At 48.1% G+C, this 72,089-nt stretch overlaps 1 protein-coding gene across 1 annotated transcript; it reads left to right on the top strand.

The window, feature by feature from the left end:
- Positions 1 to 46,660: 46,660 nt before the first annotated feature.
- Positions 46,661 to 65,237, top strand: LOC109782547 (MADS-box transcription factor 5-like). Its single transcript, XM_020341172.4, has 8 exons — positions 46,661 to 47,025; positions 59,740 to 59,815; positions 61,585 to 61,646; positions 61,973 to 62,072; positions 62,245 to 62,286; positions 62,384 to 62,425; positions 63,057 to 63,190; positions 63,557 to 65,237. The coding sequence occupies exons 1-8, from the start codon at positions 46,841 to 46,843 to the stop codon at positions 63,594 to 63,596; spliced, it is 681 nt and encodes a 226-aa protein (XP_020196761.1). The 5' UTR covers positions 46,661 to 46,840; the 3' UTR covers positions 63,597 to 65,237.
- The last annotated feature ends 6,852 nt before the right edge of the window (positions 65,238 to 72,089 follow it).

Here is a 72,089-nt window from a genome sequence, read left to right as displayed (position 1 = left end):
CCAGGGGCAGGTACAAGTAGAGGAGCCCGTGCCCCCGTCAGACGAGACGAGACGCAACAAGTGGAGTAGGCGGCATGGCCATTCATTCGTGCATGCATGCGGTAGAAAATGCAGCGGGCGGGGTAAAAACGGCGCGGCGTGCTCCGTAAAAGGAAAATTTGTGTATGCCAAGCTTGGGGCTCAAGTACGTACATGACATGACACATGCACTAGCCATTGATTGTGAAGCGAGGGCCTGCTCCGTGTCCATGGGGGCCCAACCCAAGTTGGCGCTTGTGATGTAAAGGACGTGTCGGTGTGAGTGGCAGACCCTTTGATCAAAGCCCTGTACAGTGCTAGTGCTACTGGCATCGGCACTGAGGCCCCAAACGGACGTTCGTTTTGTCCGGATTCTGTCCGTTTGGGTAGGCAACTCCACAGCCGCGCGGCCGCATCCTTTGGCCCCATCTTGTCCGCCTCCATTTTAAAAACAACAACGTTCGAAATACCACGCCCTAGTTCAGGCCAGCGGCCCTAGTTCACGCCGGCAACCGAGCCAGCGGCCTACACGTCCTCGCCGGCAACACAGCCAGCCTCCAAAATGAATAGTTTTGTTCGTCGGCAACACAGCCAGCCTCCAAAATGAATGTGTTTCTCGCCGCGACTGACAGTGCGGAGGCCTGGCGACCGACGAGCCTGTGCTCGCCGGGCCGACGGCCGTTGCAGAGAAAACCGCCGGACGACAAATGCCAAGCATGAGGAGGGCGTGCGCTTTGTTGACGATGGCCTCCTTCTCCTCGACCTCGGCCTTACGCTGCACGGCCTGCATCGCATCGCGCTCGGCGGCGAACTTGGCCGCGGCGGCATTGCCCTTGACGACCGCCCTTCGGTTCCTCCTCTTCGCCGATTCCGCGTCCAACTTGGCGAGCTCCTCCGGCGCGCACTCTGACCGCGGCTTCCTTGGCGCCTTGGCTGCCTTCTTCTTGACCTTTGCGGGCGGGTCGACGGCCGGGCCGCCGGAATTCGGCTGGGCGTCTGCCATGGACGGGGAAGGGAGGGGCGGCGGGACGTGGGAGGGTTTGGAGGGGGGGGGGAATGGCGCCAAATGGGGCGCGGGGGGTTTTGCTTTGTGCCACCGATAGGCGGGCCAGGGAAGGACAAGGGAGCGCGTCCCGCCCGTCCGCGCGCTGTCTGTTTCACCCCAAAATCGGCGCAAACTTGGGCCTGGGATGGGTCGAAAGCGGACAGAAAACGGACAAAAGTCCGTTCGCTCCCGCACGTTGGGCCGTCTGGTTCGTTCGTTTTATCCCATACGAACGCACCCGAATAAGATGGGGTCGCACGGTGAAGCTGGCCTGATGAGTGGGGTCCATGGACGGAGCCGGAATTTTAGCACAGTCCTGGATACGGCCACAGGGCCCCACCCACAGGAGCACTCAGCAGCAGCAACCGGCCGGCTGGTTTCTATCCAACTGCGAAGGATTCCGCCACGCACGTCCCGCCAAAAAATTGGCTTGGAGTTGAACAGCGCCTGCTGCGCTGCGTAGGTGTGGGCGCGCCGGTAATTTGGCGTCCACCGTCCAAAGGAGCGTGGTTTTACATCTATTTGGAGCCTGGGGAACTTCCGAAAATTGCAGTTTTTTTTGGTAGATTTGAGAAATTACACTGTCTGGTGTCTGCTCATGGTTTTCACGACAACTATTTGAATTTGCCGCGTAACCGTGCGGCTGCAGATACCGCAACCCATGCGCACGTTTATATCTGAAAATACAAATGCACTTCTATGCGATGTCAACTTTTATAGTAAAGAAAAAATAACTGTACATATAAGGAAATCATGAGTGTGAATCATACTCAAATTTACCGTTACATATATGACACCGCGAAGAAAATGTCTGGCTCATTCTTTTAGCAGCGTTTGCATTTGTTGGGTACGACAAATTCGATCATACTTTATATAAATTTCTGTCTGCACATGTTTTTATTATGATTCACATCCCTAGATTCTTTTTTTTTGTTGTTGTTGAGATTTCCCCAAATGTGCAATTATCTAAACTCATATTGGATTTTGTACACAAGAGCATCCTTACCTTGCGTGTGCTATATTTTCCCCATCTAATATATACTCTTTGTCTAATACCACTGTTCAAATAATGATGTCCCCGCAGACATGCTGTTAAACTTCCTTATTTTTGCTACTAATTAGTAGGAAATTGGTTTCATTTGTTTGTGATTTTGTCTTTATATCCTTAAAAAAATGTCATCTCTTATAACCATTTATTTAAATGTGCATTCAAAAAATTATTGGTTGAGGCTGCTAATCTCTCCTACCTAATTATATAATTTTAAAAAGAATAGTGTTCCCTCATTACCTCCTTCATTTGTCCAACCCCCCATGTGTGTCGGGGATCGTAGCAGAAATTTAAAATTTTCTACGTATCACCAAGATCAATCTATGGAGTCATCTAGCAACGAGAGAGAGGGGAGTGCATCTACATACCCTTGTAGATCGCGCGCGGAAGCGTTCAAGAGAACGGGGTTGATGGAGTCGTACTCGTCGTGATCCAAATCACCGATGATCCTAGTGCCGAACGGATGGCACCTCCGCGTTCAACACACGTACGGAGCGGGGACGTCTCCTCCTTCTTGATCCAGCAAGGGGGGAGGAGACGTTGATGGAGATCCAGCAGCACGACGGCGTGGTGGTGGAAGTAGCGGGATCCCGGCAGGGCTTCGCCAAGCGCAAGCGGGGAGGAAGAGGTGTCACGGGAGGGAGGGAGGCGCCAGGGCTTGGGGTGCTGCTCCCATGCGCCTCCCCACTATATATAGGGGTGGAGGGGGCTGGTTTCTTGCCCTCCAAGTCCATTGGGGTGTTGGCAAAGGTGGGGGAAAGAAATCCCATCATTTCCCTTCCCCACCGATTGTTATCCCCCTTTTTTAGGGATCTTGATCTTATCCCTTCGGGATATGATCTTATTCCTTTTAAGGTGGGATCTTGGTGCGCCTTGACCAGGGGTGTGGGGCCTTGCCCCCACTACCCACGTTCATGTGGGTCCCCCCATGCAGGTGGGCCCCACTTTGGAACCTTCTAGAACCTTCCCGGTACAATACCGAAAAATCCCGAACATTTTCCGGTGGCCAAAATAGGACTTCCCATGTATAAATCTTTACCTCCGGACCATTCCGGAACTCCTCGTGACGTCCGGGATCTCATCCGGGACTCCGAACAACTTTCGGTTAACCGCATACTAATATCTCTACAACCCTAGCGTCACCAAACCTTAAGTGTGTAGACCCTACGGGTTCGGGAGACATGCAGACATGACCGAGACGACTCTCCGGTCAATAACCAACAGCGGGATCTGGATACCCATGTTGGCTCCCACATGTTCCACGATGATTTCATCGGATGAACCACGATGTCGAGGATTCAATCAATCCCGTATACAATTCCCTTTGTCAATCGGTACGTTACTTGCCCGAGATTCGATCGTCGGTATCCCAATACCTTGTTCAATCTCGTTACCGGCAAGTCACTTTACTCGTACCGTAATGCATGATCCCATGACCAAACACTTGGTCACATTGAGCTCATTATGATGATGCATTACCGAGTGGGCCCAGAGATACCTCTCCGTCATACGGAGTGACAAATCCCAGTCTCGATTCGTGCCAACCCAACAGACACTTTCGGAGATACCTGTAGTGCACCTTTATAGCCACCCAGTTACGTTGTGACGTTTGGTACACCCAAAGCATTCCTACGGTATCCGGGAGTTGCACAATCTCATGGTCTAAGGAAATGATACTTGACAGTAGAAAAGCTCTATCAAACGAACTACACGATCTTGTGCTATGCTTAGGATTGGGTCTTGTCCATCACATCATTCTTCTAATGATGTGATCCCATTATCAATGACATCCAATGTCCATGGTCAGGAAACCATAACCTTCTATTGATCAACGAGCTAGTCAACTAGAGGCTTACTAGGGACATGTTGTGGTCTATGTATTCACACATGTATTATGGTTTCCAGTTAATACAATTATAGCATGAACAACACACAATTATCATGAACAAGGAAATGCAATAATAACCATTTTATTATTGCCTCTAGGGCATATTTCCAACAGTCTCCCACTTGCACTAGAGTCAATAATCTAGTTCACATCACCATGTGATTAACACTCAAAGTTCACTAGAGTCAATAATCTAGTCCACATCACCATGTGATTAACACTCAATGAGTTCTAGGGTTTGATCATGTTATGCTTACGAGAGAGGTTTTAGTCAACGGGTCTGCAACATTCAGATCCGTGTGTGCTTTACAAATCTCTATGTCATCTTGTAGATGTAGCTACCACGCGCTACTTGGAGCTATTATTATTTGTTCACCCAGCCCAGCTAATTGTTGTAATTCAAAAAAAAGATCAAATTGACTGTAAATTCTACCGCGCAAAAAAAAAAGACTGTAAATTCTGAAAAAATGGGTTGAATACGTGCCACATTTTTGGAGGCTGAAATGTGGGCCAATAGGTCGAAGCCAACGCAAGTCGTTGTCAATTTAGTCAACAAATGATTCTGACAAGTTAGCCGTTGGATTTACATCCAACGACCGGCATCCATCTTCAATCTCTCGTCTTCTTCCTCCAGCGCCGCCGGGACCACCTCCCGCCTCCTGCTGCTAGCGCTCTGCTTAGCACGCTTCGCTATGAAGCGCTACTCCGCCGTTGCCCAGGACATCCCTCCACCCCTCCACACCTCCTGTTCTTCTCCACCGACTGTCGAACCACACCGCACTAGAACCAGTTAACCCTCGTACACCTCTCCGTCTGCGACTCTACTCCCGCGTCTTCCCATCTCCGGCTCGTTGCTGTCCGGGCCTCGCCGTCGTCCACCACCTTGGATGCGCTCGGCACGGCGTGGTCAACGTGGTCAACGAACGACACCATCGGAAGTAGACTGTGCGTGGAGAGGCTGACAGCTGGGTCCACGGCCGCACACAAGGAAATGCCTCCTTATTACGCGCAAAATAATGATTCCTCCACCTGACATCTGTATTTCGCGAAAATAACGTGCCCCCCGCTGACATGTCGGACCCACCAGCTATCTTCGCACGCAAGGAAGTGCCTCATTACGCACAGAAAATGAATACTCCACCTCCCAGCTGGAACCCAGCATAGTGGGAGGCTGACTTGTGGGCCTACCAAGTTGACGGGGACGGAGGGCTTTGTCAACTTAGTCAATATGAACGATTCTAGCTCCTATTACCGTACGATGTTCATCCAACGGCCGTAGTGCTTCTTCAACCTCTGGTCTTCTTACTCCAGCCGCCCAAACCAGCGTCGGTCGTGCCGCGTGCTCCTGCCTCCCGTGGCCGGCTGTGATGCCGCGGAGGCCTCACCGCCCCTACTACTCCCACCGCTGGCCAGGCCATCCCTCTACTCACCCACACCCCCTGTTATTCTACGGCGACAGCAGCCTCACACCGCAGCCGAACCAGTGAACCCTCGTACTCCTCTTCGCGTGGGCATCCACTGCTGCGTCTTCCCCGGCTCCGAGTCGTCCCCTTCCTAGTCCTCGCCGTCGTCCACCGCCGTGGTGCTCTCGGCGCGGCGTGGTCAACGTGGTCAAGGAACGACTTCCATCGGACGTGGACTGTACGTGGAGAGGCTGACGGCTGGGTCCACGACCGCAGCAAGGAAGTGCCTCCTTATTACGCGCAAAATAATGATTCCTCCACCTGACAGCGGGGACCCACCGGACGGACCACCGTATTTCGCGAAAAAAACGTTTCCCCTTGACTGCTGGGACCCACCAGCTACATCTTCGCACGCAAGGAAGTGTGTCCGAAAAAAAAACGATTCGCCCCACTGACTGCTGGGACCCACCAGCTACATCTTCGCACGCAAGGAAGTGCATCCGGGCAAAAAAACAAACGATTCGCCCCCCTGACTGCTGGGACCTACCAGCTACATCTTCGCACGCAAGGAAGTGCCTGACAGTCGGGACCCACCTGGTCGAAGCATACGTAGCGTTGTCATTCTGGTCGCGAACGTGTACGTACATATATATTGGTGGATGTAGAGGCGCGCACGTGTCGTAGTAGAGGCGCGCACGTGTTGTAGTAGAGGCGCGTACATGTCGTAGTAGAGGCGCGCACGTAGCATGTACACATACGTACAACGGCCAGGGTGCAAGAAAGAAAATACGGCCACGTATGTGTACATACGGGCGGGGTCTCGAACGCCTACTCGCGCATACGTACGGCCAGGGCTCGTGTACATGGCTGGGTCGGAACGGAGAAACAGTGTCGTCGTCGTGTTCATGGGGAGGCAACGGAATGCGTCGTGTTCATGGGGAGGCAAAGGAATGCGTCGTGTTCATGGGGAGGCAACGGAATGCGTCGTGTTCATCGGGAGGCAACGGAACGCGTAGGAGCCAACCGGATGGGTCGAAACAGAATGCGTGGTCGTGTTCATCGGGAGGGCTTGGACGGAACAGGCGATGGAAACGAGGCCTGGCGTACCGCAAAATAGAGGAAACAGACCTCCTACGTTCGGAACGGGGTCCTATTGATCGGGAGGGGTGTGGCGTACCGCAAAATGGAGGAAACGGACCTCCTACGGTCGAAACGGGGGTCCGGTTGATCGGGAGGGGTGTGGCGTACCGCAAAACGGAGGAAACGAACCTCCTACGGTCAAAACGGGGGTCCTGTTGATCGGGAGGGGTGTGGCGTACCGCAAAACGGACGAAACGGACCTCCTACGGTCGAAACGGGGGTCCTGTTGATCGGGAGGGGTGTGGCGTACCGCAAAACGGACGAAACGGACCTCCTACGGTCGAAACGAGGGTCCTGTTCATCGGGAGGGGTGTGGCATACCGCAAAACGGGACTCCGCGGGATACTGTTCATCTCCACCGTCGACCTCCTCCAGCCTCCACGGGCTCCTGTTCATCCAGCCTCCACCGTGCGCTACTCCACCAGCAACTGTTCAACCACTCCCCCACGGCACCCCTCCACCGTCTACTGTTCATCCAGCCCTCCACACCACGGGGTCCTGTTCAACCACCCCTCCACGGGCACCCCTCCACCGTCTACTGTTCATCCAGCCCTCCACACCGCGGGGTCCTGTTCATCCAGAGGCAACGCCACCGCTCACTGTTCATCCAACCCCCCCTCCCGCAATGCTCACTGTTCATCCAATCGATCGGCTTCAGTTAGCAGTAGTAGCGAAGGAATCGCTCGATCGGGTTCAGTTAACAGCCATCGATCGATCGCTCGGGTTCAGTAACGCGTAGCCTGCAGTGCAATCGCTCGGGTTCAGTTAGAGCCCAACGCCTCGCTCGGGTTCAGTTAGAGCCAACGCCTCGCACACACGCGCGTACGTGTACGAGAGAAACGCGCATCGCTTGGCCCCCGACCTCCCACTGTAACCGGGAACTCCCCGAAATTTTCCTCCCCCTCGCTTCTACCACGGTTTTTTCCGTCATGGACGGCCCAAAGAATGTCATATAGCTGCGTCTCCGGCCCGCCCAGGACGAAAAGCCCATTTTCTGACATAATTTTTTGTCATAGAAGTAGGACCCCACCACATCTATGATGATACCGGGTTTTGTCACAATTATCGTCATAGAAGTGTCATATGTATGACAGAAAAAAATTTCGTTCGGCCCAAAATGTCACGGATGTGTCTTTTTTTTGTAGTGTAGATTGGTAGGAAAAGACCATCGATCGTCCCCGACCGCCACTCATAAGGAAGACAATCAATAAATAAGTCATGCTCCGACTTCATCACATAACGGTTCACCATACGTGCATGCTACGGGACTCTCAAACTTTAACACAAGTATTTCTCAAATTCACAACTACTTACTAGCACGACTTTAATATCGCCATCTTCATATCTCAAAACAATCATAAGGAATCAAACTTCTCATAGTATTCAATGCACTTTATATGAAAGTTTTTATTATATCCCTCTCGGATGCCTATCATATTAGGACTAATTTTATAACCAAAGCAAATTACCATGCAGTTTTTAAAGACTCTCAAAATAATATAAGTGAAGCACGAGAGTTCATCAATTTCTATAAAATAAAACTCACCGTCATGCTCTAAAAGATATAAGTGAAGCACTAGAGCAAATTTGCCTAGCTCAAAAGATATAAGTGAAGCACATAAAGTATTATAATAAATCACGATTCATGTGTGTCTCTCTCAAAAGGTGTGTACAGCAAGGATGCTTGTGGCAAAGTAAAAAGCAAAGACTCAAATTATACAAGACGCTCCAAGCAAAACACATATCATGTGGTGAATAAAAACATAGCCTCAAGTAAAGTTGCCGATAGACAAAGACGAAAGAGGGGATGCCTTCCCGGAGCATGCCCAAGCTTAAGCTCTTGGTATCCTTGAATATTTCCTTGGGGTGCCTTGGGCATCCCCAAGCTTAGGCTCTTGCCAGTCCTTATTCCATAGTCCATCAAATCCTTACCCAAAACTTGAAAACTTCACAACACAAAACTCAACAGAAAATCTCATAAGCTCCGTTAGTATAAGAAGATAAATCACCACTTTTGGTACTGCTCTAAACTCATTCTTTATTTATATTGGTGTAATATCTACTGTATTCCAACTTTCCCATGGTTCATACCCCCTGATACTAGCCATAGATGCATCAAAATAAGAAAACAACACGCGAAAAACAGAATCTGTCAAAAACAGAACAGTCTGTAGCAATCTGGATATTTCGAATACTTCTGTAACTCCAAAAATTCTGAAACATTAGGACGACCTAAGGAATTTGTTTGTTAATCTTCTGCAAAAGGAATCAACTAAAAAGCACTCTTCTGCTAAAAAGGAGAATTGTTTTTCTGAGCGCAAAAGTTTCTGTTTTTTCAGCAAGATCAAATCAACTATCACCATGAGCTATCCCAAAGGTCTTACTTGGCACAAACAGTAATTAAAACATAAAACCACATCTAAAAAGAGGCTAGATGAATTATTTAATGCAAAACAGAATCAAAAAAGCAAAAACAAAAATAAAGTTGGGTTGCCTCCCAACAAGCACTATTGTTTAACGCCCTTAGCTAGGCATAAAACATGAATAGATCTAAGTGTTATCATCTTTGGCATGCAATCCATAAGTGGCTCTCATAATATATTCGTAAGGAAATTTAATTTTCTTTCTAAGGAAGTGTTCCATGCCTTTCCTTAACCGAAATTGAAATCTAATGTTTCCTTCTTTCATATCAATAATTGCACCAATCGTTCTAAGGAAAGGTCTACTGAGAATAATAGGACATGTAGGATTGCAATCTATATCAAGAACAATGAAATATACGGGCACATAATTCCTATTTGCAACAATAAGAACATCATTAATTCTTCCCATAGGTTTCTTAATAGTGGAATCCGCAAGATGCAAATTTAAAGAGCAATCATAAAATTCACGAAAACCTAACACATCACATAAAGTTTTTGGAATCGGGGAAACACTAGCACCCAAATCACACAAAGCATGGAATGCATAATCTTTAATCTTAATCTTAATAGTGGGTTCCCACTCATCATAAAGTTTTCTAGGGATAGAAACTTCCAATTCAAGCTTTTCTTCAAAAGATTGCATCATAGCATCAACAATATGTTTTGTAAAAGCTTTGTTTTGATTATAGGCACGAGGAGAATTCAACATGGATTGCAACAAGGAAATACAATCTATTAAAGAACAATTATCATAATTAAATTCCTTGAAATCCAAAAGAGTGGGTTCAGTGCTATCTAAAGTTTTGACCTCTCCAATCCCACTTTTATCAATTTTGCCATCAAGATCTAAAAACTCCGAATCATTGGGACGCCTTGTAACTAAAGTTGACACATCTCCAGTCCCATCCTTATTGGAAAACAAAGATTCAATAGGAGTCACATCAATCACTTTAAGATCTTCATCATTATTCTCACAGAAATTAGAAGAACACGCTTTTATAAACCAATCTTTTTTAGCATGTATCTTAGCGGTTCTTTCTTTGCACTCATCAATGGAAATTCTCACGGCTTTGAGAGACTCATTGATATCATGCTTAGGTGGAATAGATCTAAGTTTCGAAGAATCAACATCAAGAGAAATTTATCCACATTCCTAGCCAAATCATCAATCTTAAGCAATATTTCTTCAATCAAAGCATTGAAATTCTTTTGCGAACTTATAAACTCTTTAACACTATTCTGAAAATCAGGGGGCATCTTATTATAATTTCCATAAGAATTGTTGTAGGAATTACCATAATTATTAGGGGAATTACTAGGAAATAGCCTAGGATTAAAATTACCTCTATGTGCGTTATTACCAAAATTGTTCCTACCAACAAAATTCACATCCATAGATTCATTATTATTTTCAATCATAGTAGACAAAGGCGTGCATATCATTAGGATCAATAGGAGCACTCTTGCTAGCAAATAATTTCATAAGCTCATTCATCTTTCCACTCAAAACATTAATTTCTTCAATCGCATGCACTTTTTTACTAGTGGAAGATCTTTCGGTATGCCATTGAGAATAATTTACCATAATATTATCTAGGAGTTTAGTAGCTTCTCCTAAAGTAATTTCTATAAAAGTACCTCCCGCGTCCTAATCTAAAAGATTTCTAGAAGCGAAATTCAATCCGGCATAAAATTTTTGTATGATCATCCACAAATTAAAACCATGAGTGGGGCAATTTCTAGTCATTAATTTCATCCTCTCCCAATATTGTGTAACATGCTCATGATCAAGTTGCTTAAAATTCATAATATCGTTCCTAAGGGAGATGATCTTACCGGGGGGGGGGGGGGGGGAATACTTGGAAATAAAAACACCTTTACACTTATTCCATGAATCCATACTATTTTTAGGCAAAGATGAAAACCAAGTTTTAGCACGATCTCAAAGCGAGAACGGAAATAGATTCAATTTAACAATATCATTATCCACATCATTTTTCTTTTGCATATCACACAAATCAATGAAATTATTAAGATGGGATGCGGCATCTTCATTGGGAGGGCCGGAAAATTGATCTTTCATAACAAGATTCAGCAAAGCGGTATTAATTTCACAAGATTCTGCATTAGCATCGGGAGCAATCGGAGTACTAATAAAATCATTGTTGTTGGTATTGGAAAAGTCACACAATTTAGTATTATCTTGAGCTATCGTTACAAAGCAAGCAATCCAACACATTAGCACACAAAAAGCAAGTGAAGAAGACGAACGGAAGAGGGGCGAAGAAAAGGCAAATCTTTTCGAAAATTGTTTGAGAAGTGGGGGAGAGGAAAACGAGCGGTGAATGGCAAATAATGTAATGCGAGGGATGAGAGTTTATGATGGGTACTTGGTATGTCTCGGGTTGGCGTAGATCTCCCCGGCAACGGCGCCAGAAATCCTTCCTGCTACCTCTTGAGCTTGCGTTGGTTTTTCCCTTGACGAGGAAAGGGTGATGCAGCAAAGTAGAGTAAGTATTTCCCTCAGCTTATGAGAACCAAGGTATCAATTGTAACACCCCGGATGTAACTTGCCATATTTGTAACTCCAACTCTTGCCATTTTCGGCTATGTGTTATGATATTTCCTTCATGGTTGGGTTTTACTTGACTTAATTAAAATGCATCAACCACATGTGTAGCCGTGATGGTCTCTTTTCGGCAGAGTCCGGGAAGTGAACACGGTTTGGGTTATGTTTGAACGTAAGTAGTTTCAGGAGCACTTCTAGCTTCACGACCGTTGCGTTGCTTCTCTTCTCGCTCTTCTTTGCGCATGTTAGCCACCATATTTGCTTAGTGCTTGCTGCAGCTCCACCTCATTACCACATCCTTCCTATAAGCTTAAATAGTCTTGATCTCGCTGAGGGAGTCCTGGATTAGGGGGTCCTCGGACGGCCGGACTATATACTTTAGCCGGACTGTTGGACTATGAAGATACAAGATTGAAGACTTCGTCCCGTGTCCGGATGGGACTCTCCTTGGCGTGGAAGGCAAGCTTGGCAATACGGATATTTAGATCTCCTCCCTTGTAACCGACTCTGTGTAACCCTAGCCCCCTCCGGTGTCTATATAAACCGGAGGGTTTAGTCCGTAGGACAACAACAATGATACCATAGGCTAGCTTCTAGGGTTTAGCCTCTACGATCTCATGGTAGATCAACTCTTGTAATACTCATACCATCAAGATCAATCAAGCAGGAAGTAGGGTATTACCTCCATCGAGAGGGCCCGAACCTGGGTAAACATCGTGTCCCCCGCCTCCTGTTACCATCCGCCTTAGACGCACAGTTCGGGACCCCCTACCCGAGATCCGCCGGTTTTGACACCGACATTGGTGCTTTCATTGAGAGTTCCACTGTGCCGTCACCGTAAGGCTTGATGGCTCCTTCGATCATCGGCAATGATGCGATCCAAGGTGAGGTTTTCCTCCCCGGACAGATCTTCGTATTCGGCGGCTTCGCACTGCGGGCCAACTCGCTTGGCCATCTGGAGCAGATCGAGAGCTACGCCCCTGGCCACCAGGTCAGGTTCGGAAACTTGAACTATACTGCCGACATCCGCGGAGACTTGATCTTCGACGGATTCGAACCCATGTCGGGTGCGCCGCACAATCACGACGAGCATGACGTAACTCTACCGTCGGACAGTGTTCGGGAGATCACACCTGCAACTACTCCGGCCCTCAATTCGGAGCAAATTGCGCCATCCGAGGACGGGTGGATAGACCCTGCCATGGAGGCCGCACTCTCAGTGGCGATAGAGCCGAATACTGACTTCACCCCTTACGAGAGCCGTGTTGCCGAACCATTGGATTCGTCCCCGGCCACGGGCTCCGAGCCGCCTGCGTCCGTGCCTATCGAATTCGATTGGGCACCGATCATGGAGTTTACCTCCGTGGATATCTTTCAGCACTCGCCTTTTGGCGATGTGCTAAATTCATTAAGGTCTCTCTCCTTGTCAGGAGAACCTTGGCCGAACTATGTCTGGCTAGAATGGGATGCGGACGACGAAGAAATTCGATCCCCACCCACCACCCACTTAGTAGCCACTGTCGACGATTTAATCGACATGCTCGACTTTGACTCCGAAGACATCAACGGTATGGACGACGATGCAGGAGACGAACAGGAACCACCGCCCACAGGGCACTGGACCGCCACCTCATCATATGATATATACATGGTGGTTACCCCCAAAGAAGGCAATGGCGATAAGACGGCGGAGGATGACCCCTCCAAGAAGCAACCCAAGCATCGACGTCAGCGGCGCCGCTCTAAGTCCCGCCATAGCAAAAGTAGTGATACCGGCACAAGAGACAATAACACTCCGGATAGTGCCAAAGACGACGACAATCCCCTCCAGCCAGATTTAGAGCGGGAGGATGAACAAGCAAGCCCTCCAGAACAGGCAGCAGATGGAGAAATGGAGGATGACAATTACATGCCTCTCTCCGAAGACGAGGTGAGCCTCGACGACGAAGAATTTATCGTGCCTGAGGATCCCATCGAGCAGGAGCGCTTCAAGCGCCGGCTTATAGCCACAACAAATAGCCTGAAGAAAAATCAACAACAGCTTTGAGCTGATCAAGATTTGCTAGCAGACAGATGGACCGAAGTCCTTGCGGCCGAGGAATACGAACTCGAACGCCCCTCCAAGAGTTACCCAAAGCGCTGGTTGCTACCCCGACTTGAGGAGGAAGCATTGAAACCTACATCACCAGCGTACGATGCGGCTGATCGGCCACCTCGTGGCCGAGACAGAGAGGCATTTCAGCCTGAAGTTCAGCCTGTACCCCGCCGCCACTCAAACAAAAATACCAGGGCCCGGGGCAACACGCGGGACCTGCAAGACGTATTGGAAAACAAAGCAAAACATGCAAGATCGATCTACGGATCACGGGGGCGCGCACCAACGCGGGACGATGTCCGTCACGCCGGATACACTAAAAGTAAATCCGGCCGGGCCGAATACAGCAGACAAGACTCATATGAACTGCGTCGTGATATAGCCCGGCATAGAGGCGCCGCACACCCCCTATGCTTCACTGATGAAGTAATGGATCACGAATTCCCAGAGGGTTTTAAACCCGTAAATATTGAATCATATGATGGTACAACAGATCCCGCGGTATGGATCGAGGATTTCCTCCTCCACATCCACATGGCTCGCGGTGATGATCTACATGCCACCAAGTACCTCTCACTAAAAGTCAAAGGACCAGCTCGGCATTGGCTGAATAGCTTGCCAGCAGACTCCGTTGGCAGTTGGGAGGATTTGGAAGATGCATTCCTTGACAACTTCCAGGGCACTTATGTGCGACCACCGGATGCTGATGACTTGAGCCATATAACTCAGCAGCCAAGGGAATCCGCCAGGAAATTCTGGACGCGGTTCCTAACTAAGAAAAACCAAATTGTCGTCTGTCCAAATGCAGAGGCCTTAGCGGCATTTAAGCATAACATCCGTGACGAGTGGCTCGCCCGGCACCTCGTCCAGGAGAAGCCGAAGTCTATGGCAGCCCTCACGACACTCATGACCCGCTTTTGCGCGGGCGAGGATAGCTGGCTGGCTCGCAGCAACAACACATCAAGGAATCTTGGCACTTCAGATACCAAAGATACTAACGGCAGACCACGTCGTCACAGACACAAGCGCCGCAACAACGGCGATACCGCTGAAGATACGGCAGTCAATGCCGGATTCAGTGGCTCTAAATCCGGTCAGCGGAAAAAGCCATTCAAAAGAAGTACTCCGGGCCCGTCCAGTTTGGACCGCATACTCGATCGCTCGTGTCAAATTCACGACACCCCCGACAAGCCAGCCAATCACACCAACAGAGAATGATGGGTGTTCAAGCAGGCCGGCAAACTGAACGCCGAAAACAAGGGCAAGGGGCTGCATAGTGACGACGAGGAGGAGCCCCGGCCGCCGAACACGGGAGGACAAAAGAGGTTCCCCCCACAAGTGAAAACGGTGAACATGATATACACAACCCACATTCCCAAGAGGGAACGTAAGCGTGCACTAAGGGACGTCTATGCGATGGAGCCAGTCGCCCCAAAGTTCAACCCATGGTCCTCTTGTCCGATCACCTTCGATCGCAGGGACCACCCCACTAGTATCCGACATGGCGGATCTGCCGCATTGGTCCTTGACCCCATCATCGACGGATTTCACCTCACTCGAGTCCTTATGGACGGCGGCAGCAGCCTGAACCTGCTCTATCAGGATACAGTGCGCAAAATGGGTATAGACCCCTCGAGGACCAAACCCACTAAAACCACCTTTAAAGGTGTCATCCAGGTGTAGAGGCCCATTGCACAGGCTCAATCACACTGGAAGTGGTCTCCGGATCTCCGGACAACTTCCGAAGCGAGGAGTTAATCTTCGATATCGTCCCGTTCCGTAGTGGCTATCACGCACTGCTCGGGCGAACCGCATTTGCCAGATTCAATGCGGTACCGCATTATGCATACCTCAAGCTCAAAATGCCAGGACCCCATGGGGTTATAACAGTCAATGGAAACACAGAACGCTCGCTCCGCACGGAGGAGCACACTGCGGCCCTCGCAGCTGAGGCACAAAGCAGCCTTTTAAGGCAAACCGCCAATTCGGCGATAAAGCCCCCGGACACCTTCAAGCGAGTCCGGAGTAACCTGCAACAGGATCGCCTGGCACGTTCAGAGCTTGCCTAGCAATTCGGCCCCCGTCGTAGTCCCAGTCAAGCGACGAAATCTGTGCCGCGCGTACATAATTACGCACTAAAAATACCATGGACATAGGTGGGGGCACGACCAGGGCACGTCCCACAATGCGGCTTAACCGCCCCAGGGGCTGTATACCTTTATCATTTCCTCTCTTTCAGGACCTTACTCTCTGGAAGCCCTTTCCGGCAGCCTGATTGCTGGACACATTACGGGAAGGAACAACCAAGGGGGCAAGAAGCTAAGATGTACAAGGGAATCCCCAGGTGGTCTCTGATAACAATCGAAGTACCCATTTTTAATACCCATACGCAGCTTACCCTTGGATAGGACATGTCAAATAGTCCTATTTTTTGCTTATCGCACTACTTGTATCAATACGCTTCGACGTATTATTTAAATAACAATGCACAACATTAGTCTATTATTGCATTACCCTTCTTTTTTCTTATCTGTTTATTTACGACAACTTGCACCCGTACATCCTGGTACGACCAGTACGCCAGGGGCTTCAGTATACCCCATAATATGGCGTGAGAAGTCCGAACACTTTCGACAGTGCGGCACCCCGAACTTATAGCATTATATGCATCAGCTCCGAATCATGTCTTGGGTCAATAGTTGGGTTTGCCCGGCTCCCATGTTTTAGTACCTTACGTTCCGCAAAATCAGCTAAGGTAGTACTGGGAGAACTACTGCGATTGTGTCCCGGTTCTTCCGGACGAGCACCTCAGTAGAGAAAGCTGAAAACTGACTGTCATGATAAGGCGAGAGCTGGTCGTTGTTCGAGAGGTCTCAAGTCCTTAAAGACTTTTTCCGCTTCGGGCGAGGAGTCGGCCTTGCCCGACTTAGGCGTATATAGTGCCCCAAATTCGGCCTTCCGAATACTAGGGGCTTCGCCAAAATTTAAAATTGTAGACTTCTATGGCTAAGTGAGAGTGATAAAGCCTTATAGTCCGATTGCCTGGTTCGTTGTGGTGAACACCTCCCTCGAAGGACCCAAAATTGGGATAAAGAGTGTTCAGGTTTATCCCGAACACCCCAGTACTAGTTACATGGGGGCAGAAGCCGACGACTGGCCAACCCTCAGATTTCATAAACGGCCGCACCGAAGGTAATATTTTAAATTAACAAGTGTTGCATAGCGCAAATGAACTCGTTTCACATTACAGGATCACATGAGTACGTTCATTCAAATATTACATCTTTAGCACATTCCTCCGCCACAAGGTGGGAACCCTTCAGGACACTGTCATAATACATTTCGGGGTGGCGATGCTCCTTGCCTTCCGGTGGCCCCTCCTTCACCAGCTTTACGGCGTCCAGCTTCGCCCAGTGCACCTTCGCCCGGGCAAAAGCCTGCGCGCACCCTCGATGCAGACGGACCGCTTCATGACTTCAAGCCGTGGGCAGGCATTCACAATCCGCCTCACCAGACCGAAGTAGCTGTCAGGCAGGGGATCGCCAGGCCACATCCGGACTATAAGACCCTTCTTGGCCTGTTCGGCCGCCTTGCGGAGCTCGACCAGTTGCTTCAGCTGGTCGGTCAAGGGCATTGGGTGTTCGGTCCCAGTATACTGAGACCAGAACAACTTCTCCGTCGAGCTCCCCTCCTCAGCCCGGTAAAACTCCGCGGCATCCAACACACCGCGGGGAAGATCTGCGGACGCTCCTGGAGAGCTCCGAACTCGGGTAAGTAAAAGGAAAGTTTCCTTCACATGCTTGCTTTGCATAATGAATGCCTTACCCGCTGCTATCTTCTTAACCGCCTCAATCTCCTGGAGGGCCTTGTGGGCTTCCGCCTTGGCGTTTTGTGCGCTTTCGAGGGCCTTCGCAAGCTCGGACTCTCGCGTCTTAGAGTCAAGCTCCAAGGACTCGTGTTTTTTGGCGAGAGCCTGGAGCACTTGCTGCACCTCGCCTACCCAGGCTTCTTGCTTTTCTCTCTCGATGCGCTCCTTGGCCGCTTTGTCTTCGGCCTCGGACAGCGCCTTCTTCAGGGTCGCCACTTCGGTTGTGGCCCCTGGCAAATTCATGATGATCCTATTATTTTACAACCAAATTTCTTTTTAATATATAGACAGGGTATAGCTTACCTTTGTTCTCTTCGAGCTGCCTCTTGGTAAGGTCGAGCTCTTCCTTGGACCGCTCAAGGTCCTGCTTCAGTGCAGCGACCTCCGCAGCACGTGCGGCAGCGGCCAGCAGTGAAGCCTGCATATGCACATAGACATATTCTGATTAGACTCCTGAGTCATTATTTGATCCTCTATTCGGCCTTTCTTCGCGAACGCCAAACAGAGCATCAGGGGCTACTGTCTATGCGGTAATATTTTCCTATAAGTTGATTACTTACCTGAAAGCCTGTTAGGAGGCTGGCACAAGCTTCAGTTAGTCCGCTTTTGGCGGTGTAACATCCCAAATTTTCAATTTGGAATGTTATACATAGATCATTCAATGCATAGCATATTTTTATTGCATTTTGACAAATCCTTGATAAATCCTAAGCAACTCAAGGACCCTCGGAGAGAGTTGGGGATTTTCTAGATTTTCATATTTGATTTTATCAAATAATAAAACGAGGATTTTGGTTTTAATTATTTTCTCTCCGGAAAAATATTTCACATTAAAATAAATGAGAGGAGAAAATATGACTTCTCCAAAACAATTGAAATATTGGAGGAAAAATATTAAAATCTTATATTGGATTTTATTCGGATTTTATTTGCAATTTTAATTGCATTAAAAAAATTGGACGTTTTCAAAACTGCATTTTTGTGTGAAAAAAATGTTCACCCTATTCTAATTATTTTAACTATACGGGGAAAATTTGTTTTATATTTTTTGGATTTTTATTTATTTTTCTATGAATTTGTTCGGCGGAATGTTAAAAGAAAAAGCGCGCGCGCGACCGGGCCGAGGCCCAGCCGCGCCGTCTCCTCCGCGCGTACGCGAGCGCCGCCGCCCGAGTCCGCCCCGAGCACGGGAGCCGCCGCCGCCTTGCCCCTCCTCCAAGCAGGCCCCCCTCCTTAAATATCGCCGCCGCCCCCCCCCCCCCCCCCCCCGTCACCCCGTCCCCGCCTGAGCCGAGCCCCGCCGGAGCCGCGAGCGCCGCCGCCCGTCGCCGCCGCCGGAGCCTGCACCTCGCCGCCCCAAGCCCCGCTGCACCCCGCCGCCCTCGCCGCCCCCTTGCCGGACCCCGCCGGAGCCCCGTCCCGACGAGGTATCGATCCGACGCCTTTGCCGTTTTAAAAAAAAACCTGTTCGTTTAAAAAAAAACCCTAGATCTGTTTATTTTCTTCGGTTTTATTATATAGTGAACGTTCACCGACCCGTTCGTTTTAACGAACGTGTTCGTCGGATTTTCACTGTTAACGAACGTCCGTTCTTTAACCGTTCGTCAGTTTTCTTTTTCGTCAGATTTTTCCGCGATTTTTCAGATCTCGATTTCTGATCGGATCTTCGTTTCTGTTTAACTTTTCGCTCGTTTATCGGAATCAGGCGATTCAAGCGCCTAGAGTTTCGTCTCGAAATTCTCTTTCCATTTAACCTACTCAAACAAGTTTTTGCTACTCTAAAATTTGACCTAGATCCAGATTAGTAAGCGAAGCTTGTTTCTTTCGCCGTTTGACTTTCGTTGTCTCGTTCGAGTTGATTCTTTTTGCAAACCGGAGTTCTTAAGTTGAACTTTCTGGTTGGATCTTTCATTCGAGTTTTACCTTGCATTAGATGAGTACTTATTGTTTGCTTGTTTGTTTGCGATAGAGTACCCGGAGTGTGCCGCTTGTTACTTCGAATCGCTAGGTTTCGCGGATCATCAGCAAGGCAAGTAACACTTTGATCATACCTTTTCATACCCAGTTTTCATTGCATTAGATCAATCCTCAAACATTGCATGGTTAGGATCTAATTAAATTGTGGGTATTGGGAAGTAGTTGAGGTAGTACCTATTACCTGTTTTATTTTTCAAACCCTTGGGAGTTACTTCTACGCTGCTATTATATTGCCATGCTATGCTCGTAGACGTGGATTGGGTTTGAGTGATATTCATGACAGATGTGAGATTGTTAATAATGGTTTACTTAAGGTGGCAACTAAAACTCATATCTGGGTGGATTGAGGCACCTGGAGAACCCAGTGTTGTCTGTTTGTATAAGGACCGCCACCCAGGCTCAAAGGGATCATAAGATTATTCATGCTGGAAACTTCCGTGTGCAGCCACAAGCTATTATGGGCTCTAGGATAGTTGAGTAGGTTACATGATCTCTTGAAGAGGTGGGCTAGCAGATGTAGGGGAAAGTAGGTGTAACTGTCCATCCGGAGTAAAGAGTGATTGTTTCTGAAAGACTGTGTCTCGGTCATCCGTTTCTCAAACATCATGTAGTGCGAGAACCAAGCGGAGGCGATCGAGTCTTGTGGGGAAAAGTGCGCAAACCTCTGCAGAGTGTACAAACTAATCATGGTCCTGAGTATCTAGTACCTGGATTATCATGTGAATCTCATCATCATGTTACTTTTAATTAATTTTGTGGGGTTAATGATGACATTTAATTGGGATTGAGATGCTGTCAACCATCTCAATGTTCAACAACCACCATGATAGTTAAATAAAATTTATTCCTTTGCAGTAGGGAAAAATTGGCTTTTCGCAAAACTTTAACCATAGAGCTTTCCACCAGCCAAATATGCATGTAGAATAGCATTATTATGTTCATTATTCTCTATGTGTTATTTTGCCAGCATATTCTATGTGCTGACCCGTTTTCGGGCTGCAACGTTTCATGTTGCAGACTTTTCAGACGACGAGTAAGGTGCCTTAGGTCGTGGTCTTATACTCAGTGATGCCGTTGGAGTTGATGGACTCACTTATCTTCCAAGCCTTCCGCTGTTATCGTATTTAGATGGCCTTAAGCCATATTTATCATACTTATTCTCTTTGGAGATATTCAATTTAATAAGTGTGTGATTGCTACTCTGTTATAAATCCTCCATTTGTACTGTGCGTGTCAGCATTACTGATCCAGGGATGACACTGGTGCACTGCAGCACAGACTATTTGAGGTCTGGTCGCTACAAAGGTGGTATCAGAGCACACGCTGACTGTAGGACACGACCACTAAGCTTAAGCCCTAGAAAACTTCTCTCTTCTCATTTCTGACCCCTCTCCACTTTCTACTCTTTTAGGAATGGCGGATGCAAGGAGCAAGTTCATGCAACCAGACGAAGACACGCCTTTTGGTCGACATTTGAAGGAAGTCACTAAGTACTTGAACATAGGAATACCAAGCATCACCGGAACCTACAACGCCACATTACCCGAAGAGGAGAGCTGGAAGATTCAAGTTCACATTCCAGGAAGGACGTTTGTGCCAGTTACTGAACCCATAAGATTGGTTTTCGAAGCATCAACCTGGAGTTTAGGGAAGAGCATGGCCGCCCACATCGCTATGGGACGCATTGGAGAAGTCTACCACAGGGAGCTTAAGGATACAATTTATCAGATTTGTGGACGCCGAGACGAGCAATGGGAGATGACCAGAACCAAGAAGGATGGATCAATTGCAGCTTTCATCCAGGAGCAAAACCAACATATTCGTCGCCAGGAGAACCAGATGTGCTCAGACAAGGAAGAACTAAAGAAGGCATTGCCGAAGATCAAGGAGATGGAGGAAGAACTCAAGGCTACACGCCAGGATTATTTGGAGGAAATCGTCGCACTAGTAGGGAAGAATGACGACCTGGAGAAGAAGATTGGAGTATTCATGGGAAATCCAGTGCCAAAAGCAAAAGATGACGAATGCACTTGCCCGGATAACTACATCATCATCGACGACACCGACTCGGAACCAAGTGAAGATGACTTTGTTGATGAAGCTGGAGCAGACATCATGGAGTCTTCAACTGATTAGAATTTCTAGTAGACCACCATATCAGTAGTAGTTTTCCCCCATTCAATAGTATAGTTCGAGCACTTTGTAACGCTAGTTAGATCGATTGTATGCCTTGTTTGAATTGATTGAGTGATATTGATTGTATTTGTCTCATGAGCATATGGGTAGTGTTTTCCCTCTAGACCTCATTCTATTCTTAACTCTCATCTTTTCTAACCCATCAGATGCCTCCGAGACGCGACACCGGATTTGTTTTCCCACCGGAGATCACCCAGTTGATTCAGCAACAGAATGCCCTGATGCAAGTGTTAGTGCAGAACCAAGGCAACAACAACAACAACCCACCGCCACCTCCACCTGTTGATCACTTAGCCCATTTCTTGAGGCTAAACCCGCCGGTGTTTTCCAGTAGCACCGAGCCGATTGTTGCAGATGGTTGGCTCTGCAAAGTTGGAAGGGAGTTGACCACTGCAGGATGCACAGATGCGGAAAGAGTGCGTTTTGCCGCACATCAGCTTGATGGACCCGCAACATCATGGTGGGAGAATTACACAGCCACGCACCCTATTGACACCGTCACATGGGACCAGTTTCAGCAAACTTTCCGTACAGCTCATGTTTCAGCAGGAGCTATGGCTATGAAGAAGCATGAATTTCGCAACCTACGCCAAGGAGGACGCACCGTAGGCCAGTATGTGGAGGATTTTAGTAAGTTAGCACGTTATGCACCAGATGACGTTGCTACAGATGCAGCCAAGCCGGAGAAATTTTTGGAAGGACTGAATGATGAACTGAGTATGCAGTGGATGGTAGCAACCTTCAACAACTATCAGGAGTTGGTAGATAGAGCTCTCATGATTGAAGGGAAACAACAGCAGATTGAAAACCGTAAGAGGAAGTATGGACAAGGGAAGTATAACTCTGGAGCTCAACAGAAGCCGCGATTTGCCCCGAAACCGGGAGGACAGTTTCAGCATACCCATGGAGGAGGTAGTTCGCACAACCATAATGGCTCCAAGAATGGTAATGGGAATGGAGGAACCAACGGACAGAACCGCACCAACCCATCTACCCCAGCCAAGAGGGATCTAAGTCACGTTACCTGTTTCAAGTGCCAGAAGACTGGACATTATGCAACTGATTGTCCTGAAGCCCAAAATGGAAATGGCAATGGAAGCTCTGGGAAGAAGCCGAACCCGTTCAACAAAGGACATGTGAACCACGTGAGCGTGGAGGAGGTTGAAGCACAGCCTGATGCAGTAATAGGTAAGTTTTTGGTTAAGTCATTTACTGCAATCGTTCTTTTCGATACTGGTGCATCGCATTCATACATATCAAGGGGATTTGTGGATAAGTTTAAGTTGCCCACCAAAGTTCTCAGAACACCTATGTTAGTAACCTCGCCAGGAGCAGAGTATATGGCAAGCCAAGGATGTTTTCAGATGCCATTGGCCATTGGTAGGCATGTTTTCCCCTCAGACCTAATAATTTTGGAGTCGCAAGGTTTGGATGTGATTTTGGGAATGGATTGGCTATCGATGTATGGAGGAAACATCGATTGCGCCAGTAAGTCGATTTTGCTTACCACCCGAGAAGGAAAAAGGATCAAGTATGTATCCCGGCATACGCCGAAGAGGACTCAGGTGAATTCCTTATCGGGAGTTGTACAGGAGGAAGTACCAGTGGTGAAGGATTACCCGGATGTATTTCCAGAAGAGTTGCCAGGCATGCCACCAGATAGAGACATTGAGTTTTTGATTGAACTTTTGCCAGGCACAGGGCCAATATCTAAGAGACCGTACAGGATGCCCGCGAAAGATTTGGAGGAGATTAAGAAGCAGATTAAGGAGTTACTGGATAAAGGCTATATTCGCCCAAGTTCGTCACCTTGGGGATCACCAGTACTTCTAGTGGAGAAGAAAGATGGATCGTTGAGGATGGTTGTTGATTACCGTGGATTGAATGAAGTGACCATCAAGAACAAGTACCCACTACCAATGATCAATGATCTGTTTGACCGATTACAAGGAGCTAAGGTATTTTCCAAGATCGATCTACGATCAGGATATCATCAGTTGAAGATTCGAGAGCAGGATATACCTAAGACGGCTTTTACCACCAGGTATGGGCTATATGAGTATACCGTTATGTCTTTTGGTCTGACTAACGCACCTGCCTATTTCATGAACCTGGTGAACAAAGTGTTTATGGAGTTTTTGGATAAGTTCGTCGTGGTGTTCATTGACGATATTTTAGTCTTTTCCAAGAATGAGGAAGAGCATGAGGAGCATTTGCGATTGGTACTTGAGAAGCTCAGAGAACATCAGTTATATGCCAAGTTCAGCAAATGTGAATTTTGGCTGAAGGAAGTTGGATTCCTCGGACATGTTATTTCTGGAGAAGGAATAGCAGTAGACCCTGCCAAAGTTGACACAGTGACAAGTTGGGAATCACCCACGTCAGTTGGAGAGATCCGGAGTTTTCTTGGACTTGCAGGATACTACCGGAGATTCATCGAGAATTTCTCGAAGATTGCTAAACCCATGACTGAGCTATTGAAAAAGGACACCAAGTTCACTTGGACTGAGGAATGTGAAGCTAGTTTCCAAGAGTTGAAGAAACGATTGGTTACGTCACCAGTGTTGATTCTGCCAGATCAACGCAAGGATTATGAAGTTTATTGCGACGCTTCTCGTCGAGGACTTGGAGCAGTGCTTATGCAGGAAGGAAGATTTGTGTCATATGCTTCACGACAACTTAAACCCCATGAGAAGAATTATGCTATGCATGATTTGGAGTTAGCAGCCGTGGTGCATGCGTTGAAGACATGGAGACATTTTCTCATCGGAAACCATTGTGAGGTTTACACGGATCATAAGAGTTTGAAGTATATTTTCACGCAGAAGGAGTTAAATCTCAGACAGAGGAGATGGTTGGAGCTTATTAAGGACTATGATATGAGATTGCATTACCACCCAGGAAAGGCTAACGTAGTAGCAGACGCGTTGAGCCGCAAGAGTCATGTCAACACCCTCATGACAGGAGAGTTACCTCAGGAGTTAGCCGAGGACCTTCGCGAGCTATGTTTGGAGATAGTACCAAGAGGCTATTTAGCGACACTGGAGATTCAGTCTACCTTGATGGAAAGGATCAGAGAAGCTCAGAAGACAGACAAGGAGATTGACGAGATAAAGGAGAAGATGAGCAAAGGAAAAGCCAAGGGATTTCGTGAGGATGAGCACGATACCTTATGGTTTGAGGACCGCGTATATGTGCCAAATGATCCGGAGATCAGGAAGTTGATTTTGCAAGAGGCCCATGATTCACCGTATTCGATTCACCCAGGGAATACCAAGATGTATTTGGATCTGAAAAATACTTTCTGGTGGACCGGAATGAAGAAGGATATTGCGGAGTATGTAGCAGTTTGTGATGTGTGTCAGAGAGTGAAGGCAGAGCATCAGAAGCCAGCAGGATTGCTACAACCATTGCCGATACCCGAATGGAAGTGGGATAAAATAGGCATGGATTTTATCACGGGATTGCCCAGGACTCGTTCAGGCTATGACTCAATATGGGTTGTAGTCGACCGTTTGACGAAAGTAGCTCATTTCATTCCAGTGAAGACCACTTACACCAGTGCTAAGTTGGCAAAGATATACATGACCAGAATCGTATGTTTGCATGGAGTTCCGAGGACCATTGTATCAGACAGAGGAACCCAGTTTACCTCGAAGTTTTGGAAGCAGTTACATGAAACATTGGGAACCAGGCTAGAATTTAGTACAGCCTTTCACCCACAGACCGATGGACAGACCGAGAGAGTCAATCAGATTTTGGAGGATATGCTGAGAGCTTGTGCACTAGATTATGGACTAGTTGGGACAAAAATTTGCCATATGCAGAGTTTTCTTACAACAACAGTTATCAAACCAGTTTGAAGATGGCCCCTTTCGAAGCTTTGTACGGAAGAAGGTGTAGAACACCGTTGTTATGGGACGAAGTTGGAGACCGTCAGTTGTTTGGACCAGATTTGATTAAGGAGTCTGAACAGAAAGTGAGGTTAATTCGCGATAGGCTCAAGGTAGCCCAGTCCAGACAGAAGAGTTATGCTGATTCTAAACGAAAGGAGATAGTTCACGAAGCCGGAGACAGAGTGTATCTTCGAGTATCACCACTTCGAGGAGTGAAGCGCTTTGGAGTTAAGGGAAAGCTAGCGCCCCGTTTTATCGGACCATACAGAGTTTTGGAACGTATGGGAGAAGTTGCCTACAAGCTGGAATTACCCGAAGGATTGTCAGCGGTTCATGATGTATTTCACGTTTCCCAGTTGAAGAAGTGCCACGCAGAGATGGCTGAGATACCACTGAGAGATACCGTGCCGCTGGAAGCGATTCAGCTGGAAAGTGATTTGACCTATGAGGAGAAACCAGTTAAGATTCTTGAGTATGCCAGCCGAGTCACCCGCAGTAAGGTTATCAAGTTTTGCAAAGTTCAGTGGAGTCACCATACTGAGGATGAAGCCACCTGGGAGCGAGAGGAAGACCTACGAAAGGACCACTCTCACCTGTTTTCTAGCCAACCCGAATCTCGAGGGCGAGATTCATCTTAAGGGGGGTAGGTTTGTAACATCCCAAATTTTCAATTTGGAATGTTATACATAGATCATTCAATGCATAGCATATTTTTATTGCATTTTGACAAATCCTCGATAAATCCTAAGCAACTCAAGGACCCACGGAGAGAGTTGGGGATTTTCTAGATTTTTCATATTTGATTTTATCAAATAATAAAACGAGGATTTTGGTTTTAATTATTTTCTCTCCGGAAAAATATTTCACATTAAAATAAATGAGAGGAGAAAATATGACTTCTCCAAAACAATTGAAATATTGGAGGAAAAATATTAAAATCATATATTGGATTTTATTCGGATTTTATTTGCAATTTTAATTGCATTAAAAAAAATTGGACGTTTTCAAAACTGCATTTTTGTGTCAAACAAAGTTCACCCTATTCTAATTATTTTAACTAGACGGGGAAAATTTGTTTTATCTTTTTTGGATTTTTATTTATTTTTCTATGAATTTTTTCGGCGGAATGTTTAAAAAAAAAAGCGCTTGCGCGCGACCGGGCCGAGGCCCAGCCGCGCCGTCTCCTCCGCGCGTACGCGAGCGCCGCCGCCCGAGTCCGCCCCGAGCACGGGAGCCGCCGCCGCCGCCTTGCCCCTCCTCCAAGCAGCCCCCCTCCTTAAATACCGCCGCCGCCCCCCTCCCCCCTTCACCCCGTCCCCGCCTGAGCCGAGCCCCGCCGGAGCCGCGAGCGCCGCCGCCGCCGCCGCCGGAGCCCGCACCTCGCCGCCCCAAGCCCCGCCGCACCCCGCCGCCCCCTCGCCGGACTCCGCCGGAGCCCCGTCCCGACGAGGTATCGATCCGACGCCGTTGCCGTTTTTAAAAAAAAAAACCCGTTCGTTTTAAAAAAAACCCTAGATCGGTTTATTTTCTTCGGTTTTATTATTTAGTGAACGTTCACCGACCCGTTCGTTTTAACGAACGTGTTCGTCGGATTTTCACTGTTAAACAACGTCCGTTCTTTAACCGTTCGTCAGTTTTCTTTTTCGTCAGATTTTTCCGCGATTTTTCAGATCTCGATTTCTGATCGGATCTTCGTTTCTGTTTAACTTTTCGCTCGTTTATCAGAATCAGGCGATTCAAGCGCCTAGAGTTTCGTCTCGAAATTCTCTTTCCGTTTAACATACTCAAACAAGTTTTTGCTACTGTAAAATTTGACCTAGATCCAGATTAGTAAGCAAAGCTTGTTTCTTTCGCCGTTTGACTTTCGTTGTCTCGTTCGAGTTGATTCTTTTTGCAATTCGGAGTTCTTAAGTTGAACTTTCTGGTTGGATCTTTCATTCGAGTTTTACCTGTGCATTAGATGAGTACTTATTGTTTGCTTGTTTGTTTGCGATAGAGTACCCGGAGTGTGCCGCTTGTTACTTCGAATCGCTAGGTTTCGCGGATCATCAGCAAGGCAAGTAACACTTTGATCATACCTTTCCATACCCAGTTTTCATTGCATTAGATCAATCCTCAAACATTGCATGGTTAGGATCTAATTAAATTGTGGGTATTGGGAAGTAGTTGAGGTAGTACCTATTACCTGTTTTATTTTTCAAACCCTTGGGAGTTACTTCTACGTTGCTATTATGTTGCCATGCTATGCTCGTAGACGTGGATTGGGTTTGAGTGATATTCATGACAGATGTGAGATTGTTAATAATGGTTTACTTAAGGTGGCAACTAAAACTCACATCTGGGTGGATTGAGGCACCTGGAGAACCCAGTGTTGTCTGTTTGTATAAGGACCGCCACCCAGGCTCAAAGGGATCATAAGATTATTCATGCTGGAAACTTCCGTGTGCAGCCACAAGCTATTATGGGCTCTAGGATAGTTGAGTAGGTTACATGATCTCTTGAAGAGGTGGGCTAGCAGATGTAGGGGAAAGTAGGTGTAACTATCCATCCGGAGTAAAGAGTGATTGTTTCTGAAAGACTGTGTCTTGGTCATCCGTTTCTCAAACATCATGTAGTGCGAGAACCAAGCGGAGGCGATCGAGTCTTGTGGGGAAAAGTGCGCAAACCTCTGCAGAGTGTACAAACTAATCATGGTTAGCCGTGTCCTCGGTTATGGACAACCTGAGTATCTAGTACCTGGATTATCATGTGAATCTCATCATCATGTTACTTTTAATTAATTTTGTGGGGTTAATGATGACATTTAATTGGGATTGAGATGCTGTCAACCATCTCAATGTTCAACAACCACCATGATAGTTAAATAAAATTTATTCCTTTGCAGTAGGGAAAAATTGGCTTTTCGCAAAATTTTAACCATAGAGCTTTCCACCAGCCAAATATGCATGTAGAATAGCATTATTATGTTCATTATTCTCTATGTGTTATTTTGCCAGCATATTCTATGTGCTGACCCGTTTTTGGGCTGCAACGTTTCATGTTGCAGACTTTCCAGACGACGAGTAAGGTGCCTTAGGTCGTGGTCTTATACTCAATGATGCCGTTGGAGTTGATGGACTCACTTATCTTCCAAGCCTTCCGCTGTTATCGTATTTAGATGGCCTTAAGCCATATTTATCATACTTATTCTCTTTGGAGATATTCGATGTAATAAGTGTGTGATTGCTACTCTGTTATAAATCCTCCATTTGTACTGTGCGTGTCAGCATTACTGATCCAGGGATGACACTGGTGCACAGCAGCACAGACTATTTGAGGTCTGGTCGCTACAGGCGGACTGAACCTTCTCGATCACCGCACTCATGATAGTGCGGTGCTCTTCGTCGATGGAAGCGCCGCGAAGCGCTTCCAGCAAGTTGTCCGGTGCCTCTGGATGGGCAGAGGCCACCAGCACGGGCGGCTTGCCCCTCTTAACGGGGGGTCGCCTGACAGAGTCCGGAACCACTGGAGGTTCCGGCGCAGTGTTCGGCTGGAGGCCGAATTCGGAGCCCATGGGAGTCTTGCTCCCTTTGCGCCCAGGGTCCGGAATGTCGCCTCGAGGCGCCTCCAGGACTACCTCCCCTCGGCTCGGTGCCCTTTGAGACAACACCTCGACGTTGTCCGTAGGGCGAGGGGTGGAGGCGGTCGGGAGGGAATCGCTATTCATATTCGATGGGTCCAAAGAACCATCCGACGAAGATACGTCGATACGGGCTCAGGACGGACTGCATAATCATGTTCGGCGTGATGAGAAGCAGTGCAATAAAACATACCATGAATTACTATGGTATCCGGATACTTACGACTTCGCTAGGGGCTTGTCCCTGGGCAGCCACTCGTCGCCGCTGTAGGCGGCCGTCGTGGAGCAGTACGGAAGGAGGGTCCTTCCCTTCTTGGACCCTTCGGCCTCCCTGGTTGGGGCGGCCTTCCTTTTCTTGTCTTCCCCGTCTAGGGGGGGGGGGGAGAACTTTCCTCTTCCTCCTCCTCGTTTTCATGGGAGGAGTGCGCCTCGGAGTTTTCAGACGATGAGTCCGATATAACCTTGCGTCGGAGACCCTTTCGGGTCCCTGTGGCCTTCTTCTTGGCCTTCTTCACCGGCACCTCGTAAGGCGCCGGAACCAGCATTTCCGTTAGGAGAGCATCTGCTGGATCCTCAGGCAGGGGGGCTGGGCAATCAATCTGCTCCGCTGTCTCTACCCAGTCCTGTTAATAACATGGAGGCTTAGATCCTGCACATGATTAAACTGGGGAAAATAAACATCCTGTGAGATATAAAAAACTTACCGGATTGGCATGGCGCTTTGCGCTGAGTCCGCGGTCCTCGGTAAGGGGAGGAGGTACCTCGGCACCCTTGAACAGCACCTTCCAGACGTCCTTGTGCGTCGTGTCGAAGAGCTCTCGCAGCGTCTGGTGCTCGGCCGGGTCGAACTCCCACAAATTGAATGCCCGTCGTTGACACGGGAGGATCGGGCGGAAGAGCATGACCTGGACCACGTTGACAAGCTTGATTTTCTTGCTCATCATGTTTCTGATGCATTTCTGGAGTCCGGTCAGCTCCACCGATGAACCCCAAGACAGGCCCTTCTCTTTCCAGGAGGTGAGCCGTGTGGGGATTCCGGATCGGAATTCGGGGGCCGCCACCCAGTTGGTGTCGCGCGGCTCGGTGATGTAGAACCACCCCGATTGCCACCCCTTTATGGTCTCCACATAGGAGCCTTCGAGCCAGGTGACATTAGGCATTTTGCCCACCATGGCGCCTCCGCACTCCGCTTGCTGGCCGACCACCACCTTCGGTTTAACATTGAAGGTCTTCAGCCACAGGCCAAAGTGGGGCCTGATGCGGAGGAAGGCCTCACACACGACGATAAACCCCGAGATGTTGAGGATGAAATTGGGGGCCAGATCATGAAAATCCAGCCCGTAGTAGAACATGAGCCCGCAGACAAACGGGTGGAGGGGAAATCCCAGTCCGCGGACAAAGTGGGTAAGGAAACCACCCTCTCATGGGGTTCGGGCATAGGGATGATCTGCCCCGCATCTGGCAGCCGGTGTGCGATGTCCGCGGCCAAATATCCGGCTCCCCGTAGCTTTGTGATGTTCTCCTCCGTGACGGAGGAGACCATCCACTTGCCTCCCGCTCCGGACATGCTTGGAGTGGTTTGAGAGGGAAAACGTGAACTTGGGTGCTGGAGCTCGAGTGCGCAGGAATGGATGAGCAAGGAGGAAGAAGGCGTGGGTAAAAAGAGGAATCCTTGTCCCTTTATAGGGGCGGAGGAAACTATACGCCTCCCCACCTGCCTAGCAAAACTCGCTTATTCCCCAAGCACCGTAATTGATGGCGCGGTTGGGTTACCCACATCCGTATTGATGAGAATCCCGTCATAAGGGGACACGATCTCTGCTTCGACAAGACGTGCCAAGAAAACCGCCTCGCAATACGTGCAGTAGCTGGTTGAGAAAAATGGTTCGAATAATGACCGGGCCGTGGTATGATGTCATGCTGCCAAACGTGTCAGCAGATTAGATTTGTGGAAATATTATTCTCTCTACGGTGGTATGTGGAACTTGTTTTGCAGAGCCGGACACTATCCTTGTGTTCAAGATCTTCTATGGAATATTCAGAGGAAGAACCCGCCTTGCAATGCCGAAGACAAATCTGCGCGCCAGACTCATCGTCATTGAAGCCTGGTTCAGGGGCTACTGAGGGAGTCCTGGAATAGGGGGTCCTCGGACGGCCGAACTATATACTTTAGCCGGACTGTTGGACTATGAAGATACAAGATTGAAGACTTCGTCCCATGTCCGGATGGGACTCTCCTTGGCGTGGAAGGCAAGCTTGGCTATACGGATATGTAGATCTCCTCCCTTGTAACCGACTCTGTGTAACCCTAGCCCCCTCCGGTGTCTATATAAACCGGAGGGTTTAGTCCGTAGGACAACAACAATGATACCATAGGCTAGCTTCTAGGGTTTAGCCTCTACGATCTCGTGGTAGATCAACTCTTGTAATACTCATATCATCAAGATCAATCAAGCAGGAAGTAGGGTATTACCTCCATCGAGAGGGCCCGAACCTCGATAAACATCGTGTCCCCCGCCTCCTGTTACCATCCGCCTTAGACGCACAGTTCGGGACCCCCTACTCGAGATCCGCCGGCTTTGACACCGACACTCGCGGGTTTTGAGATTGTTGAGTCCTCGTGACTCACAAATTCTACCAAAACAGTTGCAGGTGCCAATGATACTAGTGCAGGTGATGCTACCGAACTCAAGTGGGAGTTCGACGAGGAACTTGGTCGTTACTACTTTTCGTTTCCTGATGATTAGTAGTGGAGCCCAGTTGGGACGATCAGGGATCTAGCATTCGGGGTTATCTTCTTTTCATTTGTATTTGCCCGTAGTCGGACTATGTATGTACTCTGAATGATGTATGTTTAATTAACGTATTGTGTGAAGTGGCGATTGTAAGCCAACTCTTTATCCCATTCTTGTTCATTACATGAGATTGTGTGAAGATGACCCTTCTTGCGACAAAACCACCATGCGGTTATGCCTCCAAGCCGTGCCTCGACACGTGGGATATATAGCCGCATTGTGGGTGTTACATCAATCCAGTAGGAGACAACGCAACAAGCCACCGAATACCTGCACAAACAAACACCAACTTGCACCCAACGCGACAAAGGGGTTGTCAATCCCTTCACGGTTATTTGCAAAGTGAGATATGATAGAGATGGATAAACGGTGAAGTAATATTTTTGGTTTATGGAATGGAAAGTAAAAGATTGCAAAGAAAGTAAATAGGAAACAAAAATTATAGATCGGAAACTTATATGATGGAAAGTAGACCCGGGGGCCATAGTTTTCACTAGAGGCTTCTCTCAAGATAGTAAATATTACGGTGGGTGAACAAATTACTACTGAGCAATTGATAGAAAAGCGCAAAGTTATGACGATATCTAAGGCAATGATCATGAATATAGGCATCACGTCCGTATCAAGTAGACTGAAACGATTCTACATCTACTACTATTACTCCACACATCGACCGACTCCTACCTGCATCTAGAGTATTAATTCATAAGAACAGAGTAACGCATTAGGTAAGATGACATGATGTAGCTGGATAAACTCAAGCGATATGATGAAACCCCCATCTTGTTATCCTCGATGGCAACAATACAATACGTGTCGGTTCCCCTTCTATCACTAGGATCGAGCACCGCAAGATTGAACCCAAAGCTAAGCACTTCTCCCATTGCAAGAAAAACCAATCTAGTTGGCCAAACCAAATCGATCGTTCAAAGAGACTTACAAAGGTATCAAATCATGCATATAAGAATTCAGAGAAGATTCAAATAATATTAATAGATAAGCTGATTATAAATCCACAATTCATCGGGTCTCGGAAAACACACCGCAAAATAGTATTACATCGAATAGATCTCCAAGAACATCGAGGAGAACATGGTATTGGGAATCAAAGAGAGAGAAGAAGCCATCTAGCTACTAGCTATGGACCCGTAGGTCTGTGGTAAACTACTCACGCTTCATCGAAGAGGCAATGGTGTTGTTGTAGAAGCCCTCCGTGATCGAATCCCCCTCCGGCAGGACGATGGAACAGGGCCCCTAGATGGGATCTCAGGGGTACAGAAGGTTGCGGCGGTGGAAAAGTGGTTTCGTGGCTCCCCTGGAAGGTTTTGGGATATTTGAGAAGATATAGGTGGAAGAAATAGGTCGGTGGAGTCACGAGGGGCCCACAAGGGTGGGGGGCGCGCCCTACCCCCCTAGACGCGCCCTCCGTCCTTGTGTCCGCCTCGTGGCTTCTCTGACTTGCACTTCAAGTCCTCTGGATGTCTTCTGGTCCAAGAAAAATCATCGCGAAAGTTTTATTCCGTTTGGACTCCGTTTGGTATTCCTTTTCTGCGAAACTCTAAAACAAGGAAAAAACAGGAACTAGCACTGGGCTCTAGGTTAATAGGTTAGTCCCAAAAATCATATAAAATAGCATATTAATACATATAAAACATCCAAAACAGATAATATAATAGCATGAAACAATAAAAAATTATAGATACGTTGGAGACTCATCAATGATGAATCCACCCGGCGGCCATGGCCCGCAAGCTGCCTGGAGCGAGTAGAGGGTCGGGTCGCCGGCCAGCTTCTCGCCGTCGCCGCAGCCCTGGGGGTGCGCACCCTCGCCTGGCTACGCCGATGGCGAGCACGGCGGATTCAACCCAAACATCACCTTTCCGCATGGCCAGCGCGCCTCACCCTCCGGTCTGAACCCCGACCAGCGCACGCCCTCGCCCGTGTTCGCCGGCGTCCAGTACCCCCCGTACACCTACTCATCGCCTCGCCGACGCCGCCTCTGCGCCGTGGCGCCTTGCACTTCTCGGAAGCCTCGTCGTCGCATTTTACCAACCCCGGCGAGACGGAAGCCGACATGGACGAGATTATCATGAGCGGCTCGATCGTCGCCGCCGCCTCCCCCGGGTTCCAGGCACAAGACGATACAATGGACCTCGCCGGCGACATGGACGACGAGCTCGACTACGGCGAGCAGGAGGAGGAAGAGTTGGAGGAGGAGGAGGAGGAGGAGCCGGCACCTGCACCGGCGAGGAAGGGGAAAAAGAAGAACCGGGGGACCAGGAACGGTGAGCCGCGCGGCAAGTGGACGTCCAAAGAAGACGAGTGCCTCGCCGAAGCATGGAAGACCGTCTGCCTCGACCCGATCACCAGCATGAACCAGAGCGTCGAATGTTGGAAATATGCCCTAGAGGCAATAATAAAATGGTTATTATTATATTTCGTTGTTCATGATAATTGTCTATTGTTCATGCTATAATTGTGTTATCCAGAAATCGTAATACATGTGTGAATACATAGACCACAACATGTCCCTAGTGAGCCTCTAGTTGACTAGCTCGTTGATCAACAGATAGTCATGGTTTCCTGACTATGTACATTGGATGTCATTGATAACGGGATCACATCATTAGGAGAATGATGTGATGGACAAGACCCAATCCTAAGCATAGCACAAGATTGTGTAGTTCGTTTGCTAGAGCTTTTCCAAATGTCAAGTATCATTTCCTTAGACCATGAGATTGTGCAACTCCCGGATGCCATAGGAGTGCTTTGGGTGTGCCAAACGTCACAACGTAACTAGGTGGCTATAAAGGTGCACTACGGGTATCTCCGAAAGTGTCTGTTGGGTTGGCATGAATCGAGACTGGGATTTGTCACTCCGTGTGACGGAGAGGTTTCTCTGGGCCCACTCGGTAATGCATCATCATAATGAGCTCAATGTGACCAAGTGTTTGGTCACGGGATCATGCATTACGGTACGAGTAAAGTGACTTTCCGGTAACGAGATTGAACAAGGTATTGGGATACCGACGATCGAATCTCGGGCAAGTAACGTACCGATTGACAAAGGGAATTGTATACGGGATTGATTGAATCCTCGACATCGTGGTTCATCCGATGAGATCATCGTGGAACATGTGGGAGCGAACATGGGTATCCAGATCCCGCTGTTGGTTATTGACCGGAGAGTCGTCTCGGTCATGTCTGCATGTCTCCCGAACCCGTCGGGTCTACACACTTAAGGTTCGGTGACGCTAGGGTTGTAGAGATATTAGTATGCGGAAATCCGAAAGTTGTTCGGAGTCCCGGATGAGATACCGGACATCACGAGGAGTTCCGGAATGGTCCGGAGGTGAAGAATTATATATAGGAAGTCCAGTTTCGGCCACCGGGAAAGTTTTGGGGGTCACCGGTATTGTACCGGAACCACCGGAAGGGTCCCGGGGGTCCACCGGGTGGGGCCACCTATCCCGGAGGGCCCCATGGGCTGAAGTGGGGAAGGGAACCAGCCCCTGGTGGGCTGGTGCGCCCCCTTTGGGCCTCCCCTGCGCCTAGGGTTGGAAACCCTAGGGGTGGGGGGGCGCCCCACTTGACTTGGGGGGCAAGTCCCCCCCCCCTTGAGATGGGATCTCTGGGGGCCGGCGCCCCCCTGGACCCCTATATAAAGAGGGGGGAGGGAGGGCTGCACACCCAAGCCCCTGGCGCCTCCCTCTCCCTCCCATGACACCTCTCCCTCTCGCTGAGCTTGGCGAAGCCCTGCCGAGATCCCCGCTACTTCCACCACCACGCCGTCGTGCTGCTGGATCTCCATCAACCTCTCCTTCCCCCTAGCTGGATCAAGAAGGAGGAGACGTCTTCCCAACCGTACGTGTGTTGAACGCAGAGTTGCCGTCCGTTCGGCGCTCGGTCATCGGTGATTTGGATCACGACGAGTACGACTCCATCAACCCCGTTCACTTGAACGCTTCCGCTCGCGATCTACAAGGGTATGTAGATGCACTCCTCTCTCTCGTTGCTAGATGACTCCATAGATTGATCTTGGTGATGCGAAGAAATTTTTTAATTTCTGCTACGATCCCCAACAGTGGCATCATGAGCTAGGTCTATGCGTAGTTTCTATGCACGAGTAGAACACAAAGCAGTTGTGGGCGTCGATATTGTCAATTTACTTGCTGTTACTAGTCTTATCTTGATTCGGCGGCATCGTGGGATGAAGCGGCCCGGACCGACCTTACACGTACGCTTACGTGAGACAGGTTCCACCGACTGACATGCACTAGTTGCATAAGGTGGCTAGCGGGTGTCTGTCTCTCCCACTTTAGTCGGATCGGATTCGATGAAAAGGGTCCTTATGAAGGGTAAATAGAAATTGGCATATCACGTTGTGGTTTTGGCGTAGGTAAGAAACTTTCTTGCTAAGAAACCTATAGCAGCCACGTAAAAATTTTGCAACAACAATTAGAGGACGTCTAACTTGTTTTTGCAGCATATGCCGTGTGATGTGATATGGCCAAAAGGATGTGATGAATGATATATGTGATGTATGAGATTGATCATGTTCTTGTAATAGGAATCACGACTTGCATGTCGATGAGTATGACAACCGGCAGGAGCCATAGGAGTTGTCTTAATTTATTTATGACCTGCGTGTCAACATATAACGTCATGCAATTACTTTACTTTATTGCTAAACCGTTAGCCATAGTAGTAGAAGTAATAAATGACGAGACAACTTCATGAAGACACGATGATGGAGATCATGGTGTCATGCCGGTGACGACGATGATCATGGCGCCCCGAAGATGGAGATCAAAAGGAGCAAAATGATATTGGCCATATCATGTCACTATTTGATTGCATGTGATGTTTATCATGTTTTACATCTTATTTGCTTAGAACGACGGTAGCTTAAATCAGATGATCCCTCGCAATAAATTCAAGAAAGTGTTCCCCCTAACTGTGCACCGTTGCGAAGGTTCTTTGTTTTGAAGCACCACGTGATGATCGGGTGTGATAGATTCTAACGTTCGAATACAACGGTGTAAGCCAGATTTACACACGCAATACACTTAGGTTGACTTGACGAGCCTAGCATGTACAGACATGGCCTCGGAACACGGAAGACCGAAAGGTCGAGCATGAGTCGTATAGAAGATACGATCAACATGAAGATGTTCACCGATGTTGACTAGTCCGTCTCACGTGATGATCGGACACGGCCTAGTTGACTCGGATCATGTTTCACTTAGATGACTAGAGGGATGTCTATCTGAGTGGGAGTTCATTGAATAATTTGATTAGATGAACTTAATTATCATGAACTTAGTCTAAAATCTTTACAATATGTCTTGTAGATCAAATGGCCCACGCTGATGTTGCCCTCAACTTCAACGCGTTCCTAGAGAAAACCAAGCTGAAAGATGATGGCAGCAACTATACGGACTGGGTCCGGAACCTGAGGATCATCCTCATAGCTGCCAAGAAAGATTATGTCCTAGAAGCACCGCTAGGTGACGCACCCATCCCAGAGAACCAAGACGTTATGAACGCTTGGCAGCAGCGTGCTGATGATTACTCCCTCGTTCAGTGCGGCATGCTTTACAGCTTAGAACCGGGGCTCCAAAAGCGTTTTGAGCAACACGGAGCATATGAGATGTTCGAAGAGCTGAAAATGGTTTTCCAAGCTCATGCCCGGGTCGAGAGATATGAAGTCTCCGACAAGTTCTTTAGTTGTAAGATGGAGGAAAATAGTTCTGTCAGTGAGCACATACTCAAAATGTCTGGGTTACACAACCGCTTGACTCAGCTGGGAGTTAATCTCCTGGATGACGCGGTCATTGACAGAATCCTTCAGTCGCTTCCACCGAGCTACAAGAGCTTTGTGATGAACTTCAATATGCAGGGGATGGAAAAGACCATTCCTGAGGTATATTCAATGCTGAAATCAGCGGAGGTGGAGATCAGAAAGGAACATCAAGTGTTGATGGTGAATAAAACCACTAAGTTCAAGAAAGGCAAGGGTAAGAAGAACTTCAAGAAGGACGGCAAGGGAGTTGCCGCGCCCGGTAAGCCAGTTGCCAGGAAGAAGCCAAAGAATGGACCCAAGCCTGAGACTGAGTGCTTTTATTGCAAGGGAAGTGGTCACTAGAAGCGGAACTGCCCCAAGTACTTAGCGGACAAGAAGGCCGGCAACACCAAAGGTATATGTGATATACATGTTATTGATGTGTACCTTACCAGCACTTGTAGTAGCTCCTGGGTATTTGATACCGGTGCGGTTGCTCATATTTGTAACTCAAAGCAGGAGCTGCGGAATAAAAGGAGACTGGCAAAGGACGAGGTGACGATGCGCGTCAGGAATGGTTCCAAGGTCGATGTGATCGCCGTCGGCACGCTACCTCTACATTTACCTACGGGATTAGTTTTAAACCTCAATAATTGTTATTTAGTGCCAGCTTTGAGCATGAACATTGTATCAGGATCTCGTTTAATTCGAGATGGCTACTCATTTAAATCCGAGAATAATGGCTGTTCTATTTATATGAGAGATATGTTTTATGGTCATGCCCCGCTGGTTAATGGTTTATTCTTAATGAATCTTGAACGTAGTGTTACACATATTCATAGTGTGAGTACCAAAAGATGTAAGGTTGATAATGATAGTCCCACATACTTGTGGCACTGCCGTCTTGGTCACATTGGTGTCAAGCGCATGAAGAAGCTCCATGCTGATGGACTTTTAGAGTCTCTTGGTTACGAATCATTTGACACGTGCGAACCATGCCTCATGGGTAGGATGACCAAGACTCCGTTCTCCGGAACAATGGAACGAGCAACCAACTTATTGGAAATCATACATACTGATGTGTGCGGTCCAATGAGTGTTGAGGCTCGTGGTGGCTATCGTTATGTTCTCACTCTCACTGATGACTTGAGTAGATATGGGTATGTCTACCTAATGAAACACAAGTCTGAGACCTTTGAAAAGTTCAAGGAATTTCAGAGTGAGGTTGAGAATCAACGTGACAGGAAAATAAAATTCTTATGATCAGATCGTGGAGGGGAATATTTGAGTCACGAATTTGGCACACACTTAAGGAAATGTGGAATAGTTTCACAACTCACGCCGCCTGGAACACCACAGCGAAATGGTGTGTCCGAACGTCGTAATCGCACTCTATTGGATATGGTGCGATCTATGATGTCTCTTACCGATCTACCGCTCTCATTTTGGGGCTATGCTTTAGAGACTGCCGCATTCACTTTAATAGGGCTCCGTCGAAATCCGTTGAGACGACACCGTATGAATTATGGTTTGGGAAGAAACCTAAGCTGTCGTTTCTAAAAGTTTGGGGATGCGATGCTTATGTCAAGAAACTTCAACCTGAAAAGCTCGAACCCAAGTCCGAAAAATGCGTCTTCATAGGATACCCTAAGGAAACCATTGGGTATACCTTCTACCTCATATCCGAAGGCAAGATCTTTGTTGCCAAGAACGGGTCCTTTCTGGAGAAAGAGTTTCTCTCGAAAGAAGTAAGTGGGAGGAAAGTGGAACTTGATGAAGTACTACCTCTTGAAGCGGAAAGTAGCGCAGCTCAGGAAAATGTTCCTATGGTGCATGCACCGACTAGAGAGGAAGTTAATGACGATGATGATCAAGGTACTTCGGATCAAGCTCTTACTGAACTTCGTAGGTCCACAAGGACACGTTCCGCGCCAGAGTGGTACGGCAACCCTGTCTTGGAAATCATGTTGTTAGACAACGGTGAACCTTCGAACTATGAAGAAGCAATGGCGGGCCCAGATTCCGACAAATGGCTAGAAGCCATGCAATCCGAGATAGGATCCATGTATGAAAATGAAGTATGGACTTTGACTGACTTGCCTGCTGATCGGCGAACCATAGAAAAGAAATGGATCTTTAAGAAGAAGACAGACGCGGATGGTAATGTGACCATCTATAAGGCTCGACTTGTTGCTAAGGGTTATCGACAAGTTCAAGGGGTTGACTACGATGAGACTTTCTCACCCGTAGCGAAGCTGAAGTCGTCCGAATCATGTTAGCAATTGCCGCATTCTATGATTACGAGATATGGCAAATGGACGTCAAAACGGCATTCCTTAACAGCTTTCTTAAGGAAGAATTGTATATGATGCAGCCGGAAGGTTTTGTCGATCCTAAGAATGCTAACAAGGTATGCAAGCTCCAGCGCTCCATCTATGGGCTGGTGCAAGCATCTCGGAGTTGGAACATTCGATTTGATGAGATGATCAAAGCGTTTGGGTTTACACAGACTTATGGAGAAGCCTGTGTTTACAAGAAAGTGAGTGGGAGCTCTGTAGCATTTCTCATATTATATGTGGATGACATAATGTTGATGGGAAATGATATAGAATTCTTAGGAAGCATAAAGGCCTACTTGAACAAGTGTTTTTCAATGAAGGACCTTGGAGAAGCTGCTTATATATTAGGCATCAAGATCTATAGAGATAGATCAAGACGCCTCATTGGTCTTTCACAAAGTACGTACCTTGACAAGATATTGAAGAAGTTCAATATGGATCAGTCCAAGAAGGGGTTCTTGCCTGTATTGCAAGGTGTGCAATTGAGCACGGCTCAATGCCCGACCACGGCAGAAGATAGAGAAAAGATGAGTGTCGTCCCCTATGCCTCGGCCATAGGGTCTATTATGTATGCCATGCTGTGTACCACACCTGATGTAAACCTTGCCATAAGTTTGGTAGGAAGGTACCAAAGTAATCCCGGCATGGAACACTGGACAGCGGTCAAGAATATCCTGAAGTACCTGAAGAGGACTAAGGATATGTTTCTCGTTTATGGAGGTGACGAAGAGCTCGTCATAAAGGGTTACGTCGATGCTAGCTTCGACACAGATCTGGATGACTCTAAGTCACAAACCGGATACGTGTATATTTTGATTGGTGGGGCAGTAAGCTGGTGTAGTTGTAAGCAAAGCGTCGTGGCGGGATCTACATGTGAAGCGGAGTACATGGGAGCCTCGGAGGCAGCGCATGAAGCAATCTGGATGAAGGAGTTCATCACCGACCTAGGAGTCATACCCAATGCGTCGGGGCCAATCACCCTCTTCTGTGACAACACTGAAGCTATTGCCCTTGCCAAGGAGCCCAGGTTTCACAGGAAGACCAGGCATATCAAGCGACGCTTCAACTCCATTCGTGAAAATGTTCAAAATGGAGACATAGATATTTGTAAAGTACATACGGACCTGAATGTAGCAGATCCGTTGACTAAACCTCTCCCTAGAGCAAAACATGATCAACACCAGAACTCTATGGGTGTTCGATTCATCCACTACTAGGAAAAGGGCTATAGATGGAATGGCCACTAATGGCGCACTGTACATGTGGTGCGCCATTACTAAATACTAATGGCGCACCATGTGTCGGTGCGCCATTAGTGTGAAAATACTAATGGCGCACCACATCCACGTTGCGCCATTAGTAATTTTTTTTTAATTTTTTCAAAACTACTAATGGCGCACCGTGGGAAGGTGCGCCATTAGTAGTTCAACTAGTAATGGCGCACCACCCCACGGTGCACCATTAGTAATTATGTTTCAAATTTTTTTTCAATTTATTTTTATTTTTATTTTTTAAACTACTAATGGCGCACCTGTGAGTGGTGCTCCATTAGTAGTTCAACTACTAATGGCGCACCACTCCCACGGTGCGCCATTACTAGTTGAACTACTAATGGCGCACCACTCACAGGTGCGTCATTAGTAATTTTGTTACAAATTTTGTTTGTTTCAATTTTTTTTTTGAAAAACTACTAATGGCGCACGGTTGGGGAGGTGCGCCATTACTAGGTGAACTACTAATGGCGCACCACCCCCACGGTGCGCCATTAGTAACTTGGCCCATTCCACCGAATGCACCCCCCTGGACCGCCTTTTCAGTTTTAAAAAAAATAAAAGAAAATGATGGAAATGTCAAAAAAAAACAAGTTTCCCATGTGATATGTGGTCTAGTTGTTGGGAAAATTAACAAATATGAATTTCGACTTTATTTGCAAAATCTCTCTGGAATTTCTTAAAATGGGCATAACTTTTGCATACGAACTCGGATGAAAAAGTTTTTTATATGAAAAATCATCTACTCGAAAAGTTACATCCGAATTTAACTGGGGGAACCCCGTTAAACATTTTCAAAATCCTCAAAAACCTAACAGAAAAAAAGATACGGGGCTTTTAAGATCTGGAGAGGCAAAAAAATTCAAAAAAAATCAAACTTACTAATGGCGCACCTGCCCATGGTGCGCCATTACTATCTTCTCGCCTTCAAAATTCAAAATAAAAAAAAATAAATAAAAAAAAGTTACTAATGGCGCTCCTGCCCATGGTGCGCCATTAGTATCTTCCCGCCTTCAAAATTCAAAAAAAATAAAAAAAATAAAAAAATAGTAATGGCGCACCTGCCCACGGTGCGCCATTACTATGCCGTATATATGGCTGGGCGTGTCCTCTCCTCCTTACCTCTTCATTCTTCTCCTCCACTCCACCTCTCCTCCACTTCATCTCCTTCTCCCTCCTCTCCGGTGAGCTCCTCCTCCCTCCTCTCCGGTGAGCTCCTCCTCCCTCCTCTCCGGTGAGCTCCTCCTCCCTCCTCTCCGGTGCGCTCCTACTCCCTCCTCTCCGGTGAGCTCCTCCTCCCTCCTCTCCGGTGAGATCCTACTCCCTCCTCTCCGGTGAGCTCCTCCTCCCTCCTCTTCGGTGAGCTCCTCCTCCCTCCTCTTCGGTGAGCTCCCCTCATGGTTTCTCCTTCCTCCTCTCCGATGCTCCGGTGAACTCCTCTCCGGCGACCTCCTCCTCCTCTCCGACGATGTAGGCGAGCACCTATCCGGCGACCTCCTCCTCCTCCTCTCCGGCGAACTCCTCTCCGGCAAAAGAACACGGCAAAAGAACGTACAAGATCCAAAAACAGGAACAAAATTTGAAATAATATCGTGCAAAAAAATGAGCAAAAAAAACGAGCAAAAAATGGGCAAAAAAATCGCGATCCAGATCCAAATTCAAAAATAGCAAAGGATACTAATGGCGCATCACTAAACAGTGCGCCATTAGTATGCCGAAGTTACTAATGGCGCATCCTGTTGTTGGGCGCCATTAGTATGCCAAAGCACCTGGGTATAGATGGCCCCCTGGGAGGCATACTAATGGCGTACTGTTGTATATACTAATGGCGCATCTGGGGTGCGCCATTAGTATACCAGATACTAATGGCGCACCAGTGGTGCGCCATTAGTAAAATATACTAATGGCGTGCTACTAATGGCGCACCACTAATGCGCCATTAATGGCCAAATTAGGTGCGCCATTAGTAGGCCTTTTCCTAGTAGTGATCACAATGTAACTAGATTATTGACTCTAGTGCAAGTGGGAGACTGTTGGAAATATGCCCTAGAGGCAATAATAAAATGGTTATTATTATATTTCCTTGTTCATGATAATTATCTATTGTTCATGCTATAATTGTGTTATCCGGAAATCGTAATACATGTGTGAATACATAGACCACAACATGTCCCTAGTGAGCCTCTAGTTGACTAGCTCGTTGATCAACAGATAGTCATGGTTTCCTGACTATGGACATTGGATGTCATTGATAACGGGATCACATCATTAGGAGAATGATGTGATGGACAAGACCCAATCCTAAGCATAGCACAAGATCGTGTAGTTCGTTTGCTAGAGCTTTTCCAAATGTCAAGTATCATTTCCTTAGACCATGAGATTGTGCAACTCCCGGATGCCATAGGAGTGCTTTGGGTGTGCCAAACGTCACAACGTAACTGGGTGGCTATAAAGGTGCACTACGGGTATCTCCGAAAGTGTCTGTTGGGTTGGCACGAATCGAGACTGGGATTTGTCACTCCGTATGACGGAGAGGTATCTCTGGGCCCACTCGGTAATGCATCATCATAATGAGCTCAATGTGACCAAGTGTTTGGTCACGGGATCATGCATTACGGTACGAGTAAAGTGACTTTCCGGTAACGAGATTGAACAATGTATTGCGATACCGATGATCGAATCTCGCGCAAGTAACGTACCGATTGACAAAGGGAATTGTATACGGGATTGAATCCTCGACATCGTGGTTCACCCGATGAGATCATCGTGGAACATGTGGGAGCCAACATGGGTATCCAGATCCCGCTGTTGGTTATTGACCGGAGAGTCATCTCGGTCATGCCTGCATGTCTCCCGAACCCGTAGGGTCTACACACTTAAGGTTCGGTGACGCTAGGGTTGTAGAGATATTAGTATGCGGAAATCCGAAAGTTGTTCGGAGTCCCGGATGAGATCCCGGACGTCACGAGGAGTTCCGGAATGGTCCGGAGGTGAAGAATTATATATAGGAAGTCCAGCTTCGGCCACCGGGAAAGTTTCGGGGGTCACCGGTATTGTACCGGGACCACCGGAAGGGTCCCGGGGGTCCACCGGGTGGGGCCACCTATCCCGGAGGGCCCCATGGGCTGAAGTGGGGAAGGGAACCAGCCCCTGGTGGGCTGGTGCGCCCCCCTTGGGCCTCCCCTGCGCCTAGGGTTGGAAACCCTAGGGGTGGGGGGCGCCCCACTTGACTTGGGGGGAAAGTCCCCCCCCCCCTTGGCCGCCGCCGCCCCCTTGAGATGGGATCTCTGGGGGCCGGCGCCCCCCTGGACCCCTATATAAAGAGGGGGGAGGGGGGCTGCACACCCAAGCCCCTGGCGCCTCCCTCTCCCTCCCGTGACACCTCTCCCTCTCGCTGAGCTTGGGGAAGCCCTGCCGAGATCCCCGCTACTTCCACCACCACACCGTCGTGCTGCTCGATCTCCATCAACCTCTCCTTCCCCCTTGCTGGATCAAGAAGGAGGAGACGTCTTCCCAACCGTACGTGTGTTGAACGCAGAGGTGCCGTCCGTTCGGCGCTCGGTCATCGGTGATTTGGATCACGACGAGTACGACTCCATCAACCCCGTTCACTTGAACGCTTCCGCTCGCGATCTACAAGGGTATGTAGATGCACTCCTCTCTCTCGTTGCTAGATGACTCCATAGATTGATCTTGATGATGCATAGAAATTTTTTAATTTCTGCTACGATCCCCAACACCGACACGTACTGGGAGCGCATCAAGTCGGAGTTCGACGAGCGCAAGTTGGTTGACCCCTACTTCCCCACCATCCACATGAAGCGCGGCTCGAAGGCCATGGCGAACCATTGGGCGATCATCCAAACGGCGTGCAACAAATGGCATGGGATCGTCGAGGAGATCGTGGCTCGCCCGGAAAACGGCGCCGACGTCGAGGGTCAGGTATGTACAGACGCCGGCTCATGCTTCTTTTCGCCGTGTGCATCGCTAACACTTGTTCTTCGGCACAGATGGTTTGGATGTTCGCCATGTACCGCCAGGACAGCAACACCGACCAAGAGTTCAAGTACCTCCACGTGTTCTCCCGGATCGAGAAGTGCGGGAAGTGGGCGGATGTCCGGCACACCCTCGCCAAGGCCAAGGAGACGTACAAGCCGGACGCGCCCACGCCGGGGGCGGCGGACGGGCGCCCTGACGGGCAACAAACGAGCTAAGACGGCGAAGGACGCCGCACCGGCTACCGAGCGCCTGCACGCGTCCATCGAGCAGTGCATCGCTGACGCCAAGAACCGCGCCGCCCAGAGGGAAGAGAAAACCGAGGCGCGGTGGTCGGCATTGATGACGAACAGCGCCGTCAAGCTCGACCTACTCCGGACCAACGTCGTCGCGAAGAAGAGGAACACCGACCTGGCATTCCTGATGGGGGCGGACATGTCGACGATGGACGAGCAGGTCAAGGCGTGTTACCTCGCGGAGCGCGGCCTCATCTTAAACCAGATGCCGTCGACGGCCGCGCCAGCTCCCACGCCAAACCCGACACCGCCGCCAAGCCTGACTGATGATGCCTCCACAACGCCCAGCACAGAACTAGCGCCGACGCCTACCAGCCCAAGCACGCCGACTCCCGCCAGTCCGACGCCGGAGGAGCACGCCGCCGTTTGATGCATTGCCTATGCATCACCTTCCTTTTGAACGCCAGACTTTCGCGTATGATTGATCGCCGAACTGTGGCATGGTGATCGCCGAACTTTGTGGCAGGCAAGCGTTGATCGCCGAATTTATGGTGTTTTTTTGGGTAGCGGGAAATGTCAAATTTGTATTTATACGCGTCTTGGGGCCGAAACCTGAGGACGTTGCTGGAAACTAGATCGTCCTGAAGTCAAAAAACGCCGGCCGGAGGGCTAAACTACAATCGCCGAGTGCGTCTGGGACCGAACGAGTGGAGATGCTCTTACAACTGCTCATCCTGTGGCGCCTTTGGGGCTTGATGAAGCGGTCGGTCGACGCGTTCGTACTAACGTCACTACTGTACTGGAGCGGCCGCGGACGATCGAGAGCCATGTCTACTGCCTAGCCTACCGGGAGTGATGGGTACTACCATACCATTGCAGCATGTACCAATACCGGGGCGCCAGGCAACGGACGGGCGGGCCCCGCACCGCACGGCGATGACCACGGCTGCCGGTGCCAGCCCCAGGACGACCAAAGAGGGAGGAGTGTTTTTTCTCCGGGTGAGGGAGGAGATCTTAATCGAGATTATACAGAGGAAAGGGAAAGATAGGGAGCACCGTACGTGCATGCGGTAGCATCCATGGCATAAAGAGAGGGAAGAGCACTCTTAGTCTCTTACCACCACAACTACTCTTCGTCCTCCTCCTCTATCCGGGCAGCACCGCAGGGAGAAGGAGAAGAGGATAGGAGAGAGGGAAGGGCAAGGCAGCAGGAGCAAGGCGAGAGAGAGAGGGATGAGGCGCGGCAAGGTGGAGCTGAAGCGGATCGACAACAAGAGCAGCCGGCAGGTGACCTTCGCCAAGCGCCGCAACGGGCTGCTCAAGAAGGCGCACGAGCTGTCGGTGCTCTGCGACGCCGAGGTCGCGCTCATCATCTTCTCCACCCGCGGCCGCCTCTTCGAGTTCTCCACCTCCTCATGGTACGCATCTCTGATTCCGCTCCGATTTGTTTGTTTCAGCCGAAAATCTTCCCTTTTTTTTACTGCACCATAAGATCTTCTCCATGCATGTAGATGTAGCTAGGCCGCAGGCGGACGGCCGCTAGGGGATGGTAGCCTCCCCTCATCTTCTTTTTTGCTGTTTCGGGGAGGGAATGATCTCGCTGTTGCGTCCTTCTTTCCAATCATCAGAGCGCTGGGTGTGAGATGCGTTTCCCCTTTCCTCTTTTAGTGTTCATGCTCCAGATCGACAAATCAGAGCTATATATGTGGAATCAGAGCTACTACTTGCTTTGCCATAGCTAGCGTCTCCAGATCTGGGCAAACACACATATACTAGTAGTACTTTTTCCCATTCCAGAACCCCACAAACTAGTATTTCATTTCTTCTTCTTCTTCTTCTTCTTCTCTGCTGGCCTGTTGCCTGGCTCACAAAAAAATCAGCTAGCTAGCTAGTTATTCTCTTGCATAATTGATTGATTTTATGCATGTTTGATCTGATCTTCCGTCCATGCATTGCGTTGGGGAGTTCTTGGGAGATCTGGCTCCCTATCTCTATCTCTCTGCTGTGTGTGTTGCTCACTGGCCAGGAGGAGATTCTCCTGTTTCATTGGGAGCCAATTCTACTGTTCTATCGAGGCCTCTCACCTCTCTCGCCGTCTTGTCTGGGTGAGTCAGGCCATAGTACGTGCAGCACAGCACGCGGCCAGGAGAGCAAAAGTAACGGAGAAAACGACATGTATGTACTCCATCGGTGTGCTCGTCACTTGGTCAGAACCCATCAAGGTGCTGTCCTATGGCCATGAAGGAGCAGTGCCATGTTCTCCGCATGTTAACCGACGAACAAATTCACCGGCTAGTAGGTAGCAGCAGTGCGTTTTGGCCGTAGACATTTGACAGACAGGTGTACGTACGTACCTGATCGCCGTCCGCTGGCAAGAGCTTAATATCATACTAGTATAGAACTCCGTCGGTAAACAAATATATAAAAATGTTTGGATCACTATATTTCTTTACAGAGGGAGTATTTGGTACCACTCGTGCTTTCGTGTCATTATTATGCCATAATCGCATGCGGCTCTAAGCAAACACCGGCGGACGAGAGGAGGATTTAGGTGCTACTTCTTCCGGTTAAAAATTAGTGTCGTAATTTTAGTTCAAATGGACGGTAGTGTGTGCAGCTTTGTGACTGCAGGAGGAGAAATAATACCACCCCTTCCTTCCTAATTGCACGTGACACGGTGTCTAACATATGTTTTTAACCGTCATTCTTTAATATGCACATGTTATTTGAGAAACAAACGAAGGGAGTGGTAAGAGATTTGGAAGAACAAAATCATCGCAGAGTTTCATGTTGAGGAAAACATCCTAGTTTTCTTACTAACTTGTTTATCGGCAAACGCAATAAAAACACAGATGTTCACAGGCATAAACACTCACCCTTGTGAATGCACGCACATACCTCTTACCTTTATGGGCATCTCCGACAGATTGAGCCGGTAAACCTTGAGATTGACAAAGTCAATATAAACGTCTCGTAGTCGATGGAAACATTGTTTCCAGAAAAATACAAGCACCCTGCTAAGCTTAAGATCTGAGCCCAAGAGTGTTGGTTCCACCAAAGGAACCTACCATACCTAAACTATGCTTAGTAACAATCTCGTGTGCATTGATTAAAACGATGCCATCACAAATTAGACCAGCTTCGACGTTAAGTTATGTTAACTGCCATGTATTTCTCGACTACCAACATGTGTAGTGACCAATATCTTAATTTACTATCAAAATAAGCTTAAAATTATTTTGTACTAAATCAACGACAATTAATATGAATCGGAGGGAGTATCAAAATTATGTAGAAAAAAGGACATGAATATGCTAATGTAGTATTTAGCTGTCATGATTTCCGGAACCAATGTGCATGGTTTTGCAGATATGACCATTTGCACACGTCATGTTTTTTTTAACATGAATTAGAAGATATAAAAAATTAAAGGTGCACATATCCCCCAAAAAATATATAAAAGGTGGACAAAAAATGGGGGAAATTCTTATGAGGTGTAAATATTAAATCCATTATAATGTTAGTGGTATCATTACCTCTACCCAAAAGGCATCCACATGTGTAGAAATTCTTGTGGTTAAAATCCTATAAAAACGTGCTCCTCCATGCTTCCATGATGATATTACTTCATCCTTGCCATAGAAATCAATCGATTCCTCTTCTCTTTCTTACTGTTACGCGTGAAGGCTTTTGTTGTTGTTGTTGAGAATTTTAGCAAAAGTTTTTTTCCCAGTCATTTGCTGGCTGGCTGTTTCCCCTTTCCTTTGTGTGTTTTCTTTGAGAAATTTAGGAGGCCTTCGTTTTTCTAGGTAGCCCCTCCTTCATTCCTTACATGTAAGGTGCATTATTTTCGGCACATTGATAAAAGTACAAAATTATAAACAATTGAGGACAAAATTATCTGGCAAATCGTTGGTTAGTGGCACGTAAATCAGTTAGTGCAGGAAACAAAGAGACATACGCAGTTGAGAGATACTTTCTTTTGCTACAAGGAGCACATGCAATTAGGAGAGATATACTTTTCTTTTCTCTAAAGGGCTAAAAATAAAATTAGGAGGAATTAAAACAAATGCATATTATACTGTGGAATTTTATAAGAAAAACAAATACACCTAAGGGAGGGAGGATCTAGCATCTCCGGCGTGTGTTGCTGGATCTTGTGTGATAGGCTGCTCCATTGGGAACCCCGTTGATTCTACTTTCTTCCAGCGAGACCTCCCCCCCTCTCCCCGTCCTGTCTTGTCTGGCCGGGCGCCGTACGCGCACGCGGCCGCAGCAGCTAGGGGAGAGGTGGACGGAAAATTATTCCGAGAGAATGAGATGCATCGATGCGCTCGTCAGGGAGCGGATCCTTGCGTACGTTCTTCTCCTCGGCATGCATGGGAGCGGATCCTCCACCGGCTGGTCGTAGAGCTTTGCCTTTGACAGACGGAAGGTGAAATGAAATGTGTAGCCCAGCGTACCCGTCCAGTACAGGCGAGTTAGAGCAACTCCTACACGCCAGCCTAAACAAACGCGCATCCGCTTTTCATCTGTCGGCTAGATAAAGATGTGCCTCCCTTTTTTATTGGGGTCGGCAGATGCACCCAACAGAAGACATACTTTTTTTGCCGATGTGACTGATACTGACTTAATTATACATAATTGTACATAAATGACCGGTCAAATGCCGGCCAAAGTTCATTTAACATGACTACAAATTAAAAAAACTATAATAAACGCCAGCTTCACTAGTAGACCGCCTTGTTCTTGCCCTTGTCGTCGTCATCATCGCCGCCGGTGAGGTCGATGAAGACGGGAGGCGGCCCAGCCGAACTGAACGCGGCTTAATATGCCGCCAGGGCAGCCTTCTCCGGCGTCTGCTGCGGCGGCGGCAGTGCGGCGAGGGGGGCGCGCTCCTCCTTCTCCTCCTCTCGCCGTAGCGCCTTCTCCTCGCGGCGCAGCTGCTGCTCCCGGCGCATCTGGTGCTCGGCGTCGGCCCCCTCCTTCGCGATTCAATGCGCCTTCTAACGCTCAAGGTGGGTCGCCTCCTTTTCGGGCGTGGAGGCTAAGTAGCAGGGAGGCGTGCTCACCCACTCGCGGAGCTCGCCGGTCCACGAATAGGACTCGTCGGGCCAAGTGGGGGGCGGCGGTGACCGCTTACGCGTGGGCGTGCTCAGCCTTGGGCTCGACGAGGGGTGGTGCCGGTGATGGTGGCGGCACGAACAAGGGCGCGTGGACGGAGTCCCCCGCCGCGGACAAAGCAATCGCTTGCTCCAGCCCGTCCGAATGGGCGTCCTTCTCGAGCCGGCTCGCGTCCAGCGCGTGCTGCAGGGCCTCCTTGAGGGCGGCTTGGTACTCCGCCTCTGCCTCGGCCTACTCATCCTCTGGCAATACCTGTGGGGGCGGCGGGAGAATGTCATGGTAGATGTGGACGCCGTGGAGGCGCTCCTTCTCGTGCTCTAGAGCAAACCAACGCTCCCAGTTGGGAGAGTCTGGCGCGTAGGCACGCATAGCGCGCTGCTCCGGCGTAAGGAGCTCGTGCCCCGGGAAACCTCCTCCGTGTGCGCCCACGCAGACCGCGGCCGCCCCGGAATGGGGTTGCGCTGCGGGTCCAAATGCCAGCCGTGTTACAAGTTCACATCTGGATACGACAGGGGTTGGTGTTACTCCCAGTGCCACTGCGCATGGTAGATTGGGATTTACAGCCGCTCTCGCTCCAGCGGTGGCGTGTCGCGTCTAGCTGGCGGAGGTGGAGGAGGGAGCCTTCTAGCTTGCGGAGCCTTCCAGCTGAACCTCCCCTTCCTTCTTCCATTCCCGCTGAAGATGACCATGGCTTTGCTACGGTTTGGGGGCATGGCTACAGTTTTCTGGTCGCCGGCGAGGGAGCAAAGGTGGCCAGATGTGGACGAAGGAGTGGATGAGGCCGGCCCCGCTGCACGCGTCCATTAAAAAGGACAGGCACGTCGCCGCCTGGTTGGATTTGCTCTTAAGAAAAGTAGCAAACACGTCGAATGCGTACTGGAACTTGATGACAAATATTAGAGCAACTCCAACACACTAACCCATTTCGTTCGCGCGTGTGTCCATTTGGGTCAAATCAAACACAAAATCGGCCCAACGCGTCGATTTAAACGGATGCGTGTTCGCTTTTCGTCTATCTAACGACCCATTCGAGACCTAAATTTGGGCCTCATTTGCATCGGCGCGGACACGAGGCGGAAGCGCGCGACGCTCGCCTACTCCTTCCCCTGGCCCGCTAGTCGGTGGCATATAGGCTAGTCTCTTCCGCACATCGACAACAAGTACCCGGCTGCCCCACCCCGTCGCCGCCGCTGCCCAGTTCCAGTGCTCTCGCCAGCCGTCCACACCCACATACCTCTCCCATAGCACACCACCTTCCAACGTTGCCTTCATCACCTCCTCGCCGTCGGGCGACCGCAGCTTCCCGACGTCGCCGCCAGCACCACCTCGCCCTCCCCCTTGCTACTTGTGAGCTGCGTTGGGATTTCCCCGAAGAGGAGAGGATGATGCCGTATAGTAGAGATAGGTATTTCCCTCGGTTATGAAACCAAGGTTATCAATCCAGTAGGAAAACCAAGCAATGACTAGTGAACAGCACCTGCACACAAACAACAAATACTTGCAACGTAACGCGAACAATGGGTCTTTAATCCCTTGATGGTTACGAGCAAGGTTAAATTGTATAGTTTTTTATAGATAGATCGGACAAAAATACGAAATAAAATAAAATTACAGAAATATATTGTTTTAATATATGATAAAAGATAGACCCGGAGGCTATAGTTTTCACAAGAGACTTCTCTCTTGAAAATAACATACGTTGGGTAAACAAATTACTATTGGGCAATTGATAGAAAAGCAAATAACCATGACGATACCCAAGGCACTGATCATACATAGGCATCACGTCCGAAATAAGTAGACTGAAATGATTCTGCATCTACTAATATTGCTTCACACATCGACCGCTATCCAGCATGCATCTAGTGTAAGTTCATGGGAAAACTGAGTAACGCCTTAAGCAAGATAACATGATGTAGACGAGATAAACTCACGTATGAATAAACCATATCTTCTTACTCTTAATAGCAACGATACATACATGTCATGTCCCTTTCTGTCACTGGGATTGAGCACCGTAAGATCGAAACCATTACAAAGCACATCTTCCCATGGCAACATAAATCAATCTAGTTGGCCAAACCAAACCAATAATTCGGAGAAGAAATACGAAGCTATATTAATCATGCATAAAAAAGTTCAGAGAAAACTCAAATAATATTCATGGATAGATCTAATCATAAACTCATAATTCATCGGATCCCAAAAACACACCGCAAAAGGTCAATACATCGAATAGATCTCTAAGAACACCGAAGAGACCATTGTATTGAAGATCAAAAGAGAGAAGAAGTCGTCTACCTACTAACTATGGACCCATAGGTCCGTGGAAAACTACTCACGCGTCATCGGAGAGGGAGCAAGGATGATGTAGAGCCCCTCCGTAAGCGAATCCCCCTCCGGCAGAGTGCTGGAAAAGGCCTCCAGACGGGATCTCGTGGTTCTGAAATTTACGGCGGTGGACAAAGTATTTCGTGGACTCCTCTATTGGTTTCACGACTTTAGAAAATGTATAGAGGCGGAGTTAGGTCAAATGGAGCATCATGGGCCCCACAAGCCACCAGGGCGCGCCTACCCCCTGGCCGCGCCCTGATGCCTCGTGGGCCCATGCTTCATCATCTAGTCTTCTCCTGAAGCTTGTAGTGTCTCTTTTTGTCCAGAAAAAATCTCCAAAAAGTTTCGTGGTATTTGGATTTCGTTGGTACTGATATTCTGTGAAACCAAAAATAAGCAAAAAAACTACAACTGACACTGGACACTAAGTTAATAGGTTAGTCCCAAAAAATGATACTCCCTCCGTTCCTTGATATAAGGTGTATAGATTTTTGAGAAAAAATCCGAAATATAAGGTGTATTACGTTGCACTACTCGTTTGGATTTATTTTAGGGATTTGATTACATTTTCTTGTACAAGGAAAGCTCCTCTATTTTCTCATGTCAATTAGTCAGGTGTAATCTCCCCCAAAACTTGTGAAATTTTCCCTCCACGTGCGTTCTTTAATTTCCGTGCCAAAAACTATACACCCTATATTTAGGAACGGAGGGAGTATATAATTGCTTGAAAGATTATATAAAACATGCAAGATTGATAATATAATAAAATGGAACAATAAAAAATCATAGATACGTTAGAGACATATCAACCCCCCCCCCCGGCCCTGGCCAGCTCCTTCAACGACACCGCCACACTCGTTTAACGCCGCCACGCTCGCCGGATGCCGTGAGGCCAGCTACCTGGTCAAGGGGAGGTATGCGGCTCTTCGCTGGCCTGCTTCTTCGACGACTCTTGTAATTTGTTCGACGGTTTGCCCGCAAGGTACAAATGGACTCCGCCCACGAGTTCTTTTTCCACAATTTCATTTGTGACTCGGATGATTCCTCATCCGACAATGAGGATATGGTGGCTGCTGTGTTGGTCGTCCATGGCCACTTTAGTAAACGGCGGCCGTTGTTCCGGGGCTCGATCCCAGGGCACACTCAGGCGTTGAATCGCAACAAAGAGAGTGGTCATTTGCTTCTTTGGAAGGACTACTTCGAGACACCCAACCCGCTCTTCAAACATCACCTATTCCGGCGTCGTTTTCGTATGGCTAGACATGTTTTCAACCGTATTCGGGAGGGGATGGTCGGATACGATAAGTATTTCGAGTGCAAGGAGGATGCCCTTGGAAAGATTGGCTTCTCCTCTTATCAGAAATGCACTGCAGCTATCTGGATGCTTGCATACGGAGTTCTCGGTGATCTCATTGATGAATATGTCCGTATGAGTAAGTCCACATGCCTAGACTCCATGTATAGGTTCTACAAGGCTGTTATAGCAGTGTTTGGCCCTGAGTACTTGAGAGAGCCAAATGTTGCAGATACATCCCGCTTGTTGGTGACAAATGCCAGCAGGGCCTTCCCGGGGATGCTTGGTAGCAAAGACTGTATGCACTTGGAGTGGAATAATTGCCCTCTGCTTGGCAGGGGAAGGATAGGGGCCATGTCAAAGCTTGCACAGTCATACTCGAGGCCGTAGCTTCACAAGATCTCTGGATTTGGCACTCTTTCTTCGGCATGGCCGGATCTCGCAATGATATCAACGTGCTTCAACACTCTCATGTGTTTGCAAGGCTTGCTGAAGGAAACTGGCCGGAGGTGAATGTTAACATCAATAGCCACAACTACAACAAAGGATACTACCTAGCTGACAGTATCTACCCTTAGTGGACTACTCTTGTGAAGACAATCTCTAACCCAGTAGGAGAGAAGAGGAAGAGATTTGCACAAGAGCAAGAGAGTGCTAGGAAGGATGTGGATCGTGCCTTTGGTGTTCTGCAATCTCGATGGGGCATCGTTCAATATCTTGCTAGAATTTGGAGCACCAAGAAGTTGTGGGAGATGATGACTGCTTGTGTGATCATGTACAATATGATCGTCGAGGATGAGCGCCCGGAATGTATCTATGACCAAGGGTTTCAGTTTCATGGTGAAAATGTTGTGCCTAAGCATGGAGGAGCGACAACGTTTGCATAGTTCACCCAATTTCATCATCAAATGCGTGATTTGAAAACTCACATTCAGCTGCAAAATGATTTGGTTGAGCACTATGTGGGCTCATGTTGCCAACCAATAGATGTATCTTTTTTTAAATGTATTTGAGACAATTTAAATTTTTGGCTTGTAGAGTATGATATATTTATTTGGCTTATGAACTATGATGTATTTTTTTGGTTGTGAAACTATGTAAAATGTTTGTATTTTGTTTGAAAAACCACGGCAAGCCGGCCCTGAGGGCGAAAATGGACAAAAAGCGGACAAAGCACATGTTCGTTTGGGTTGGCGCATTGAAGTTTCTCTTAGAGCATCTACAGCTGGGCGCCTCAAACCCGCCTGAAATGCTGGGGCGGGCTACCCGGTCACTGATCGGTCAAGAAATTTTGACCGAGATGGGTGTCTTAAATAGGCCTCAAACGCCAGGGCTGACCGGCACCCCTCGTATCCAACCCAAATATGGGGCGAATATAGGGGTGCCCGGACACGTCCGTCACGTCATCCCCGGCCCACGCTGGCCCACCCGACCCCACATATATTCCTCCCCATCCGTTCGATGGACCAAACTGTAGCCGCTTCACTCCACTCCCCTCCGCCACCCAAGCCCACGTCCGACGGTCTTCGGCATGGCGGGCAACGGATCCGAGTCCTTCACATCTAGATTCGTCGACCCCGAGCTCATCCTACGCGGCCCCGAGGAGGAGATGGTCATCCGGTTTGCGCTCCGCTGGTCCCCAGAGGAGGCCCATGCACGGTAGCGCTCAGACTCTTTCCGTCGGGATTCCATTGTGTTCGCCCAAATGGAGCATTGATCTGACACTAGGTGTTCTGTCACTGCCTCACTGGAGGCGGTGCGGTCCGGCATCTGAATGCGGTAGCGGATGCACAACCCCTCCATTAGCGCGTTGAGCATCCGGACGCACCATGGGCATCGTCCGACGAAAACATGGCACGGTGTGCCCGCTATGCAAGGCAGTGGGCGCGGGAGGCGGCGGCAGCCCTTGCGGCAGTGGACATCGGCGCGGCGGAGTCGCATTCTCCGGCGCCCTGTATGGTGCAGCAGTCCGGGTGTCGCAACCGCGTCGTGGTGCATGTCGCTGGCTCGTCCCAGGACAGATCCATCATCAATGTGACGTCCACCAGCACCGTTTAGGTTCCAGGCTCTGGCGAGGAAGAGTAGGGCATGGGAGACGGCAGCACCTTGAGTCCCGTGAGCCGGCTCGTGTCGCATGGACTACTCTACCTTGCCGACGAGCGGACCAACACTCTGGGGAGCGGAGCTAGCTGTCTGACATGGGGACGGCGGAGCCAGACGAGCTCCGCTCAAAGATCGCTACGTTGCATGTAATAATATGGATTTGAGGTTTCTAATTTGAGGTATCCGAATGTGGAATACATTATTTGAGTGACCGGTCACTGTCCGCGGACGCGCCCGGGCGTGTCCGCGGGCATTTGAGGGGTCGAATTTGCCAAGTCCAACTGTAGATGTTCTTAGGGCATCTCCAACGTTAACCCCCAAACCTCAGGCAACCGTCCGGACCGCGGAAGCCATCCAACGCGGTCCTGTATCGGTCCTCGGGACGGTCCGGACGCGATTTCTCCCGCAAACGGGAGACAAACATGGGGGAGGTTTGCGGGAGTCCGGACCTCTTCCAAGCCCGTTTCTGACCGCCCTGGCCCACCAAAGACCCCTCCCCCTCCCGTGCGCTCTTCCCACCCGACGCCACTTGCACGCATTCATGCCGCTGTAGAGCGTGCCGCTCCATATTGAAGGCGGCTCAGGGTGGACGCGACCTCTCACTGCCTCTGCCATTGAAGCGGCGTGCCGGTCGAGGGCACCGCCCGCTGCACGCCTGGCTGAACACGCCTCCTCGCCGCATTCAAACACCTCCATTAAACCCGCATGGAAGCCGAGAAACTTACTCCGGCCACATGTCCATTCATAAGCTTGCCGGCATTAAACGCAATCTTGGCCGAGCTCCTCCCGTCCGCCCTCTGTTTACACGAGGCGAGACATCGGGCAAGAATCACACCCCTCCGCCGCTCCCCCGTCTCCTCCTCCACCATTTTCTTCACTCTTCTGATGACTTTCGAAGAGCAGTTCTCCGGCATACAAGTCGGCAGGGTGGCCCACCGAGCCCGCCGGATATGAGCGAGACAGCTCGCTGCTTCACCTCCCTCACGCAGCCCGACGGGGCCAGTTGCCGCGGCCCCAAGCAGGCGTGTGGTTCCGCAACTCGTTGCTCCAGGCCAGCTCGAGGAAGAGTGGCGAGTTGCTCCACGCCAGCACGGCGGGGAGCACGGCGGCACAGGCATCAATGCCTCGTCGACAATGCCGCGTCGTCCCGCGGCTCCCGTGTTTGTGACCGCACCTCCCGTGCCTGCGACCGCCCCATGCAGGCGGAGACAGAAGCCGGGTGCGCGGAGGTCGATGAGTCGGTAGCCAGCGCGTCATCGAGGAGAAGTAGAACACGGGAGGCCGCCACCGCTCGGGTCCCATGAAGGCCACCGCCGAGGCACCGCCGACGTACACAGCCGGAGTCTTTCCCTCTCGTAGGCCACCGTTATCCCCTTACCTAAAAACCAACCATGGTCCATGCAGCTAGGGACCCTTCCCCTCCGACTGAAGCATCTGGCGACGGCTCCACTTTGATGAACGGTGGGGAAGCAAGTCGTCCTTTGCTCTGATGCATATACCTTCGGGGTTTACCGCTGCTGGTCATGGGGACAATGTTGGAGACCCGCCGCGCATCAGTTCTCTTGGTTCATGGCCGGACATGGGAAACGGGCGCCCGCGACCATTTAGACCTAGCCGGACGAGCTCTGCTTAGTTGATGTAAATTTAATGAAATTCGAATGTATAGATGAAATCCGTCAAGTTTAAATGAGATCCATCATGTTTATATGAAATCTGACCGTGTTTATATGAAATCCGATCGTGTTTGATTGAATTTCAACCGGTTAGTTTGAGTTGTTGTCAAAATGTATGCGGCTACGGTTGAATGACGTCTTCTCACATCCGTGTCCGCGGACTGATCCCCCTTGTCGACGGACGCGGGAGAAAATTTGCGGGTTGTCGTTAGAGATGCCCTTAATCACGTCATCACGTCACAAGCGTATGCAAGTATTTTTCTCTTTTTGAATGGCTTGATGGCATGACCGATCTGAACATGTTTTTTTCTTCCACCTTGCAAATGTGGATAGTTTTCTTTTATATCCAAGTTACTCCCTCTGTCGCTTTTGTTATAAGATGTTCTAACTTTTTTCCTAAATCAGATGTATATAGACGCGTTTTAGTATGTTTGTTCATTCATTTCAGTCCGTATTTAATGCATATTGAAATTTTCAAAACATCTATAGGAGTATTTGTGGAAGTAGGGAGTAGTACACAAGGCTGCACAAACTTACCGGCGTTTTTCTTTCTTTCTAGAATAGCATGTACTCGCGAAACAAATTAGTGGAGCAGGTAGCGAGAAATTTAGTTGAAAAGAGTTTCATGTTTACGAGAAAATGTTCCGGTTCTCTCGGTAATAATTGAGAACATGTTTATTCTTTTGGAGAGGAACAACTGAGGACATATGTAGAATTATATGTTTCTACAGTGTGCACTGAATAAAAACTGGCTTCTACAAATTCGATCAAACCGCATTAGAGGGCACGTTATGCTATAGCTGCCATGCATTTCTTGCGTACCGACAATGTGATGTGCCCAATGTAATATCCTAATTTTCTCAATTAAAATTGTTCCATGTCTTTAAATTTTCAAAGAATCGGCCATCTATTCGTTAATGAAAGATAGGTTGCAATATTTACAGTGTGGGCGTGTTTGGAATGAGGGCTCTATTTCTAACTCGGTGATCCTAAATATTGATTCTTTATCTAAGGAAAATCAGGCAGCTAGCTGCATATTAATTAGGTTGCACACTTCTAGACCTAGGCCACTTTGGAACAGTGTACTGTAAGATAAAAAAAAAAGCAGGAATAGGCTAATGTAGGATTTCTGAAACCAAGGCATGGGGATTTGCAGATGTGGATGGCCCTTTGGATACTTGAAGTGTTTTTTTATGTTAATTTTAAATGTTAGAATGGGGCATGCATGAAGAATGAAAATTTAAAATTTTAAAATGTTAGGTAGGGGCATGAAAAATGAATGTTGTTAGGGCCTTAGGGGTCTGATTACTTCGATTTAAAGGACCTCTATAGGGAAAATTCCTATGGATTAAAATCCTACAAATTCTTAAGCCCTTCAATCCAAAGGGGATCTACAGTTGCATACAATTGTTTGAGCAACTTGGTGGCTTAGAAATTAAACGATCTAAAATGTCCTATTCGTTTGGTGGTGTCACACTACAATGTAATGAAATCCTTCAGTCTATAGAAATAGTCTCTTGCGTTTATTAGGTTAAGGCATATTTCATGATTTCTCTTCTTTCAAAACCTTGTCTATATAATCCATTTTTCTTGTTGTTCAACAGCATGTACAAGACCCTAGAGCGGTACCGCAGCTGTAACTTCAACTCCGAGGCAACTGCAACTCCGGAACCCGAACTAGTAACCTTTTCAACACTGTTGCTTCATATGCATTTCAATTGCAAACCCAAACAGCATGTACAAGACACTAGCGCAGTGTTTCTATCTATAAATATATAGGGCATGTCACACATTTTGTGAATTGATAGTCTTGGATAGGCCTTAGGTTCAGGATCAGATGATGGCAATTTGGTGAATGCATTAATGTTCTTAATGTAAATTCACAGGTCATGGCGAATCAAGCATCAATAGAGATAACACAATTAATAACTCAAAATTGGATCTTTGGATGTAAATTGTCAGTAATCTCTAGTGTAGGGTGTAATATAAGAGCTCCATCACCAAGCGGCTAGCTTGGTAAGCTACCAACACAAAATTACAACAAATATAGTCCTTTTACGGTACATCAAGTAAAATTAATTTGGACCGTTTATTTTTGTGATTGAATGGCCCAGATGCCGCAATACTAGAGCAGAATTCGGGTAGTATACGCCAGCTTAAGGGGTATTTTGGGACAGTTGGATGTTATTATTCGTCATTCTTTATCGCTCCGGCAGTCTATGACCCGCTGGCCGCCGTCCTCCATGGCAGCACGTCCGCGTTTCCGAATCAACCTGCCGCTCGAGCTCATGGGCAAGGTCTTCACCGCCGACCGGCGCACACGTTCCTGGGCCACCAGGAGGTGTTTGTTATCTCACCTGCCTGATGCCGTTACTCGTCGGTGCTCTTGGCCAACGCTGCGGCGCTGCATAGGCTGGCTAGCCGAAGCTAGCTTCTGGATGTATTTGACCCGACGACACGCGCGCGCACACGTGCTATTGATCGATTCTCTAATGCACAAGCACGTACGTATCGAACGGGACAGCTAGATCTTGATTGCTTCCAGCAAACCTAAATCCTGATTAACTTCAACGGTGCTGCAGCAAACCTAAGCATAGCAGCCTTAGGAGACACAGCTTACTACTGGCTTGACAATCGGTTTCAGCAATGTGCCGGCAGCCGGCAAAAATGGAGAACCTGCGGAGCTGCTGACCTTGATCTAGATCTACACGGCCGTGTAGACGACGGCGCCATCAGTTGTGGGGGCTGAGCAGGGGCGTTGCCCGTCCTTGGGCATGCACGGGCGACCTGGCAGCAGAGGCGTCGGGATGGCCAAGGACCTGGGGCAGCACACGGCGTGGAGAATGCATGGAGGGGCCTACTTCATTTTATTAATTTGATTCATTAGGATTAAACGAAATGACAAATCCCTGACAGAAATTACCAATCTGTCCCTAAGGCAAATTCTGTACCGATCTATATCAACCATTCGAACAAGCTAGTAATGATGTACCGTAAAAAATCTCTAAATATAAGAGCTCCATCAACTGCTTCTGAGTAGCAGCAAGTATTCAACGGAATCAAATGGAACTTTCTGAACATATGCACTGGATAGATTTAATATCTCTTTCTTAAAATAAGACATAATATGCCACGACATCAGACATGACAATAACTAATTAACACTGGAGAGGACTTATCCTCTAGTTTCAGTGTGATGTAAAAACTACTCCCTCCGTCATAATATAGGACATTTTTTCAAGCTAGCTTGCAAACACGTCCTACATTATGGGACGGAGGGAGTATTATATATTAGTATGCCATGTATTCTAGTAAGATTAATTTGGTATTACCTTGTAAACAAACGTACATATCTATGGTTTGTGCATAATGCTGTTCTGTGCTGTTCTGTATTATTCATGATTTCACTTGATTAATCAGTGGACTGTTAATTCTCTTATTCAAACTAGAGCGGTTACCAGGAGTATTTAAAGCTAAAGCAAAGAGTTGAGTTCCTACAGACAACTCAGAGGTATGTAGTCCCAAGCCAACTGTGAAGAAAATGTTGGAAATATCATATGGATCTTTGATTAGGTGTTAGATATTTTATCTTGTCACGCAGTTTAGAGTTGAGTCAGTGCCTATAAGTCTGCCAGGGTGCATCATAGGTGACATGGAGTTGGCATGCATGCATAGAGAGAGTTTACGAATTGGATAGAGCTTGGAATGATCAGTGGACTATGTATGCATGTGTTGTGCGGTTGAGCCAACAAGATAGAGAGATTGTAGAGAGAAGAGAGGAGCTGTGAGATGCAGCTCCAACACCACAAAGTGCCTAAAATTACTGATCTTGTGCAGAAATCTTCTAGGCGAGGACTTGGGCCCACTTAACATGAAGGAACTTGAGCAACTGGAGAACCACGTTGAGATCTCTCTCAAACATATCAGGGCGACAAAGGTACATACTTCGTCGTAGTCAAGTTATTTAATTGGTGATCACATTTCCATATATGTACTTCTCAAGTAGTAGGTTCAGATGCATGCTGTAACATATAAAAATATTTGAGATCAGATTTATTTAAGATGTAAAATGTAATGCTGACCAGCTATTTCTGTGTACACTTGTACAGAGCCAGCAGTCATTTGATCAGCTCTTGGAGCTCAAGCGCAAGGTTACACATGTGTCTTTATTGTTCAGCCTTCAGGTTTTGGTCCATATGTATCTTTCAGCATCTAGGCCCTAGAATTACTAATTACTAATTTGTCCAGGAACAAAAACTGCAAGATGTTAATAAAGACTTACGAAAGAAGGTACAATGCATTAATATGAGTGATAAAACCTCATCTTTTCTGTCATGGTCTTTGATCATTTTATTTTATTTCCAGCATTGGTTTAGCTAGCCTGAATGTGCCATTTATACACACTCTTTTGGTTAATCCTCATTTGGATTGACATGCTTATTAGCAGTTCTATACATAGTATGTGGAAGCCTCAATGATAAAAAAACATATATATGAAGGGAAAGTTAGCACTAGCCGACGTCGTATTGATTTGGTTATTCCAGTCAATCATCTAGTTTCTTTCTTCTAACTAATTAAAGAATATTCAGGTGGGGAGGGATCCCCTCCCCCCCCCCCCTCCCCCCTGACCGTTCAAAAAAACTAATTAAAGAAAGGTCGTGCAACTAAAAATATGAGACATGTCGTGATTAGAAATGTCATGTCCTTCCAACGATTTTCTTTCATTATGTATATTTTTGTTTGTTCGATGGAAATGCACAAGAATCATAGAATTTTTGACAAAAGAAGGTATTTGTATTGTTGTTAAAATTCCATGACTGTTTTAGGGAACAGTAAATTAACGGCTGAGTTTGCTTACATATCTTCAAAGTTAGTGTGATCAGCTATGCATGTTTCAACTTTTATCTCTTTGTTGTACCAGATACAAGAAACTAGTGCGGAAAGTGTTCTACAGATGTTTTGCCAGGATGGACCTAGTGGGTCTAGTGGCCATGCTAATCAAGCTAATCAACAGCAGCATGTTCATCCTGATTGTGACCCTTCCTTGCGTATGTGGTAATTGTTTTCTTTAGCTATTAATACAAGACTACAAGTATGATACCTACCTTATTAACATTAACTATGTTTTTTTTCATTTTAATACGAATTATCTCAGCAAAAAAGAAAATTCTTATCAGCAGCTCATACTTTAGCAAAATATGAATTGATTTTTAAACCTTCTTTTTGGACATAATACAGTATATCTGAACTATAGATTGCCACCATGCAAATACAAAAATGAATAAAATGCAATGTGCATTACCAGCAGAAACTGAAGAATGTCACACTAGAACAGCTTGTGCAGAATTAACAAAAAGTTTCCTTCTCAAATGTGTTTTTGTCTATTAAACTTTTGCATAACACTATCTGTTAAAATCACAGGTATGATCATGCTTACCTGGATCACTTGAACAAGGAATGAATGGATGGATTAGTTGACGCCTTAGCGCAGATATCCTGCGCTGGGTCGACATGATAATATTTCAATCCAATGCTCTCTTTTATCCATGGTTTCTAGCTTAAACCAGACTATTATGTACTACTAATCAAGAGCTCATGTTGTATTCTACTTTAAATTGAAGAGAAGAACTATCTGATTATGCTGGGTGCTGAATGGAGGACACAATCTCTCATTCTGAATTTCAAGTACACTGAAAGGTGCACCTTGTCAGTGACAGTGCATAGCTATAAACAATAAGTCACCACCTAAGGCACTGACAATCATGCGATGAGATGCTGAGAACTGTTTGTAGAGTAATTTTCATCCTGAATAGACATGTGCGCATTTCGTAATTCCAACTGACATGTTTATGTTTACAATTGTTCGTAAAAGAGAAATGTAGTTGACTAGGGCACATACAAGAGTAGCAATTCATGTCCACTTGCATATTGAAAACAGAAAGTTAAAATTAGATATTTAATACGTATACCATAATAAAATGAGAAACATGCTTAGAACAGTACTCCCTCCGTTCCCTTATGTAGTGCGCATAGTTCTCAGCTCACATACCAATGAGTGAGCTCACATACTATAGTACTCCCTCCGTTTTCTTTTAGTACTTTTGTCGGAAGTTAAAGTCTCTAGTTTGACCAAACTTATAGAGAAAAGTATCAACATTTACAATGCCAAAGGAATATCTTTAAATTCATTATGGAATGTAGTCATATCATGTATATTTGAGATTGTAGATGTTGATATTTTTTCTACAAATTTGGTCAAAGTTTGTAAAGTTTGATTCGACACAAATCTTATATGGGAAGTAAAAAGGAACGGAGGGAGTACATCTTTTTCTCTCCCCGTCTCATTTCTCTCCGTCTCTACTTGGAGCAATGTCACAAATAAATTTAGATAGCCGGACCGAACTCACCAGACTAGTGCGTTGATTTATTCGACGAACAGAGGACTAGCTGAGCAGGCACATGCTGAACTGAGCGTGTACTGAAACTTGGAGAAGCGCCCACCGCGAGCCTGTACTCACCGGTCGAAGTGGCAGCGAGCTGTCGCGGCTTGGTCTCGGCGTTGGTGTGACCTGACGACTTGGTCTTGCTGGCCGCGTCCCTCGCAGACTTCGGCCGGCAAGCAAACGCCGGCCACAGATATGGGGATGCCGGCCAGATGACGCGGTGGACGCAGAGACGCCAGCCATGGCGAAAGCGGAGACACCTGCCATAGACGCGCTGGACGCGGACACGCCGGCCGTGGTGGACGAGCAGGCACCGGCCGTGGATGCATCCTCCAGTCCTCAAAGGCGCCGCTCCATGTCCAAGAACTCGTCCAGACTCGCCGGCGGCTCCGTTGGCGTCGTCGCGGCAGAACCATTACCAGCTTCCACCCTGCCGCCATCTCCTCCTTCGGCATCCGCCCGCGTGGGCCCTCCCTCTCCTACCGGCACCGTCGGCGCCCTCGCCAACCGCTGGTGCCCACCACCGCCGAGCGCCGACACGCCCATCAGTGTCCCCGACGCCGGGCTCCGGTTCGGAAAGAAAGACTCCGTCGGCGTGTGGCGTGCATCAGGCGAGGAGATCAGGGATCTGTCGTTCGATCTGGTTCGAACGAGCGAACGAAGAATGGGGAGCTATGCGGGAGGAAGAGGATAAAGCGGAGGGCTATTTTCGTCCAAAGGACGGTGGGGGCAGCTAATACGGAGAACAAATCAGAATTTTCCAAAAAGCTACGTAAGGGAACAGAGGGAGTAGTTCAATATACGAAATATGTATATGGCAACCGTGTGGCAGATTGCGAAACTGCCACACGCATCCCGATCTCCTTCCTTGCCCGCACGCCTGCCCGATTTCTTTCCTTTCCCGCACACCTCCCGATCTCCTTCCTTTCCCGCACGTCCTTCCCCACCTACCTCCCCCGATTTCTTTCCTTTCTCGCATGCCCTCCCTGATTTTATCGGGCACACCCGCTCGTGCCTTCCTAATTTTTGTAATCGTCAATTATGGCCCACGCGCCTTCCCGATAAAATAATGCTTGGACTAGGATTTGATCTCTGGTCTACAGGTAATCAACAAAAGGAACTAACCACCTCACCTATGACACTCATTGTTGAGCAAGCTAAGGGAAAGACTGTTTTTGACATGTTCGTGGTAACTTTGATCATTGGGAATAAATTTGTTGAACCCGCCCCCCGGTAATTTCTGTAAATAGCACGATAACATTCACGCCATAGACCTGATAATTTAGATACAAACATCGTGGTAACTTTAACCATTGGGGAAGACAAATGTGAAAAGATACCTGATAATTTATGTGTAAATAGATGGTAATATATGCAGCGCACATCTGATAACTAAGGTAGAAACACCATGATAACTTTGATCGTAGGGAATTTTTTTTTGAAAAGATACTCCGATATCTTCTGTGTAAATAGCATGGTAGTATACCTCCCTTCCCTGGTATTTTTATGTGTAAATAGCATGAAAACATATGCACTGCGATAACTAAACACCATGATAAGTTTTTGACCCGTGGGACGGGGGGGGGGGGGGGGGATTTGCTGAAACATACTCCTGATAAATTTTGTGTAAATAGCCTGGTATTTTTTTAAGCACTACGGGCATGAGAGGTTACCTAGAATCACCATGATAACTTTTTGTCCCGGGAAAAAGTTGTTCAAAACATCCCCAATATTTTTTTGTGTAAATAACATGATAATATAAGCACCGCATAACCGATAACTTGCAATATAAAGTCACATAATGTTTTTACCAAAGGAAACTAAGTTGTTAAAAACATACACTCGCCTCGCGCGTGGGCCTCTTGGATGAACACAACACATGGCGTGCCACGGGAAAGTCACATAATGTTTAGTGTCATGAGGGGCACACGTGCTATAGGCGTGATAAGTTACGCAAAAACATCATGGTAATTTTTGACCTATGGAAAAAGCTACCATGATAATATACGAACTGTAGACCCGGTAACTCATGTACAATCCCTCATGGTAACTTTGACGGGGGGAGGTTGATGTACATATACCCTGATAACTTATGTGTAAGTACCACGGTATTTTACACATCGAAGACCTTATAACTTGTGTACAAAACACAGTGATAACTTTGAAGGGATGTAGTTGGAGCATAGATACCTGGTACGTTCTATGTAAATAGCACGGTAAGTTATGCAACGCGGGCCTGATAACTTGTATACGAATACCATGGTAACTTTGTCCTGAGGAGAAATCATGTGGTAGACGTGAAGAAGTGGCAGTTTTCTCGGGGGTGGGCGCCCAAGATGTGCGGGAGAAGCAGGTTTCTCGGGCGAGTCTGCGGGGTCGTTTGGGAGGAGGCGAGGTCAAAGGACAAGGGATCGTGTGGTACTTTAAAATAAAAGAAGTCGAGGTGTGGCAGTTTTGCTTATACGGCACACGTGTGTCAAATATCACAGTCTTCAATGTATAATCAAACACTTCATTTTCAGCCATACAAACACACATGGTCGTATTTACCGATTTTTATTATGTCAATATATGGATTCCCATGTAAAGGTCATCATATTACATATGGAACATTCAGAAGGTCGTCATATTATATATAGAACACTCAGAAGGTCGTTATATTATCTATAAGTAGCATGTTCCATAATCACCATTATCTTCACCTCGACGTGAAGATGAAGCAAAATGAGCTTTCTGTTCTAATTGAGAATCTGCTCGACCAAGAAGAAGTCTATTGGGCCCAACGTCGCCATGTTAATTGGCTTCGCATGGATGATCATAATACCAAGTATTTTACCCAATTCGCTTCTGCTAGAAGACGGAGAAATATGATTAAGAAACTAAGAATTAATAATAGCGGGTGGGATGAGGGCAATGATAACCTCAATCCTCTTCACAATTACTATGGTAACTTGTTTCATTCTGATTTGCCTGATATTGACCACAACCTGTTGCATGCTGTTAGGCCGTGGGTCACCGCAGATATGAACATGCTCTTGGTTGCGCCATATTCCAGGCAAGAGGTGAGAAAGGCGTTATTCCAGATAGGAGACATGAAGGCCCCAGGTCCAGATGGCCTTCATGCAATCTTTTTTTAAAAGATTTTGGCATATCCTTGGAGATGATTTGACTCATGAAGTATCAGATGCTATAAACAATAAGAAGGTGCCAGATGGTTGGAATCAAACCAACATTGTGTTGATCCCTAAGGTGGAAAGTCCAGAGGTAATCATCCAATATAGGCCTATTAGCCTTTGTAATGTCGTTTACAAAATTATTTCAAAATGTTGGCTAATAGATTGAAGAAGATCCTGCCCGAAGTGATCTCACCAACACAGAGTGCCTTTGTACCGGGCAGGCTAATTACGGATAATGTGCTTGTTGCATATGAATGTTTTCATGCCATTAAAAAAGAAGACACATGGGTCCAATGGGTACTGTTCAGTCAAGCTTGATATGCTGAAGGCCTATGATCCAGTTGAATGGGCCTTTCTAAAGCAACTAATGATCAGGTTGGGGTTTGATTTACAATGGGTGGAGTTGAACATGGAATGTGTGTCTTCAGTCAGCTATAAAGTGAGATCTAATGACACTGAAACTGAGTGTCGGCGTCCTGGGAACGGGGGTCCCCAGACTTGCCTGCCTGCGGCCCATGGCGTGGCTCCTCCAACGGCCCTGTACGGCCCATCTTCATCAGCGAACACTCAAGACCCTCGCGAGGGGCCAAGCCTCGCGAGACGGACGACGCAAGACCTCCTCGGGGGCGGCCTCACTAGGCTGGCTCGCGAGGGCGGAGAGATCAAGGCAAGGGGCACCTCGCGAGGTTCCTGTGACGCAAGCCATGACGACCAAGGCCAGGCGGGTGCCATGCGGGCGCTAGAGTGTGCGACGTACTCGTTTCCTCTTTGGTGCTAAAGAGGCAAGCGCAGGCGAGGAGTCCCGAGGCATCAGGCAAAGGTTTTCATATCGGTGCAACGAGACCAAGACCAGCAGGACGGCAGGAAGGAGGTCACCGTGGAGCCCAAGACGGCGTCACCACCAGAGCTTTGGTAGGCGAAAACCACCTTTAGTCAGGATAACTTGTACTAGTTGTCTCCCTTCAAATTTGGCCGTTGTTGGATCCCTTCCCGCCTATATTTGGGAAGAGGACCAGGGCCTCTATAAATAGGACTAGCCACCATAGTAGGAGGCAACTGATCTTGGGCCATTCAGATCATCCTCAACCACACAAGCTCACCGAGCTCAAGGACACCTCTCCTCAGGAGGCTGTTCTTCCCATGTACCTATTCATCCTTAGCCCAAGAGGCAATCCACCACACCACACTGGAGTAGGGTATTACACCACATCAGTGGCTCGAACCAGTATAAACCCTGTGTCCCTTGTTCTGCGAGTTCGACGCGCTGAGCTTTGAGATTGCGGTGAGTGCGTGAGCTAGAGGGGGAGATATGTTCGTGCGCATCCCAGTGTTCGAACCTCGAGGGTTTTGCCGGAACCCGCAATCCGACATTTGGCGCGCCAGGTAGGGGTGCGCTGAAGCTTTCCTTCCGCTGATCCGCGTTCCACCATCCCACCACATCCATGGCAGACACGCGTCGAGCCCGCGCTGAGCGCAGGGCTGCCCTCGCCGCCCGCGTCGCTCAGACGGCCCCTGTCGACGGGCCTCCCCGTCGTTCTCCGTCGCCCGCCGCCAATGGCGCCACCGGCCCGGCGGGAAACGAGCAGCAAGTGTCCTTGCTGCACCCTTTCGTGCGGCGAGACGGCCGCACCGCCACTCCGTCGCTAACCCCAGCCGGCTCATCGTCTCACGCTCGTCGCGCGCCCACGGACGTGCAGGCCGCGCTGCTCATGCACGTGAGCTCCTGCGCTACTGCCCTGTCGACGACCTCTACGATGACTGGCTGGACCGCATCGCCGAGCTCGTCAGCGCCGCTGGGGGCTCCCCCGCATCGTCCCTCTCGCTGCCTCGCCCCCCGCCAGCTGCGGGCGACGTAGCTCATGGAGCACCTCCACCACCTCCGCATCAAGACGGTGCCCTGGCGCCAAGGCGCGCGGCCCCTCGGCGCGACCCACCGCGCCGGGCGCCCGCGTGAGAAGAAGGAAGCTGCCAAGAAGTTCCTCGGCCGCAGGAAAACGCTCCCGCGCTCCCAGCGCCACCGCGACAAGACCGTGTGCCGCCCGCGGTGGCGGTGCGCGGATGTCAGGGGCAGGCTCCGAATTAGCAAAGGGCCCCGGTGGCCACAGCAGGCTGCTGTGCCTTCACTCCGGAGCTGCGTAGCGTCGTTTGGATGGGCAAGTTCAAGCCAAACCTGCCTCCTCGTTGCGACGGCACCCCCGACCCTGCGGAGTTCCTGCAGCTCTACGAGCTGAGCATCGAGGCGGCCAACGGCGACGAGAAAGTCATGGCGAACTGGTTCCCCATGGCACTCAAGGATGGTGCTCGCTCGTGGCTCCTGAACCTGCCCCTAGGCTCGATCTCCTCCTGGGATGAGTGATACGTCTCCAACGTATCTATAATTTGTGATTGTTCCATGCTATTATATTATCTGTTTTGGATGTTTATGGGCTTTATTAAACACTTTTATATTATTTTTGGGACTAACCTATTGACCCAGAGCCCAGTGCCAGTTCCTGTTTTTTCCCTTGTTTCAATGTTTCGAAGAAAAGGAATATCAAACGGAGTCGAAACGGAATGAAACCTTCTGAAGAAGTTATTTTTGGAAGGAAAGCAACCCGGGAGACTTGGAGTGCACGTCAGGAAAGCAACGAGGGAGGCACGAGGCAGGGGGCGCGCCCTCCACCCTCGTGGGCCCCTCGTGGCTCCCCTGACGTACTTCTTCCACCTATATATATCCATATACCCTAAAAACTTCGGGGAATAGAATAGATCAGGAGTTCCGCCGCCGCAAGCCTCTGTAGCCACCAAAAGCCAATCAGGACCCTGTTCCGGCACCCTGCCGGAGAGGGGAACCCTCATCGGTGGCCATCTTCATCATCCCGGAGCTCTCCATGACGAGGAGGGAGTAGTTCACCCTCGGGGCTGAGGGTATGTACCAGTAGCTATGTGTTTGGTCTCTCTCTCTTGTGTTCTTGATTTGGCACGATCTTGATGTATCGCGAGCTTTGCTATTATAGTTGGATCTTATGTTTCTTCTCCCCCTCTACTCTCTTGTAATGGATTGAGTTTTCCCTTTGAAGTAATCTTATCGGATTGAGTCTTTAATGATTTGAGAACACTTGATGTATGTCTTGCCGTGCGTATCTGTGGTGACAATGGGATATCACGTGATTCACTTGATGTATGTTTTGGTGATCAACTTGCGGGTTCCGCCCATGAACCTAGGCATAGGGGTTGGCACACGTTTTCGTCTTGATTCTCCGGTAGATACTTTGAGGCACTCTTTGAGGTTCTATGTGTTGGTTGAATAGATGAATCTGAGATTGTGTGATGCATATCGTATAATCATACCCACGGATACTTGAGGTGACATTGGAGTATCTAGGTGACATTAGGGTTTTGGTTGATTTGTGTCTTAAGGTGTTATTCTAGTACGAACTCTAGGGCTGTTTGTGACACTTATAGGAATAGCCCAACGGATTGATTGGAAAGAATAACTTTGAGGTGGTTTCGTACCCTACCATAATATTTTCGTTTGCTCTCCACTATTAGTGACTTTGGAGTGACTCTTTGTTGCATGTTGAGGGATATTTATATGATCCAATTATGTTATTATTGTTGAGAGAACTTGCACTAGTGAAAGTATGAACCCTAGGCCTTGTTTCCTAGCATTGCAATACCGTTTGTGCTCACTTTTATCACTTGTTACCTTGCTGTTTTTATATTTTCAGATTACAAAAACCTATATCTACCATCCATATTGCACTTATATCACCATCTCTTCGCCGAACTAGTGCACCTATACAATTTACCATTGTACTGGGTGTGTTGGGGACACAAGAGATTGTTTGTTATTTGGTTGCAGGGTTGTTTGAGAGAGACCATCTTCATCCTACGCCTCCCACGGATTGATAAATCTTAGGTCATCCACTTGAGGGAACTTTGCTACTGTCCTACAAACCTCTGCACTTGGAGGCCCAACAACGTCTACAAGAAGAAGGTTGTGTAGTAGACATCAATGAGATGCGCGGCCGCTTCATCGCCAACTTCGAGGGCACCCGCGATCGCCTGCCGGCCGCGGGCGACCTACGGTGCATCAAGCAGCAGCCAGGAGAGACCATGCAGAAGCACATCCAGCGCTTCAACAGCGTCTGTCTCAAGATCCCCAAGGTGACGAATGAGTCCATCATTTTCGCGTTTTCCGACGGCGTCCGCGACGTCAAGATGAAGGAGGAGCTCGCCATCCACGGGGAGCTATGCACGGCTCTGGAGCTGTTCAACATGGCAACCAAGTGCGCAAGAGCTGAGGAAGGACGCCTTTCCCTCCTCGAGCTCCCTGCTACCGACCCAGATGAG

The sequence above is a fragment of the Aegilops tauschii genome, chromosome 7 (genome assembly GCF_002575655.3).
Source record: "Aegilops tauschii subsp. strangulata cultivar AL8/78 chromosome 7, Aet v6.0, whole genome shotgun sequence".
Classification (NCBI taxonomy): Eukaryota; Viridiplantae; Streptophyta; class Magnoliopsida; order Poales; family Poaceae; genus Aegilops; species Aegilops tauschii.
Note: the sequence above shows the minus strand (reverse complement) of the source record. Positions and strands in the feature narration are given on the sequence as shown.

Coding starts and splice junctions, on each gene's coding strand:
- LOC109782547 (XM_020341172.4), top strand. CDS start 46,841: ATGAGGCGCGGCAAGGTGGAGCTGAAGCGGATCGACAACAAGAGCAGC. Junction 62,073..62,244: donor AACATATCAGGGCGACAAAG/GTACATACTTCG, acceptor ACACTTGTACAG/AGCCAGCAGTCATTTGATCA. Junction 62,287..62,383: donor TCTTGGAGCTCAAGCGCAAG/GTTACACATGTG, acceptor TAATTTGTCCAG/GAACAAAAACTGCAAGATGT.